Source organism: Triticum urartu, chromosome 4 (assembly GCF_003073215.2).
Source record: "Triticum urartu cultivar G1812 chromosome 4, Tu2.1, whole genome shotgun sequence".
Taxonomy (NCBI): domain Eukaryota; kingdom Viridiplantae; phylum Streptophyta; class Magnoliopsida; order Poales; family Poaceae; genus Triticum; species Triticum urartu.
Window position 1 is genome coordinate 521,749,230 of NC_053025.1, and position 71,117 is coordinate 521,820,346.

The 71,117-nt window shown below is 45.8% G+C and overlaps 5 protein-coding genes across 6 annotated transcripts; 4 read left to right on the forward strand and 1 right to left on the reverse strand.

Moving 5' to 3' along the window:
* Positions 1-6,640: 6,640 nt before the first annotated feature.
* Positions 6,641-8,753, reverse strand: LOC125554047 (serine/threonine receptor-like kinase NFP). Its single transcript, XM_048717671.1, has one exon. The coding sequence runs from the start codon at positions 8,706-8,708 to the stop codon at positions 6,837-6,839; it is 1,872 nt and encodes a 623-aa protein (XP_048573628.1). The 5' UTR covers positions 8,709-8,753; the 3' UTR covers positions 6,641-6,836.
* A 4,922-nt stretch (positions 8,754-13,675) lies between these two features.
* On the forward strand, positions 13,676-18,904 carry LOC125552410 (probable E3 ubiquitin-protein ligase ARI2). The gene is made up of 7 exons (XM_048715956.1): positions 13,676-14,154; positions 14,343-14,375; positions 14,484-14,760; positions 15,284-15,764; positions 17,351-17,899; positions 17,991-18,181; positions 18,450-18,904. The coding sequence occupies exons 1-7, from the start codon at positions 13,981-13,983 to the stop codon at positions 18,605-18,607; spliced, it is 1,863 nt and encodes a 620-aa protein (XP_048571913.1). The 5' UTR covers positions 13,676-13,980; the 3' UTR covers positions 18,608-18,904.
* A 4,277-nt stretch (positions 18,905-23,181) lies between these two features.
* LOC125552411 lies at positions 23,182-27,849 on the forward strand. Of its 2 annotated transcripts, none has more exons than XM_048715958.1 (12): positions 23,182-23,600; positions 23,696-23,828; positions 23,926-24,047; positions 24,365-24,448; positions 24,912-25,028; positions 25,160-25,603; positions 25,697-26,094; positions 26,202-26,301; positions 26,379-26,435; positions 26,531-26,617; positions 26,728-26,856; positions 26,940-27,849. In XM_048715958.1, the coding sequence occupies exons 3-12, from the start codon at positions 23,988-23,990 to the stop codon at positions 27,321-27,323; spliced, it is 1,860 nt and encodes a 619-aa protein (XP_048571915.1). In that variant the 5' UTR covers positions 23,182-23,600; positions 23,696-23,828; positions 23,926-23,987; the 3' UTR covers positions 27,324-27,849. The 2 variants fall into 2 exon arrangements, with proteins under 2 accessions (XP_048571915.1, XP_048571914.1); XM_048715957.1 differs by having other exon boundaries at positions 23,707-23,828.
* Positions 27,850-34,863: 7,014 nt separating this feature from the next.
* On the forward strand, positions 34,864-35,899 carry LOC125554048 (non-symbiotic hemoglobin). The gene is made up of 4 exons (XM_048717673.1): positions 34,864-35,113; positions 35,208-35,322; positions 35,433-35,549; positions 35,661-35,899. The coding sequence occupies exons 1-4, from the start codon at positions 34,998-35,000 to the stop codon at positions 35,799-35,801; spliced, it is 489 nt and encodes a 162-aa protein (XP_048573630.1). The 5' UTR covers positions 34,864-34,997; the 3' UTR covers positions 35,802-35,899.
* Positions 35,900-47,407: 11,508 nt separating this feature from the next.
* Positions 47,408-49,163, forward strand: LOC125552412 (allene oxide synthase 2-like). Its single transcript, XM_048715959.1, has one exon. The coding sequence runs from the start codon at positions 47,513-47,515 to the stop codon at positions 48,953-48,955; it is 1,443 nt and encodes a 480-aa protein (XP_048571916.1). The 5' UTR covers positions 47,408-47,512; the 3' UTR covers positions 48,956-49,163.
* The last annotated feature ends 21,954 nt before the right edge of the window (positions 49,164-71,117 follow it).

Here is a 71,117-nt window from a genome sequence, read left to right on the forward strand (position 1 = left end):
CGGGAATGGTTCCAAGGTCGATGTGATCGCCGTCGGCACGCTACCTCTACATTTACCTACGGGATTAGTTTTGAACCTCAATAATTGTTATTTAGTGCCAAGTTTGAGCATGAACATTGTATCAGGATCTCGTTTAATTCAAGATGGCTACTCATTTAAATCCGAGAATAATGGTTGTTCTATTTATATGAGAGATATGTTTTATGGTCATGCTCCGATGGTGAATGGTTTATTCTTAATGAATCTCGAGCGTAATGCTACACATATTCATAGTGTGAATACCAAAAGATGTAAGATTGATAATGATAGTCCCACATACTTGTGGCACTGCCGCCTTGGTCACATAGGTGTCAAACGCATGAAGAAGCTCCATACTGATGGACTTTTAGAGTCTCTTGATTACGAATCATTTGACACGTGCGAACCATGCCTCATGGGTAAAATGACCAAGACTCCGTTCTCAGGAACAATGGAGCGAGCAACCAACTTATTGGAAATCATACATACTGATGTGTGCGGTCCAATGAGTGTTGAGGCTCGCGGTGGCTATTGTTATGTTCTCACCCTCACTGATGACTTGAGTAGATATGGGTATGTCTACTTAATGAAACACAAGTCTGAGACCTTTGAAAAGTTCAAGGAATTTCAGAGTGAGGTTGAGAATCAACGTGACAGGAAAATCAAGTTCCTACGATCAGATCGTGGAGGAGAATACTTGAGTCATGAGTTTGGCACACACTTAAGAAAATGTGGAATAGTTTCACAGCTCACGCCGCCTGGAACACCTCAGCGTAATGGTGTGTCCGAACGTCATAATCGCACTCTATTAGATATGGTGCGACCTATGATGTCTCTTGTATATTTACCGCTATCTTTTTGGGGCTATGCTTTAGAGACTGCCGCATTCACTTTAAATAGGGCTCCGTCGAAATCCGTTGAGACGACACCGTTTGAACTATGGTTTGGGAAGAAACCTAAGCTGTCGTTTCTAAAAGTTTGGGGATGCGATGCTTATGTCAAGAAACTTCAACCTGAAAAGCTCGAACCCAAATCGAAAAAATGCGTCTTCATAGGATACCCTAAAGAAACTATTGGGTATACCTTCTACCTCAGATCCGAAGGCAAGATCTTTGTTGCCAAGAATGGGTCCTTTCTAGAGAAAGAGTTTCTCTCGAAAGAAGTAAGTGGGAGGAAAGTAGAGCTTGATGAAGTATTACCTCTTGAACCGGAAAATGGCGCAACTCAAGAAAATGTTCCTGAGGTTCCTGCACCGACTAGAGAGGAAGTTAATGATAATGATCAAGATACTTCTGATCAAGCTCCTACTGAAATTCGTAGGTCCACAAGGACACGTTCCGCACCAGAGTGGTACGGCAACCCTGTCTTGGAAATCATGTTGTTGGACAACGGTGAACCTTCGAACTATGAAGAAGCGATGGCGGGTCCGGATTCCGACAAATGGCTAGAAGCCATGAAATCCGAGATAGGATCCATGTATGAAAAGGAACTATGGACTTTGACTGACTTGCCCGTTGAGCGGCGAGCCATAGAAAATAAATGGATCTTTAATAAGAAGACAGACGCGGATGGTAATGTGACCATCTATAAAGCTCGGCTTGTCGCTAAGGGTTATCGACAAGTTCAAGGGGTTGACTACGATGAGACTTTCTCACCGGTAGCGAAGCTGAAGTCCGTCCGAATCATGTTAGCTATTGCCGCATTCTATGATTATGAAATATGGCAAATGGACGTCAAAACGGCATTCCTTAATGGTTTCCTTAAGGAAGAATTGTATATGATGCAGCCGGAAGGTTTTGTTGATCCTAAGAATGCTGACAAAGTGTGCAAGCTCCAACGCTCGATTTATGGGCTGGTGCAAGCATCTCGGAGTTGGAACATTCGCTTTGATGATATGATCAAAGCGTTTGGGTTTACGCAGACTTATGGAGAAGCATGCGTTTACAAGAAAGTGAGTGGGAGCTCTGTAGCATTTCTCATATTATATGTAGATGACATACTTTTGATGGGAAATGATATAGAACTCTTGGACAGCATTAAGGCCTACTTGAATAAGAGTTTTTCAATGAAGGACCTTGGAGAAGCTGCTTATATATTAGGCATCAAGATCTACAAAGATAGATCAAGACGCCTCATAGGTCTTTCACAAAGCACATACCTTGATAAGATATTGAAGAAGTTCAATATGGATCAGTCTAAGAAGGGGTTCTTGCCTGTGTTGCAAGGTGTGAAATTGAGCTCAGCTCAATGTCCGACCACGGCAGAAGATATAGAAGAGATGAGTGTCATCCCCTATGCCTCAGCCATAGGTTCTATTATGTATGCCATGCTGTGTACCAGACCTGATGTAAACCTAGCCGTGAGTTTGGTAGGAAGGTACCAAAGTAATCCCGGCAAGGAACACTGGACAGCGGTCAAAAATATCCTAAAGTACCTGAAAAGGACTAAGGAAATGTTTCTCGTTTATGGAGGTGACGAAGAGCTCGTCGTAAAGGGTTACGTCGACGCTAGCTTCGACACAGATCTGGATGACTCTAAGTCACAAACCGGATACGTGTATATTTTGAATGGTGGGGCAGTAAGCTGGTGCAGTTGCAAGCAGAGCATCGTGGCGGGATCTACATGTGAAGCGGAGTACATGGCAGCCTCGGAGGCAGCGCATGAAGCAATTTGGGTGAAGGAGTTCATCACCGACCTAGGAGTCATGCCCAATGCGTCGGGGCCGATCAAGCTCTTCTGTGCAACACTAGAGCTATTGCTCTTGCCAAGGAGCCCAGGTTTCACAAGAAGACAAGGCACATCAAGCGTCGCTTCAACTCCATTCGTGAAAATGTTCAAAATGGAGACATAGATATTTGTAAAGTACACACGGACCTGAATGTAGCAGATCCGTTGACTAAACCTCTCCCTAGAGCAAAACATGATCAACACCAGAATTCCATGGGTGTTCGATTCATCACAATGTAACTAGATTATTGACTCTAGTGCAAGTGGGAGACTGTTGGAAATATGCCCTAGAGGCAATAATAAAAGCATTATTATTATATTTCCTTGTTCATGATAATTGTCTTTATTCATGCTATAATTGTGTTATCCGGAAATCATAATACATGTGTGAATAATAGACACCAACATGTCCCTAGTAAGCCTCTAGTTGACTAGCTCGTTGATCAATAGATAGTCATGGTTTCCTGACTATGGAGATTGGATGTCATTGATAACGAGATCACATCGTTAGGAGAATGATGTGATGGAAAAGACCCAATCCTAAACATAGCACAAGATCGTATAGTTCGTTTGCTAGAGTTTTCCAATGTCAAGTATCTTTTCCTTAGACCATGAGATCGTGTAACTCCCGGATACCGTAGGAGTGCTTTGGGTGTACCAAACGTCACAACGTAACTGGGTGACTATAAAGGTATACTACAGGTATCTCCGAAAGTGTCTGTTGGGTTGACACGGATCAAGACTGGGATTTGTCACTCCGTATGACGGAGAGGTATCACTGGGCCCACTCGGTAATGCATCATCATAATGAGCTCAAAGTGACCAAGTGTCTGGTCACGGGATCATGCATTACGGTACGAGTAAAGTGACTTCCCGGTAACAAGATTGAACGAGGTATTGGGATACTGACGATCGGATCTCGGGCAAGTAACATACCGATTGACGAAGGGAATTGTATACGGGGTTGCTTGAATCCTCGACATCGCGGTTCATCCGATGAGATCATCGAGGAGTATGTGGGAGCCAACATGGGTATCCAGATCCCGCTGTTGGTTATTGGCCGGAGAGTCATCTCGGTCATGTCTACATGTCTCCCGAACCCGTAGGGTCTACACACTTAAGGTTCGGTGACGCTAGGGTTGTCGGGATATGTATATGCAGTAACCCGAATGTTGTCTGGAGTCCCGAATGAGATCCCGGACGTCACGAGGAGTTCCGGAATGGTCCGGAGGTAAAGAATTATATATAGGAAGTGCTATTTCGGGCATCGGGACAAGTTTCGGGGTCACCGGTATTGTACCGGGACCACCGGAAGGGTCCCGGGGGTCCACCGGGTGGGGCCACCTGCCCTGGGGGGCCACATGGGCTGTAGGGGGTGCGCCTTGGCCTATATGGGCCAAGGGCACCAGCCCCAAGAGGCCCATGCGCCTAGGGTTCAAGGAAGGGAAGAGTCCCAAAGGGGGAAGGCACCTCCTAGGTGCCTTGGGGAGGAGGGATTCCTCCCTTGGCCGCACCCCCCCTAGGAGATTGGATCTCCTAGGGCCGGCGCCCCCCCCCCCTGGACTCCCTAGATATAGTGGGGAAAGGAGGGCCTCTCAGAACACGCCTTTGGTGCCTCCCTCTCCCTCTCCAACACATCATCCTCCTCCATAGTGCTTAGCGAAGCCCTGCCGGAGTACTGCAGCTCCATCACCACCACGCCATCGTGCTGCTACTGGAGCCATCTCCCTCAACCTCTCCTTTCCCCTTGCTAGATCAAGAAGGAGGAGACGTTACGCTGACCGTACGTGTGTTGAACGCGGAGGTGCCGTCCGTTCGGCGCTAGGATCTCCGGTGATTTGGATCACGTCGAGTACGCCTTCCTCGTCCCCGTTCTTTGAACGCTTCCGCGCGTGATCTACAAAGGTATGTAGATGCAATTCAATCACTCGTTGCTAGATGAACTCCTAGATGGATCTTGGTGAAACCGTAGGAAATTTTTTGTTTTTTGCAACGTTCCCCAACACAAACATCATCGGAGACACCTGTAGAGCATCTTTATAGTCACCCAGTTACGTTGTGACGTTTGATAGCACACTAAGTGTTCCTCCGGTATTCGGGAGTTGCATAATCTCATAGTCATAGGAACATGTATAAGTTATGGAGAAAGCAATAGCAGTAAACTAAACGATCATCGTGCTAAGCTAACGGATGGGTCAAGTCAATCACATCATTCTCTAATGATGTGATCCGGTTTATCAAATGACAACTCTTTGTCCATGGCTAGAAAATTAACCATCTTTGATCAACGAGCTAGTCAGGTAGAGGCATACTAGTGACACTCTGTTTGTCTATGTATTCACACATGTACTAAGTTTCCGGTTAATACAATTCTAGCATGAATAATAAACATTTATCATGATATAAGGAAATATAAATAACAACTTTATTATTGCCTCTAGGGCATATTTCCTTCACATTGATGGAACCATCGAGCGTTTCGACGACGGCACAATGGAACTCTCAATGAAGGCACCAATGCCGATGTCAAAACCGGCAGATCTCGGTTAGGGGGTCCCGAACTGTGCGTCTAAGGATCGAAGGTAACAGGAGGCAGGGGACACAGTGTTTATCCAGGTTCGGGCCCTCTTTATGGAGGTAATACCCTACTTCCCGCTTGATTGACTTTGATGGGTATAGGGGTTACAAGAGTTGATCTACCACGAGATCGTAATGGCTAAACCCTAATTGTCTAGCATGTATGATTATGATTGCCTCTACGGACTAAACCCTCCGGTTTATATAGACATCGGAGGGGGCTAGGGCTTGTACAGAGTCGGTTTACAGAGAAAGGAATCTTCATACGCACGCTAAGCTTGCCTTCCACGCCAAGGAGAGTCCCACCCGGACACGGGAAAAGTCTTCCGTCTTGTATTTCCATGGCCCATTAGTCCGGCCCATATCACATAGCCCGGGCGCCCGAGGACCCCATAATCCTGGACTCCCTCAACGGGAGTAGCAGGTTGCCCTTTGAATGGCTACAAAGATGCAAATATGTGAAACGAGTTGTCTAGTGAATTGCAAGACGGTGCAAAAGATGTAATACGGGATCTTGCGATGAAGAACAACAAACTTGAGAGGAGAATCAACGAAACCAAGGTTGAAAATCAAAGTGAGCAACAAGATAGGAGAATGAGGGCAAACACAAAGATCATCTGATCAATTCGATGGATTTTATTATTATATTTTTACTTGTTTAATATAATTAGTAAACAATCATAGTTAACTTATGAGGCCCAATTATAGATGCCCTTTGAACCAATCTAGCCTCTTTTTTGTTGAAAAAATAACAAGAAAGCTCAGAAGCCAATGGCTAGGAGTAGAAAATAAAAAGAACAAAAGACCCTACAAACAACAGCTTGTACAAACAAGCAGTGCTAGACAAGTGGTGCAATCCTTTGGAATTCACCTAGGCATACTATAAGCAATATAGGCTGCTAATATATCAAGAGTGACAACGGCGTAGTTGTTTTGCTACAAGCGGCACGGCTAGATGGTGCAATCGGTGACGAAAAGTGTTGCGATAGTTTTCCAGTCAATGACAAGTGACACTGCAATCTATGTGACTAAATGATACAACCGTCAATGAGGGATGTTGCGACCGGTGAGACGACATGCCACGAACGGCGAGGACTGATGATACAACCCTCGTTGGCTTTTATTTATAGGAGAAACTCCGCGTGCACCTTGTGTTAGAGCCAAGGCTCGAACCCAGGTGGGCTTGGCAGCTACCCCAGCTGCCCAGCCAACGAGTCAACGCTTCATGCTCACTTGATTAAATCTCAGTCTACTGAATTCTAGGCTTTTAGCAAGCCCGGTATATAGAAGTAGAGCGAAAAGATAACACAAAGGACTGTAGCGTCTCATGCTAGTATTATCCATCGCAGCTGGAAACTGCAACAAAACGTCATCTTTGGTCTACATAGTAATGCAAAGCATTGCAGTAAATTACAGTGACACACATTCACAAAACGAACCAAATAAATCACTGCACGCAATACCCAAACTAAGAACTTCCTAGATCAGTCTCTAAATTCTGTTCTGTTTCCATATCATCTGGCTGCCACTTCATTGACAATCCTAATGTTCTCCTCCGAGCTGGGCTGCCATAGCTTCTCGAACGCGTCGCCCACCGGTGACGGCTGCACCAGCATTGAAAGGCTGAACACGACGTCGGCCATCTTCGGCCGCCGCGCCGCGTCCTCCTCCGTGCAGGCCCTCGCCATGCCGGCCAGGCTGAGTGCCGCATCCAAGTAGTACTCGTCCCCAAGGGCGGGGTCCATCCACTTCCTCAGCTTGGCGTCCCTCTTGTCCCCGGCCTCCAGCACCGCCCGGATGTCCCTCCACAGCATGCCGATCTCCGCGCCGACGCGCGCCTCCATGGCCGTCCTGCCGGAGAGAAGCTCGAGGACCAGCAGGCCGAAGGCGAACACGTCGCTGCTCGTCGCCGCGGCGTCGGCCACGGAGAAGTTAGATATCCTGGCCCTGAAGTCCGCGGTGAGGAGGATGTTCCGTGCGCGGACGTCGCCGTGCACCATGCTCGGCTGAGTGTGCTCGTGCATGTAGAGCAGGCCGTTGGCGACGTCGAACGCGATGCCCAGCCTCTGGTTCCACGAGAGCGTGTCCGCCGATGAGCTCGACGACGGCAGCGAGGACGGAGGCTTCTGGTACAGCCACTTGTCGAGCGAGCCCTTCTCGGCGAACTCGTACACGAGGAAGGTGTAGTCCCCGTCTGCGCCGATGGATATGCCGGCCAGCCTGATGAGGTTGGCGTGGTTGACCATCTGCATCATCCTCAGCTCCGCCGACACGTCGCCTTTCGCCGGCTTCACCGCGAACACCTCGCCTTCCAGCTTGGCCCGGTAGTAGGAGCTGCCGATCCTGCACCGTTCGTCCAAGTTCATCGTCGCCTCCATGATCTCCTCTGTACCGAAGATGATAGGCTTGTTGATGAACTGCGACACGCTGGTGAGCAGCTTGTCCCCTCCGTTGATCATGCGAGCGATGGAACTGCTGTTCTGAATCCCGTAAGCGTTCTGGTTGAAGCAAAACCTCGGGCTCGCGAACCTGGACGCCGAGTGCACCGTGGCCTTCTTCTCGCGGTACCTCCGGTACGCGAAGATCGCCGTGCACAGGGCAGCGACGGCGACGAGAGACCCCGCGATGCTCGCCGCGACGGTGGCGCCCGAGAAGCCCTTGCTGGCTCCGGGATCGCCGGTGCTCGGGCTCGCGCCATATTGCAGCGGAGGAAGCACCGGCGGCCGCGCCACCGGGACCAGCATCGGCAGCATCGTCGTGGAGGTGAAGTCGGCGCTGACGTTGTTCACCGCAGCGATGGCGCCGACGTCGGAGCCCATCAGGTTGCTCACCTCGGGCATGGTGTCGACAGGGCGCCACATGTAGGTGACGAGCAGCTGCGCCCCGGCGGCCCGCTCGGCCGGCGTGGGGCAGCGGCAGAAGAGCGGCACGGTGACGAGCTGCGAGACATTGAGCTTGTTGAAGACCGCCTGCGGGTTGAGCTCCTGGATGACGTCGGGGGTGGTGAGGTTCTCGAAGCCGGTGAGCGCGAGCGCGTAGAAGGTGTCGCCGGAGCGGATGGGGTAGGTGACGTTGACGAAGGAGCGGCCGCCGGTGCAGCCGCAGCGGACGGGCACGAGCAGCGGCTGGTCGGGCAGCAGCGCCGCGCCCTCGGCGTCGAGGCCGAAGCCGTTGGCGCTGGCGATGATGGCCCGGCTCACGCCGAAGAGGTCCGAGACGGCGCCGAGGTCGAGGGACCCCGGGGCCTGCGTGCGGTACAGGACGAACGTGTCGCACGGGGCCGGCACGAGGCACGCGAAGCGCCCGGCGCCGCCCTGCGCGGCGCAGCGGCGGGAGGCGAGGGCGAGGGCGAGCAGGAGGCAGCAGAGGAAGCGGCGGGGGTCCATTTGGCGCGCTCCGTGTCGCGGCCAGGGTTGGTTCGTGTCGTGAGCCGCGCGGAGTGGGAATGCGGTGGTGGAAGTGGCCAAGGGGGTGTGGGCTCGGTTTTAGTATGCGTAGCTAGCGGCGTGCAGGGCGGCGGCTGGCTCGGGTTGTTCGGGTCAAAAAACCGCGGTGGGCTTTTGTCGCGGCTCTGGGGTTTTTGATTCGGCTCGCCAATTCCCGCTGAGCGACTCAGATGCCGTCCCCTCTCCTGTGTCCATTAGACCCGATTAGTTTTGCAGGCAGGGATGGTTTGATCCTGCGTATTAAAACACCGGCCTGTTTGATTTACGATGGCGAACGATGACGACTGATGAGGCAGCTATAGACTGCAGGTAGCGTCTTCAGGTAATGTATGTGGCGGGCTGCTATATTCTGCAGGCAGCCATGTTTGATTATTTTGTTAACTGGAGGCGGTAGCTTTCGTGTGTGATTGATTGCATTTGCAGTGGGAGCGGCGGAACGGGTCCGCCGTCTCCTTGATTGGAGAAAGTGTATGCCAGATGATAATGCCCACGGTATCGTTTTCAGAGGAAAAAACCAGGATTATACAATAAGCTACTTCCTCTGTCTCATAATATAAGATCGTTTTTGACATTAGAAGGAGTATACACGTTATTCATACGCCTTGTGCCATCTTTTAGCAGCAAACTGTAATACCCACTAATCATATACAGTACAGATATAGCGTGTAGGGTGCCTGCCGAGTTGATCAACTTGTCCGGCACCACTGCAGCTGCGCTGATAAATTAGTCCTGGTATCGCCGCCGGAAGACCGTATGATCCCATGGGCTCTGTCCAAAGCGCCGCAAGTGATTCAGGTTACCCTTGTTTTCACTGGAGTCTACAAACGTCTATTAAACGGGAAAGAAACCAGCCCTTTCACAAAGAGAAGAAATAGCTCTATCTTCTTTATCTATTCCCCAGCTAGACGATACGGCGTACATTGCTGCGGAAATTTGTAGAAATATACTTTGATTGTATTTGGTTGTATGGACTAGGAATTTTAAACTCATAATATGAAACTAGAATTTGAGGTACATATATTATTTACTGCATTTAATTATTGAGTTGTACCTTTTCCGGTGCGTATTTGTATGTTGAAGTAGACATTTTCGATGCTTATTTGCGTGCTGAGGTGGCATATGTGCACGTTGAGAGAAATAAGAATTATCGAGTTGAGTTTTTTCATTCATATTTGCATGTTGAGATGGACCTTAGCCTTTCATGTTTGTATCATGAGATGATATGTGTGTATGTTGAGAAAAATACATAAGTGGAGATTGGCAATTTAGATATGCAAGATTTGCAAGTTGAGGTGGGCGTTACCCATCATGTTTTTTTAAGAGAAAGATATCATGGCTAGCTTTATTGGATCTTAAATCAGAATTACATCGTCCAAAAGATTGGGGATTACATAAGCCGGATGCTCATTAACCCAACTACTATTAATGTTATTACAGAAACTATAACTAGTTAGCACATGCGCCGCTTGATTCGAAGAACAAACACAATGTTTAAAGACAACCTTCCCAATAAGTGATGACACATAAACACACTCCACTAATATGGTTGCATCAACATCCCACCATCTGTTTTGACCTGAACAATATTTAATCACTGTTGCCGAATCTGATTCTGCCTGCACTCTAGGGAAACCAAGATAATTTGCAAAAGAGAGGCCATCTCTCATTGGCACAACTTCAGAAGTAACCACATCTGCAGCATGTGCTAAGTGTTTGCATTGGGCCGCCAAAAGATTATCTTTCTCATCTCTAATGACTACCGCCGTCGCTCCGGTCCCTTCATCTACATGGAAAAGGCATCAACATTTAGCGTCATGAATTTAGGGTTGGGCTTTAACCATCTTTGCTCTTGGGCATCATGATTCATCAGATTTGCTCGGTGGAAGTTGTTTGCAATAGCCAACACCGACATGGGCCATCTCGAGGGCCGTGTTGGCGATCCATTGTGTGTGATCCCTTTTCGGATCCACCAGAGGTACTAGCCTCCAACAACAAGAATTTTTTTTAACATCTAGAGGTGACATGTGTCGGCACATGTTGAGAGAAATACATTAGTGGGGACTAGCAATTTAGATATAGAAGATTATAAATCTTACTCACTTAGGATCTGTAAGAAAAGTACCACAAAACAACACATTCCGATTTTGTGGGCATATTCATAAATAAAAAATCGTCCTCCATCTCCTTAACTAGGCTTGGCATGGTTCAAGCACCTCAAAACATTGCTTAAGTATTTGTAAATGTAATTTAATCACTGCCATAAAAAATTAATTATTGCAACTAATTATAAAAAACATTATCCATGCATTTTTTTGGCTTTTCGAACGGGCATTTGGCAAAATACTAGACCTCGAACTAGCCAAACATCAGGTTTTCAAGTGTGGGCTGCTCAAAGGCTAGGTTTGTCATCTTTGAGCCCCCCCTCCTCCTCGCTGAGGGACCTCCTCTTTGCCCTGGATGAAGAAGGTCGCGAAAGTAACCATATTTTTTGCACACAAGAATTTGGGTTTGTTGCATGTCAATCTTTGAGGTGTTGCATCTTTGACTTGAGTGATAACTTTAGAGCATTCCCTTTTCGCAATTTTTTGTTGTTGTGTGTATGCTACATTGTTGCGAACATTTCCTCCCCGGTCCAACAAAACACGTGCAAAAATGTACAATGCATAGAGGCGACAGATCCCAGCCACGCGGCGACCCAACCGATGTATAGTGTCGTAGATAAAAATCCAATATGGGATCCGGGTTTAAATCTCAGATTTTGAAGCCACAATGTTCACCTTTTTGCAAAAAAACTCTTTCGGTTGTAAGTGGCATGCTGGTCCACAACGAGCAACAGTGAAATGTACAATGTTCAGGCTCAATGGGTCCAATAGTTTCGTGAGTATTTCCGTTCATGCGTGCGGTGATGTGTGTATGTTTGCACCTTCCCTGATGCTCCTAAATGAAACAATAACCTAAGGAAAGTAAGAATGAGTTTGACACCACACCAACAGGTCACATGCAAGATTTTGTTCAAATCGAACACAACAATGTTTGGGAAAAATAAACATAGGTATGTCACTCATGACAACAAGAACGAAACAAAATGTCCATGGAATTGACATATGGTTGGCCAAATGAGTATGCCTCATGATCGGACAAAAAATGGCAACAAAAATATATGCATGCCAGAGGATCATGAGCTAATTGGCCGCCTCTTTTTTGTCTTGCTCGTTTCGGCTTGAGCAGAAAGCTCACTCTGTTGTTAAAAATTATCGTGTGGCACTTTGCGAATGATTTGTTTTGTCTCTTTGGTGGATATGATTGATCTCAATCATTTTAATACTCACCTTTGGCTCACCTTTTTTGTATGGTCTTGCTAATCCTAAGTCATCTGAGATTTCTTATCTTTAAGTCGGTTCGTCTAAGAATCAACTTAGATATATAGAAAAATCTCAGTCAAGAACATTCTAGGCTTATACTTCGCCATTATTTATTTTCGTGAAAAGCTTACCCTTCATATTGTCACAGTCAACATAAGAACACTTGACTGTCCCAAAAAAATAAATAATATTTGAGTTCTTTGTTTTTTTAACATCAGTACAGACACAAGCGCTCATATATACGCGCCCTTATGAGCGCCGAAAGACTGAGCCGGCATCTCGTCGTCGACAGAACGTCTGCTCCCACTGAATATGCATCGCTGGAAATCCTAAAATAAATCCACGAATAAATGCGAGCATCAAGATTTGAACCCTGGTGGACTAGGAATACCACAGTCTCTCTAACCATCCAACCACATGCCCTCTAATATTTAAGTTCTTTGTTAGACCTATAGACAACACACGGGCTAGCAAAGTTCTACTGGGCCTAGGAAATTCACAAGAAGATTGACAAAGCGGGCATAATGGGCCGCATGCCCACACCAGTTTGCTACAAAAGACAAATGTCCACCCCTCCACAGATACAAAAATTAAGAGGGTGCTTGGATCAAGGGATTTATTTTAGTTTTACTAAAAATAGTCTTTTTAAGAGGTTAAAGTTCCAAGCACTCCTGACTAAAGAGGGGCTAAAACTAGTCTTGAGACTAAATTTTTTTAGTCAGCGGTATCCCTACTAAAATGTGGATTAGTCCTCTCTCTCCTCATTTAACTCCTCTTCTTTAACACATGCGAGTTCTAGATTAAAGGGTTTGGAGGATAATAAATGCTTATTAACTTGATTTTAGTCTCTTTAGTATTTGGATCCAAGCATGAATGAGGCTAGCAAGTTTTAGTCCCATTACTTTTAGTTATGAGACTAAAACGTATCCAAGCACCCTCTAAGAACAAAGTGAACTCCATGAATTTTAAGCATGCACGATGGATTGATTGGACGATAATATTTCTGAGTCTACAACGAGCACAATGTGGATCAACATCGATGCAGATGGTGCTTTATCTCAGATGTTGAGAAATGCGATCAGAGCCATCGCCATCACAAATGAAACACGCATGTAGAAGCGTAACCACCGGTATGGATGGGATCTCAAACTTGCAGCGAAATGGGTCCGGCAACCAACAATCTTAGGATCAGACCCGAGCATCGGTTGTTCACCAATTGGCTAATGCATGCCCAATAACGTTAGAGTTTTTTTATACAAACCATTGCGTGTGGTGTCTTAAGTGAAGATTGCACGGCACAATCAGCACACTAAGCAGTGTAAACTAAGAATGGAGTTCAATGGAGACATTCGCCCATGTGCGTAAACTCTCGCTGTCCTTGAGGGGTCTCTTACCTTGCCTTCCAAGCCCAGCCTGTTACACAGGCCCAAAGTCACAGCTGGGCCGAAGCAGGATGGCTACGGTGTGGTACCGCAGCCAGAGTAGGTGTCTGCCAACTGCCAGCTTTCCCCATTAAAAAAATCAAAACGGTGCCTGGCATTTTTTCACTTACCCCCTTCACCCTTGCCAGCAGCAGCCGAAAGGCGCAGCCCTTCCCCAATTCCGGCCACGCCCCAGCGCCTCCGCCTTCCCCCCTTCACTCCCCTCCCAGCTGCTCCGCCGCCGCCGTCCCCGTCTCCTCCGCCGCTCCCCGCCGGCCCAATATCCAGCCGCGCGCTTCCTCCCTAGCCCCCTTCCCCAGCGCCGCCGCCTCTTCCACCAACTCCATCCGCCAATCTAGAAAGAAACCCCTATTTGTTGCGCCACCGCCGCCCGCTTTGATTCGGCCGATCTGATCGGTCGCTGAGCCGATGGGCCGCGACGCCGAGGAAGCGTCCCAGCCGGCGTCGTCGCCGGAGTACGAGCAGGACGACGACGAGGAGGACTGCTACCTGAGCGATCAGGAGGACGATGCCCTAGAGGAGTCCGTCCTCCAGGTCCTCGAGGACGGCAACCTCGAGGACTGCCATTGGTCCTCCTCCTCCGTACGCGCCTCGCTTGCCCGTGTTCCTCCGGGCCCTCTCCGCCCATTGGCGCCCCCGATTGCTTCCCTTACTGACGGATTTCCCCCCCCCCCCCCCCACCCCCCTCCCCCCCCCCCCCCCCCCCCCCCCCCCCCCCCCCCCCCCCCCCCCCCCCCCCCCCCCCCCCCCTTGTTTGTGCTTGCTTGCAGGTGATCACCAAGGAATACCTCTTGGCGGCGCAGGTGACTATGTGGCCCGAGGGCTCCTCCCATTCTGTTTCCAGGCTGTAAGTGATTTCCGGATGCTGACGTTTGTTTTGTAAATTTATTCTGGCTGATTGGGGTCTGTAGAGGGAGGATCTGAGGAAGGTGATGGAGCTGCTAGGGTTAAAGGAGCACCACGCAAGGACGCTTCTGATCCACTACCGCTGGGATGTGGAGAGGATATTCGAGCTGCTCGATCAGAAGGGGAGGGATAAGCTCTTCTCCGAGGCTGGTATTCCTCTCGGAACCGCCAATAATGCTGGCTCGCCCTCTGCGACGGAGGTCACCTGCAATGTTTGCTACGATGATGTGCCCCTCTCGGCCGCTTCCCATATGGACTGCGGCCACAACTACTGCAATGAATGTGAGTACTGGTCGTTGAGAACACAGAAGTGCTTATTATGTATATGAAGCTTTGCATATGTATGTATTAGCTATAGCTTTTATATGCCGGTAGAACGATCGTATGATGGCATTTTCGGATGAATACTTTGCTTTTTGACCACCGTGCTGATCAGCAGTGTGATATTCATGTATTAGGAATGACAAATCAACAAACATCTTATTATCCTACTTACGAAGAAAATGGAGCAACTTATCATCTTCATTTATCTCTGTATCATTGTAGACCATCTGTACTTGTACTTCATGCACAAAATTAACCTAGGGAAGCAGGGGATATCACTTCCTAGTCGCAAGAATAATCATTATGTTACTTCATCTAATCTACTAGTCTATTATTACGAATTTTGGCTCTAAGTACCAGCGAAGAATATATCAACTACGCAAGTTTTTTATACTCTCTACCTCCATGCCAACCGCACCCTTGAATTAGCATTGCTATATCATTTATTCCTGAATAGCCACTAATATGTGCGTTTCATCAGGTTGGACAGAATATTTCATTGTGAAAATAAATGAGGGGCAGAGTCGGCGTGTCAAGTGCATGGCTCCAAAGTGCAATGCCATCTGTGATGAAGCGTTAGTCCGGAAGTTAGTAAGTGCAAAGCGCCCAGATATTGCTGAGCGCTTTGAAAGGTTTTTACTGGAATCTTATATCGAGGACAATGATACAGTCAAGTGGTGCCCCAGCACACCACATTGTGGAAATGCTATACGTGTCAAAGGTGATATTCATTGCGAAGTGGAATGTACATGTGGACGCCAGTTTTGTTTTAATTGCTCCTCAGAAGCACATTCCCCTTGTTCCTGCGTGATGTGGGAGCTCTGGATCAAGAAATGTCGTGATGAATCAGAGACTGTGAATTGGATAACAGTAAATACTAAGCCCTGTCCCAAGTGTCACAAACCCGTTGAGAAGAATGGTGGCTGCAACCTGGTTGCATGTATATGTGGACAAGCATTCTGGTGAGATTTCGTATTCCTCTTGAACATTTATGTTTTATTGCATACCATTCCATTTGTTGGCAGCTAATGATGCACTGTTGTTATATTGATGCCTTCTTTTATTTGTTATATTGGTACCTTCTTTTATCTTACTTGATACTTGTCCATACAAACTGAAAGCACCACATGTCTTGTCTTCTTCTCACTTTCCTGTTTTATGTAAGCGTGAGCATACCTTCCAATGAGTAATGATGTTCAAATGAATCGTAGAACAGAATGTGGTACGATGAGATAGAATGCAGCAGGGAAACAAAAATAGGGAGCAGATTACCTACCCCTAAGGGTCAAAGCAAGCCTTCAGTTCAGCTTGTTATTCTTACATTAAAGAATTAATCATATCTCCCCAAGTAGTATTGGAACGTACGACCAGTCAGTTAACAGTTGACTACTCTACCACTGAGCTACTGAGGAACAAGGGGGGTTCGAACTCCAGAGTTGAACTCCCGCTCTCAACCCTTGAACAAACTTGCTGGAATGATTGCCCTGGTCCTTGATCTTCGGGATGCAGAATAGGGGATCGCTTGGCACATGTTAGTTAGGACTCAGAACCAGTGAAACCCACCTTGGGTAAGGCGAAGTTCAGTTTGGAGATCTAATGATTCCTTATATCGTGTATCCTTGATTGATGCGGCCTCAAATGCTTCAATTGTATTTGTAGAGTATTCAGATATACCGAGTTACCAATTCAGCTCGGTCAGTACTATACTACTACTAGGATACTATTGTGATATAATTGTATGGTGGGCAGATAGTACTTTGATGCTGGTGAAGTACATACTGTTCTCTCTTTGATACCGATTGCTCTTTTGTAAGGACAGGTTTTATGACATATTTATAGCCCCATAATTTTTCTATAAAGATACAACCGCCTAGATTGTTAATGAAAATTGTTGGTAGTTGGAAATAATAGTTTGGTATCATGCTTTTACCAGTAATTCTTCTTTCTATAAAGATACAACCACCTAGATTGTTAATAAAAATTTGTTGGTAGTTGGAAATAATAGTTTGGTATCATGCTTTTACCAGTAATTCATAGCATATGGAGGAAAGTCTTGTAATGGTATAGGCGTATAGCTTATCTAACCTTAGTGTGGAAGTATTCTATCCATCATCCATAGCTCCTGCCCTGATCACGTATGCTACATACAGACTTATGGTGTGTGGATATAATAGCAAAAGCTGTACTCTGCCAATTGTGTAAGGACTAAGGAGACAGAGTATTATTGTTTCCTATTCAAGAATGCTCACTGCTAGAGGTAATGCTGGCAGTCTGGCACGTATCTGATCGGAAATCTAGATATCGCAGTAGGGTAATACAAGAGTCAATTGTACTGTCAAGGATCATTACAGGCCTTTATTAGCATGTGCCTGACAGGATATAAAAATATTTTAAGTTTGGTGTGTCATTCACGCTGCACCACCACTTACATGCTACGCTGACTAAGATGTTCTCCTCTCTTGTTTTTCTTTCTCGGTTTTTTCCTCTTCACTCCACTTGTTCTTAAGTTTGAGTTTTATTTTGCTGATTTTATGTATTTCGGATGCAGTTGGTTATGTGGTGGTGCTACTGGTAGAGATCACACATGGTCAAGCATTAGCGGCCACAGTTGTGGCCGATTCACAGAAGATCAGTCAACGAGAACTGAACAAGCAAGGCGAGACCTCTATCGATATATGCACTACCACAACAGATACAAGGCACATACTGATTCTCTTAAGCAGGAAGCAAAGCTTAAGCGTGACATCCAGTGGAAGATATCCATTTCTGAAAATAAGGAATCCAAGATAAAAGATTACTCTTGGGTGATAAATGGACTGAACAGGCTTTTCAGATCAAGGCGTGTTCTTTCATATTCTTATCCTTTTGCATTCTACATGTTTGGTGATGAGATCTTCAAGGATGAGATGACTCCTGAGGAAAGAGAACTCAAGCAGAATCTGTTTGAGGATCAGCAACAGCAATTAGAGTTCAATGTTGAAAGGTTATCTGGTTTCCTTGAGAAGGATTTTCAAAATTTTAGTGATGAGGAGGTTATGGATACAATGAAGCATGTTATCAATCTTTCCAATGTGGTAGATAGGCTCTGCAAGCAAATGTAAGAACTCTGCTCAACAAAGTCCCTGTCAGTTACCTTGAAACAAAAAAGTTTGGCCAGTGTTTTGTACTAACTGTGTATTGCTTTGCAGGTATCAGTGCATCGAGAATGATTTGTTATACCCTCTCCGCACGCCTCATAATATTGCCCCATACAAATCCAAGGGTCTTGATAGAGCCTCAGAGCTCCATATTTGTTTGGACTCTGCTGAACAAAGTTCGCCATCTACGAAGTGTAGTCAGGATGAACACAAGAGTCAACCTGGTTTATGTAGCGAACCAGGTATTTAACTTGCAATATTTCCTTCATACCAAGGCTTAAATTCATATGATAAGCATCACCATGTCCATACTACTCCCCCCGTTCGGAATTACTTGTCGCAGAAATGAATGTATCTAGATGTGTTTTAGTTCTAGATACATCCATTTCCGAGACAAGTAATTCCGAACGGAGGCAGTAGAAGTTAGGTATTGGCTGTTTCTGATTGCTTATATTTTAATTGAGATTAGCTGTTTCTGGTTGCTGATGCATATTTTACCATCCGCCCTAGGCTCATCTCTTACGGGAAAGCGACCTATTCTTCAGATGCACGGGTCAAGTTCCGACAACAGTGGACGCCCGTCTCACAAGAGAGAGAGAAGAGACGCTCATGGCGGCGGTGCTCTTTTCGATCTCAACGTGCCAGCCGAAGTGGCGGACAAGATCTGAAGCTCCAGTATCGGACAGAACATTCCGCTGCAACTGTACAGCTGACCTGTGTTTCTTCAGCTACATAAAGGAATTTGTGTTCTCTTTTGTTGCCCTGGGGCGCTTGCATGCGCCGCAACCTCACCCACCCTGGGGCTGTGATCCCGACCCGACCAATAGAGCAAGCAAACTTTCAACTTATCCTCTTGTATATCATGACATGACATGATCCCGTTGTGCATAGCTCCTATAATGCTAAATCTACCTGTTGAGCAAGAAGATAACTTTTTTTGGGAGAGAACTCTAGACATGTTTTACTATGTTTGTGCTGCAAATTGCAATTTATTGTAGAAGTAACTGCTTCAAGCTCTTTGGGACGCTGACTTTCTAAAATTGGAAACTGAATACTACCAGCTGGTTTAAAGTTGGGACTCCGTCTTGTGGTGGTAGTCAACCAGATGAGGTTCTTTAGGTCAGCTGATTGATTCCCATCCAGGCTCGCAAAAGTTTGAATCCTGGGAATGCGTTCCCGCTGAGGAATGCAAGATGCTGCCTGTGGAGGATTGCGGTGCGAGATGCACATCAGCATGTCTGTCGTTGAGGCATGTTTTACCCCGAGATTTTGTCAGCTCTGCTAGCTTCGAACATGCTGCCTTGGAAGTCAAGCTTTGGATTACGTGTTGAAACGTAGCCCCTTGGCTGCTCATGCAAAGGGACAGGCTGCATATGGGGTAAAATTTCGTGTTTTGACCCTTTTCTAATCTCTATTCGAGATCTGATCCTAGTTTGAAATTTTTTGAGATCTGGCCCTTTTGTTATCGTAAGGGTCCATAGCCTACCGCCAGGGACCTTGGTGATAGAAAACACCCGTACCGCCAAACAGAATGACGGTAGCATGTACAACCCTATCGTTAAGGTGTTCGGCGATGGGCACGAACACACACTGTGTTCAATACTTAACAAATTTTTGCGGTAGAGCATGCAACCCTACCGCCATGGACCCTGGCGGTAGCAAAAGGATCAGATTTCGAAAAAAATCAAACTAAGATCAGATTTCGAATAGGTATCGAAAGAGGGTCAAAACACGAAATTTTGCCACATATGGCGACCCGATGGTACCGAGGATGCGCTTGTACCACGCGCATCACCTGAGAATCTACCGGCGCGTGAAAGAACACTCCATGTTGTCCTCTCCCGTGCTTTCCTTTGGATTTGTGTCGTCCGTCCTCTCTATTCGCTAGGTAAGCTATCTAATGGAAAATGCTCGAGCTCTGCACGCCCATTGACTTCCAGATAGGACACCGTTGCCACGGTCGTAGCAGTTGGTAAGCTCTAGGCGTTTAGCGCGCTCTCTGACAGCTTGGAAGACCGATGAGAAGAATCTTTCCCGGATCTCGAACTGAGGAGGCTTCAGTAATCAAATGCCGCCGGAGCTGGTTTCCTATGCGCGCTTGCACATCACGCTGCATCGGTGTGGTTCCTTTCCTTGCTTCACCTGCTCTTTCCAGCGGCTATTCTACCACTCGGCACCGGTCCAAGAGCACATGAGACCCCCGGCATGTCTGTCGCCGGGACGGTTCTTTAATCACTCCACTGAGATTCGAATAGCTTCTCTTAATCGAGGCCGCTTTGTCGTTATTACGTACGGGCGCAGCTCCCCTAGGTTGTCATTGACAGCATCATTGGGGATAGACGGGGAGTGTATCTTATCTTACTGCTCATGCTAATGATCATTGTGAACCAAGTGGGACAAGGAACGTCTCCTTTCTTCTTACTCTTCGCCAGTTCCGACAATACATCCATTTATGCGACAAGTAATTTTAGACGGAGGGAGTAACAGATATCCAAAAGCCCTTCATTTGCCAACACATAGCAAAAAACCAGAGAGTGCAAAACTTACTACCAGCAGGAGCATATATACCGAACGTACCTTTTCCGTTAGCCATCAAGTCTCTGTTGTGCGATGCGATAAATACTGCCAGTGCAGAAGCAAGTACCGTCTCTTATCATACACATATATAGCACGATGCACAAAAGATTGGTCCAGCAGAACGAATAGTCGTGCAAGGAAAAAAATGCCCTGGGCTAATAATGCTCTCTAGGTACGTACTACGTGCACCGTGGTGGAGGGCGCGTGCGATTGCGACGTGGGGGCGCCGGGCCGGATCATGCTTGAGGAACAGTTGAGTGAGGGGCGCGACCAAACCCACAGCTAAAACTGCAGTGGGATTCCGTGACAAGCAGCTACATGACATTTGGGGCCCGGACGCCCGGTTAGGGTACATGAGGGATGGGGCTGGGCAAGGCATCCACCGAATCCAGCCAGTGCACGCCTCCTATCCCATCCCATCCCATCCCATGTAGCGTTTGGCGTGTATGCTGCTTGCCCCAAGGCTCAACCAGCTCTGGGACAATTGACACGATCCAACCAAGTGTATGCATCCATGTAACGTAAGCGCTCACATATGGAGTTAGACCATCAATGTACGTGCAGCAATATATATTTCCTTCGTGTTCACGTTCTAACCTTTTCTTTTCTAAATCGGAAGTGTAATATAAGAGCGTTTTTTTACACTAGTGACATGAGACGGAGGGAGTACTATATAAGCGCGTTTTAGTGTTGATTCATTCATTTCAGTCCGTGTGTAATGGGATCGGACGATGATGACGACGTGCGTCGCACCTCTTTAAGAGAAACAACAACACTATTGACTGCATAACAAAACTACACTTGTCATCATCGTCCGGAGCCGCCACCCGGAGCCACATGTTGTATGATGCGATTGCTTTATAATATAAAACAGGGAAACCTCTTATCGTCAGAACGACATGGGGAGGATCCGAAGATGAAAGAAAAAAAGAGAAACAACAACATCATTGACTGCATAACAAAACTACACTTGTCATCATCGTCCGGAGCCGCCACCCGGAGCCACATGTTGTATGATGCGATTGCTTTGTAATATAAAACAGGGAAACCTCTTATCGTCAGAACGACATGGGGAGGATCCGAGATGAAAGAAAAAAGAGAAACAACAACACCATTAACTGCATAACAAAACTACACTTGTCATCATCGTCCGGAGCCGCCACCTGGAGCCACTGACGCACCACCTCCACCTCCAGGGAGCTGAGCCGCCGTGCAAAGACCAGCAACCCGCCCCAACCCATATAGGGCCCAAAGGGGCCTAGATATGGGCCGAGCGGGCGCCGCTGAACCCGCACCACCATGCCGCCCCACGACCAACAATCGCGCCACCGCACCGAGGGCACCCGAGGCTCGCGGGATCCTCGCCGCGAGCCGCACTGCTGCCATCAGGAGACCACTCGCCCCCTTCCACGCGATCAGGTAAGACCGGTCCGCCACCAGCAGCACCGCGCGGGCAAGGCCTGACGGTCCACTCCGACGATGGTGGCAGGGGAGACGGACTTGAGGAGAGGGGAGGGGTTCGCCCGTCGCCCAGGGGTGGCGAGCGAGCGAACCGGGGGAGGGGGAAGATGTTGTTCTTCCGCTGCTTTCTGTTAAATTTAATTGAAGCCAACAATTTGCTGGATGTAAAAAAAACATCTTATATTTGTGAACAGAGAGTGGTAAAAACTACATTGGAGTTGAACCAACTATTTTTGCGTGTGCACGTAGGATAGGTCTAGCGGGACACGGTCCCGGTCGCTGTGGATATCTTGTGAGCCTGACCGCGGGGTACTACTGGTGTCAGCGAGTAGTAAGATACAGTAGCACATGTGGTGAGCGTGTCACATGACCTGCCAAAGTTGTTTCTCACGGAGGTCAAGCCGCAGCAGCGGAGGCAGCGCATGAGGGCAAAGGAGCGCCTGTTTCGAGGTGAAAAGAGGACAGATTCACCGCAGTCAACAGTGGACGTGTGCCTGTGCCTGCCCCTTTCCTTGGCCGCTTTCTCCGGGGTTTTGGACTCCCTCCCTCTCTGCGATCTCCACCGTCCACGCCCCCTGCTCGCTCGTGTCCGGTGCGTAGACACACAGGACGACTTCCATCAATTGCCTCGGCAGCGAGCAGCGTAGCGTAGCAGAGTCTTCACATTCACAGGCAGGTCAAAGAACGGAGCCATGCATGTTACTGTGCCTGCCTGCATGCTGACTTGCAGCGCTGTTTTTTTACCTCCCCTGCCATATCAGCTCATCATTACCACCCTTCAGGCAAAACCTGCATAATGCGTACGAAAATGCAACCGTATCCTCCTTTTCACCGAGAGCAAAACTCCTTTGAGTTACTATTAGATAACCCAAGCTAGGTGGCACATGATTAAGGTGGACGATGCTTCGGTGCCTTAAGGCACTTATCTTTGTGTCTATGACATATGGGTCCAACAAATGGTTGGTCCACATGTCAATAACCCAAAGACAGGTGACTTTAAGGCATCGAAGGTGCGTCCGATTAAGGTGGTAGGAAGGATTCAGTTAACCCATGAGCATTTGATCTGAACACCTGACGTAACAAGAGAGTAAAAAGGCGAGCAGCCTTGCACCGCACGGAGCAACATAGCATGTGGGGATAAATAAAGAAGAAAAGAGTTTCCAGATCTGGATAGAAGAGAGTCGCCCGCCGGGAGCCCTCACCTCGCCTCACCTCTAGTCCAGTCCAGTAATAATAACAATAAAAACTTTGCATAGAAAAGGAGCGAGGTTGGTAAGTTTTTGGCCAGGCATAAACATACGTCGCCACCATAAACAAAGCATCGGAACAGCCGGACAGAGCAGAGGACCGATCGTCGATCGGAATAGGCGTACGATTCCCATAGGCAGCAGTACCCTCTCCCTCCGGTAGCACTTGCCCTCACCGCACCTCCCTCAAGTTCATCCGTCGCCCTCACGCTCCACGCACGCACGCGGCCACCGAGAGAAGCAGAAGCAGCTCCGGGACAAGGGAAGGGGGACATTCACAAGGCAGCCCGGCCCGGTGGTTCCGTCGGTTAGGTGATCAGCTCCTCGGCAACAACTCCGAGAAACCCCGCCTCCTTGTGGACGATTTTTGCGTCAGGTGAGATTCCTCTTCCTCTCCATTATAGGAGAGCGTCCCTCATTACCCCCCTCTCTTTCCTGTGGGTTTCTGGCCTGTGTGTGATGTGGCTGCAGATTTCTTTCAGGTTTTAGCTTGGCTGGGTTCGCCTGCGAGATCAGGCCGGAGGAGAGGAGCCGTTCTTGAGCTCGGCTGCGCCGGCCTGCTGCAGTGGAGTGGCTCAGCAATGAGTCGCAGCTGCTCCAAGAGGTTCGCACCATGTGGCATTATGCGTCTGAAACATGCTTGCGGTTTCTTTACAGCACCCTGTGTTGGATTCTGGATGATATGATTCTGCATTTCTTAGGTAGAAGAAGCACCCGTTGCCGAACTCGCATCAGCGCTGGTTTTGTTCTAGGAGAATTAATAATGCTCAGAATGGAGAGCGTGGATTCGCCCTCTCCGAGGTGCTATGCTCAGCATCAACAGGTATCCAGAGATGAAATGCGCCCTTAATTCTTGCGCCATTGTTTTTCCTCTTATTAATGTGCATACGCAGAGTCAGTTTCCCTGTCAAATTGTGGCAGCAGCTAATCCTGGGATATTTTTCTCTATCTATCATTTTTCCTTCCTGTACAATTTCTCCATCTCTGAGCCACTTTGTTCTGTCAAGGATCAGGACCGTCTTGGTACTGTATTTGCTAGATACCTTGAGCTCGGGGTACATGTGTTTTTTACTGCAAATATCTCATACTTCTCCCTGCCTCACCATTTTCTGTGTGTTTTTTTCTTTCCTTTTTTGCAAGAATGATGGGGAACCGAAGGACCATAAGAGCACCAGTAAAAGGCAGTCACACAGCACTGAGATTCCATGCTCTTTGGTACAAGAGGTAAATGATTGAAATCAACAAAAATCCCATTTTGGCTCACTACTACTGCATTCCATGGCATATGGCCCATGCCGGACCTCTCTTATTAATTGCTTTCGACTTGCTTGATTGTTTCTTAGTTGCTCGTGATTCTGACTTGTCCCTCTTCTCTTAAATGCCATATCCATGGGCTAATTTGGCCAATTATACGAATTTCTGTAGGAAAATGTCAATTATACAAATTTTGAGATTCAGTTCTTGTTCATCACTTGTGTCCATACTTGGTAGACAATATTACATGAAAAAAATTACTCAGTTGCGGCGAGTAAAAAATGAATTCCAAATTTGAGAAATTTAAGGTGCACACAAGCTCGTTATCCCAGTACAGTATAGCACCAGAGAATCAGTTGGACTGTATGTTTGTTGACATATATGGTTGTACTTCAATTCGGTTCAGAAACTCATGATGATGCTACTCCTGCAGGTCCAGCACCTTGAGAAGCGACTAAATGATCAATTTGCCATGCGGCGCGCTCTAGAGAAAGCATTAGGTCACAAGCCCTGTGCTATCAATTTATCGAGAGACTGCTACATTCCAAAGGTATTTTTTTTCCTGATATAGTGATGCCGGAAGAATCAGAAAGTTCAGAGTTAATGTTGTATGCACCTCTTTTTGGAGGGCAGTATGTTTGAATTCTTGATTCGAAAAAACTATCTTTCATGTCATGCCAGCCAGCCGAGAAGCTCATAAAGGAGATTGCGGTACTGGAGCTAGAAGTCATATGCTTGGAGCAGCATCTCCTGACGCTCTACCGGCAGGCCTTTGACCAACAATTGTGCAGCACGGTTTCTGCTTGTGACATGGAGAGAAGAAACAGGCAATCGACAAGGTCGTTTTCCGGCACACTCTCTGAAACTTCGGCGCACGATTTCTCAACCCCAAAGAAGCAACAGTTGGTGCAGTCCAGCCGCATGGTTCAGGCACGCAGGTCGACAACGGCAGCGCTTAATACTGAACCCGGCATTTCACGGCACAATGACAGCAAGACCATTATCGGGCGCAGCCATTCCTCGCTCCTGCCGCGTTCCATCTGCTCGGCTAGAGTATCTCCTTCAGCGAACAATCTCGCTAGAGCTCTTAAACCATGTCATACCTCGCCTCTAACGTTCGTTGAGGTACATAACAATGCCTGAAAACTCTCGTCATGTGTAACCAGCTTATATGATCTTGTAGCAATGTTGATACTAAACATCGCTTTTATGATGCAGGAGGGCAAGTGCATGGATACCAGTGTTGTGAGCTTAGCAGATATCCTGGGTACCAGGATTGCAGATCATGTCCCTCAAACACCTAACAAGATATCCGAGGACATGATCAAATGCATTGCTGGCATATACATCAGGCTCAGAGATGTTAGCGCCGTGCAACGCTCCTTCTTCCCCTCACCATGCTCGTCCTTTTCATCGGCGAGTGGGATCTCTTCCAAATTTACTGGGGATATATGGAGCCCCAGATGCAGGAAAGAGAGCTTCATCGAGGCATGGCAGGACAGCTCATTCAGTTCAGGTGATTTGGGCCAGCAATGTGATTCTGTGATTGAGGTGTCTGCTCTCTGCAAGGGGGCCCAGAGGTCTGCCGATGTGAAAGACATGTTGTGTAAATACAAGTGAGTATTTTTTTTCATGCCATATCGATGTGTTTCAGTCCATATATTGAGCAAATTATCCATACATCTGTTTGTATTTGACTGACTGTTGTGTTGTCACTCTGCAGATCACTTGTTCAGCTGCTAGAAACGGTTGATCTCGGTGGAATGAAGAATGAAGAAAAGCTCGCTTTCTGGATCAATGTGCACAATGCCATGATGATGCATGTAATGCAACTATAGTTCCTTAGCCTGTACTCATATATCTGACCATATTCTTAGTCCTAACATGGTTATTTTTTCAGGCTCATGTTGAATACGGGATCCCGCAGAGCAACAGCAAGAGAATGCTGCTTACCAAGGTCATACCCACATCTAACAGGAACCTCCTTAGATATAACAGCACCTGCTCATGCCATCTCAAAATTTTAACCTGGCAAACATTTTTGCACCACAGGTATCCTACATCATCAATGGCCAGAGGGTGAACGCAGAGTTGATCGAGTACCAGATCTTGTGCTGCCGAGTACACTCTTCCGGACAGGTCCAGAATTCTACCTCCTCTTCTCAATTCCCAAACTCCATTTTCTTTTGCTAGTTGGCATTGCAAATAATGGTTCTGATTAGCTCTGCTTCCCTTTTGAAATTCTGCAGTGGTTCAGGCTGCTCCTGTACCCGAGATGGAAGCCCAGGGACAAGGACGAGCTGCAGGGGTTCGCCGTCGACCGGCCGGAGCCTCTGGTGCACTTCGCGCTGTCCTCCGGGAGCCACTCGGATCCAGTGGTACGTACGTGCGCGCATGATTTCTTGTCTGCAACAGCGCATGGAGCTGACGGATCGCGTCGTCTCGTGTTGATCGTGGTCAGGTGCGGCTGTACAGCCCGAAGCGGGTGTTCCAGCAGCTGGAGGCGGCCAAGGAGGAGTTCATCCGGGGCAACGTGGGCGTGCGCGGGTCGGGGCGCGGCAGGAGCAGGGTGGTCCTGCCCAAGGTGCTCGAGTCGTACGCTCGGGACGCCGGGCTGGCCGCGCAGGAGCTGCTGCGCGTGGTGGAGCCGTGCCTCCCGGAGGGCCTCCGGGCGGCGGTGCGGCAGCAGGGGAGGCCGCGCGGCGGCGGCGGCGGCGGCGTGGAGTGGAGGCCCCACAACATGGCCTTCAGGTACGCGCTGGCGCGGGAGCTGGTGGCGGTCGGGTCCCCGGCCGGCGTGCCGCAGGCGGTGACGCCTTTGGTTGCACGATCCCATGAGCCATGATGATGATGGTGGTACGGCGTGGTGCTTGGCTGCTTGCTCCGTGCAAGAGTCCAAGAGATGCACCGGGAGGGAGATTCAGATCTGCAGTCATCTTCTGGGCGTGATCCTGTTGGATGTACAGGGAGAATGGTTGGATACGGGGCATACGGCCAAGGCGCGAGGACTGCATGCGTGCGTGTCGACGCGTATGTCTGTTGCGATGTCATTCGTCGACACGCGCTCGCGCTAGCACGGCAATTTACAACATGCTCGGTCGTGTACATGGAGAAAACTCGATTTCCAGCAGGGGGAGCCTCTCTGCATGACTCCTCCCTCAACTTTTGTGCGCTGCACCCCTCCTAACGCCAGCTCCGACACACGATACGTTCGTTTTGTCTAGATTTCATCTGTTCAGATGGCAATGAGGTCGTGTCCGTCTGAATTTATGGATGCGCCGGGCATTGCGCCCAATGCGCGGCCGCGTCTGGTCCGTGTGCATGTAAATCTGAAAACAATAAAAGATGTAGCTAAATGACAGCTGTCATAGTTCACACCAGCGGCAACGGCTCACACCAGTTCATGCCGGCCGGCAACAAAGGCAGCGGCCTGCAAAATAATCATCTTTCATTTTCACGCCGGCAACAAAGCCAGCGCGCGGCACACTATCCAGCCTTCAAAATGGAAATGGTTTTTGACACCGGCAACAAGATCAGGGGTACACGAGCCAGCTTTCAAAATGAACCAAGTTTTTGGCGCCGACAACAAAGCCAGCAGCCGGCACACCAGTCAGCTTTCAAAATGAACAAGTTTTTGGCGCCGGCAACAAAGCCAGTAGCCGACACACCAGCCAGCCTTCAAAATGAACGACCATAGTCCACGGTCGAGTTCTCGCCTAGTTCAGGCCGTCACGGACAAACATCTCCTTCTGTCGGTTCGTGAACCAAGCCTTCCTCTTCTACGACAGGTTGTTCTGGTCGACGCTCATGATCGCGAGTGTCACCTCTTTCAGTATTTTAGTGTAAATTAGATAATTGCCCGTTGTGACGGGTAGGAATATTCTAATATGTTAGTCTGTGATTTATTTGCCCATATTAATATGATTATGTAAATATATGTTTATCGAATCCTGCTCGTGATTAACACTTATTAGCTTACTAAATACACTATAATTTTATTTGGTAGTTTTGTTTTAAGGAAAATCGATGAAACGACCCAGATATATGAGGAAAAAAAATCAAAATAGAGAGAGGGCCGAAAGTTCCTAAGGTTGGGCGAAGGACGAGGTGGACCATATACCTTACATTCCTTTGGGATAGAAGAAAAGAGTAGAAACACCGGGCTTTTAAATTTGTGAAACACCGATGAAATTAAAATCACGTGAAAATACATTAGGCTTTTCAGATGAAAACACGTCAGTGCTCAATTAGATTTAATAATATATCACACGTAAAATATATGCACCGATTTTGATATTCTTTTTTTCATGTCAATAGATGCAGATACTCACATACACGTACGCGCACTCACCTCTATGAACACACACCATATCCCTATATGCACCTTTGAAAGATTGAACCGGCCACGTCGACAAAGGACAAAGGACGGGGGGGGGGGGGGGGGGGGGGGGGGGGGGGGGGGGGGGGGGGGGGGGGGGGGGCATTTGCCCCCGCCCCAATCTTGCTCTTCTCACTTAGGGCCTGTTTGGTTTCAAATAAGTCACCAACTTATAAGTCGAAAAGTGAAAAAATGATTTATTTTGCCAAACAGACTCATCTTATAAGTCACCCCCAACTTATAAGTCATAAGTTGCTTCATCCCAACTTAAAACTTATAAGGCCCTCCACTATGTAGGCCAAAAGAGGTGCCAAATTCAGATTTCATGCATTTGGCATCGATGCCCTCCGTTGCCAACTCGGTGTCCCAAAAAAATTTCAGGGCATCGGAGCAAGCACTTGCTCCGACGCCAAATTCATTCACGCGATAAAAAATGGGCATGCGTACGAGAGGAAGACGCTGGTAGTTGGTTGATTGACTTGTTTTCCTTTGTTTATAGTACATGTGGGTCAGTCTGCAGACAGTGCCAAACTATCCCACGCTGTGAGAGCGGTGCCAAAAGTTTTTCACTTGGCATCGATGCCTGCGTGGCATACTGTTCAGAAGTATGGGATCCGGCACATAGTGGAAGGCCTAAGTCACCCCCTTTTTCGTGGGTCCCACCACTTTTACATAAAAAATTTCAGGGCATCGGAGCAAGCACTTGCTCCGACGCCAAATTCATTCACGCGATAAAAAATGGGCATGCGTACGAGAGGAAGACGCTGGTAGTTGGTTGATTGACTTGTTTTCCTTTGTTTATAGTACATGTGGGTCAGTCTGCAGACAGTGCCAAACTATCCCACGCTGTGAGAGCGGTGCCAAAAGTTTTTCACTTGGCATCGATGCCTGCGTGGCATACTGTTCAGAAGTATGGGATCCGGCACATAGTGGAAGGCGTAAGTCACCCCCTTTTTCGTGGGTCCCACCACTTTTACATAAAAAACAAGATTGAAAGGTGTGGTCAGGTGACTTATAAGTCAGATGACAACCAAACAGGCATGACTGTCATTGGTTTTAAGTCACCTAACTTATAAGTCAAATGATTTATTGGAACCAAACGGGATGGAAACTCGAACCTGCGACCTACAGATTCAAAGCGCATGCTCCCAGCCACTCCACCTGACTAGCATTCCTTCTACTAGCAAACAAACGCGCACTTATAATAACTTAGTACAACCGTACAACCAGAATTACACACTGTAGTGAACATCTTAAAAGAAATTGTAGATTTTTTCTGAAAGTGTATATTTTGAAAAAGTGCGACCATTTTTTTCATTTCTAAACATACTTTGTACACAGGAACATATTCTGTACAAAAAAGTGTATATTTTTTGTACACAATGTTCTGAATCTTGAAGACAAATTTGAAGCACAAACATTTTTTGAATCTTCAGAACAAATTTAGAAATGGAGAACAAATTTGGAAGCGCGAACAATTTTTAAAGCACGAACATTTTTTGAATCTTGAGAAAATTTTGAAAACTCCCGAACAAATTTGGAAGCGCGAACAATTTTTTAAAGCACAAACTTTTTTTAAACTCGAGATTTTTTTTGAAATAGAGAACAATTTTGAAAAATCCCGAACAAATTTGGAAGCATGATTTTTTTTTGGAAAATGTGAACAAAATTGGAAGTCTGAACAATTTTTTAAAGCACGAACATTTTTTGAATCTTGAAAACATATTTTGAAACGGAGAGAAATATTTAAAAATCCCGAACAAATTTGGAAGCGCGAACATTTTTTGAATATGTGAACAAAAAATTGAAATTCAGTACATTTTCTGAATTTTAGAAGTTTTGTACTTTTTTGTGTAACGAGAACAAATTTTGAATTTTGAGAACATTTTTTCAAAAACTGAACATTTTTTGGGAACACGAACAAAATTTAAATTTTTGATTTTTTAAAGGAAGAGAAGAAAAGGAAAGGAAATAAAAAAGAAATTCATAAACATTTTGTAAAACAAAGAACATATTCTGAAAAAAAAGTAAACTTGAAAAAGAAAGTGAAACAAGAAACAAAAAACGAAAAAATGAAAAAGAAACAGAAACGAAAAAAAGAGAAATAAAAAAACAATAGAAAGCCGAAAAAGAACCAGATAAAAACGATACAGGAAAAAAACCCGGTTCAGGGAACCTTCTGGAAGGTTCCCAAAACTGGTTGGGACGCATTATGTGTGGGCCGGCCCATTTCTGTCGCTAGCTGCGCTGCCCCTGTGCGATCGCTCAACAGTTTGCCGCAGCGAGCGGCGAATAGGATTTTCCCTCCAGGTGTCCCTTCGATAACTCGCCGGTCTATCTATGTGGGCCTTGGTCCATACGGAGTAGAGAAGGGAAAACACACAAAAGGGAAACTGGAAAAAGAGAGAAAAAATATAAATAATTGGCAATAATAGTAAAATATTATCATTTTTTGCGGAAATGAAAAATGTTTGTGAGTTCTAAAAAATGTCCCATAATTAAAAACAATGTTCCAGAATTTAAAAATGTCTCTAAATTTCAAAAAATATATTCAATAATATCAAATGGTTTGTGAATTAAAAAAATCATTGAATTAAAAAATGTTCATGCATTTAAAAAGTTTGAAAAATTAAAAAGATGTTAACAAATTTTGGAAAGTGTTTATGAATGTTAATATTTGGAAATTCTGAAAATATAGAATACGTTAGAAAATGATATTATTTTTAAAAATTTCTGTGAATTTAATGATTGTTCTAAAATTTAAAAATATCTGAAGTTTAAAAATTGTTTCGAAATTTTTAAAATATTTCTAATATTCAATTATTTAAAAGCAAATAAAAATAAAAATGCGAAAATAAGAAAACAAAAGAAGACTAGTAGAAAAACAAACAAACTGGAACGTTGCAAAACAGGTTTGGGAATCCTTGGGATTATATGACATAATATTGAGGGCTCTTAACACTGACCGTTCGGGTTCAGTGGTGATGGAGGAACTTCTCAGGTACCCAGTGAAGAAATCACCTGTTCTCGGTCAGTTGGGGCTGCAGGAAACGATTGCGGTGGCAGCCTGGTATATTTGGTGGGAGCGTCGTGAGCAAGTTAAAGGAGAAAGAATTAAACCCGCACCAAGTACAGCTTTTGCCATTCAGGCCATCTCTGTGAATCATGCTAACCGAACGCCCAAACAGACTACTACTGAATATTGGCAGAGACCAACACCAGGTACATATAAACTTAACATAGATGCGTCTTTTTTCGAGGATGGCAGTGGTGCGGCAGCGGCGATTCTGCGTAATTCCAGGGAAGAAGCTATGGCTGGGATTTCAGAACTGATCGACAACACAATTAGTCTGCAAGCGGCCGAAGCAATTGCACTAAGGAGTGGATTAAAACTGATAGACAGACTGGGCTGCCGTATTGTACAGATAGAGTCTGATTGTCTTGAGTTAGTGCAAGCATGCAATAGAGATTCGGAAATCTGGAGCCCTCACTCGGCGATACTAGCTGATTGCTTTCTTTTAGCGCATAACATTTCGGGGATCAACTTCGAACACTGCCAAGAGAAGCCAATGGAGTAGCCCATTTTCTTGCTAGAAGATGCTATGATTCTAAAATTTGTGAGGACTGGGTAGATGTAACGCCTGCTTTTCTTTTACCTCTTGTACTTCATGATGTTACTTTACCCCAAATTGAATAAAATGCCATGAGGCGTTCCCATAAAAAAAAAAACTGGAACGTTGCGGGGGACAATATTATTTGGTGCTTATTGGTACATAGTGTACACTGCTCCAGTTGTCATATTAAGTTGCCCGGCCCATACTGTTCCTTTCAACCAATTTTGCGAAGCTTATAGAAATTTTCGGCCTTATTTATTTATTGGGAAATACTTACCATCAACCAGTGGATAACTGGGCCGCGTCCGTCACCTTCCCTGTGTGACACGTGTCCCGTATACCATCGTTCAATAAATTTGCTTTTGCAACAGGAGCTATGCTTCCGAAACATATGCAGTGTTGCAATACTCTATGACGGGTCTACGTTTTACAACAAAACCTTTCTTGCGAATTTTTTCCGCAACAAGAACTCAGTTGCAAAACTTTTTTACAACAAAACCTCAGTTGCAAAAAAGTACAAGAAAATTGATGTTGCAAAAAAATCCGCAACATGACCTGTGTTGCAGAAATAAGTCCGCAACAAGACATGCGTTGCAAAAATAATTCCGCAACTTGACCCGTGTTGCAGAAATAATTCCACAACAAGACCTGTGTTGTAGAATGATGGCACGTTCGGCTGTATGACGCGGTAAATCCGACGGCTCGCGACCCAGCTGATCTTTAGCACGCCCCTTATTTATTTACTTAGGCTTGTCCTTTTTTATTTTATTTATTTTACTTAACTATTTATTATTTTTAAAATAAATTTATTAACATTTCTAGTTTATTATCAATTGATGAACATTTTTTTATCAATTCGGGAACATTTTTCATATTTGAGAACATTTGTTTAAATCAATGAACATTTTTAAAATTATGATTTTTTTAAATTCGTGAACAATGTTTAAACAAACGAATATTTTTAAATTTCCGAGTATTTGTTCAAAATTTTAACAATTTTCCAATTAACAACATTTTTTTTAAATTTCCTGAACATTTTCGAAAATCAGCCTACATTTCTTGGGTATAGGAGTTTTCTTTTGGAGGGGAAAAGAACTTTCATTAATTAACCTGAATCAGAGTGATCGTAGCTATACCGCTGTTTTAATACAAGCATGGCCAATTCTACGACTGGTTAGTAGACGTTTGCATGATCATGACTGCGACCTCCAAAGTTTCTGTCTCGAGGAGCAGTCAATGGCGGGGGGGGGGGGGGGGGGGGGGGGGGGGGGAGGGGTTGTCAGGGGCCCCGGCCCCGGCCAACATTAAGATTTTCCCACTACATCAGTGATTACTTGATCGTGCAGCCGAATCACGGTGCGATGACGGATCCAAATTGGTGCAGCGGGTGTCTGGGCGGCGGGGCTAGGTGGCTGGATAGTGGCGGGGTTAGGGGTGGACAGACGAACGGCGGCGGAAGATTTTCCGGATGAAATCACCGACGATAGTAGGCGAGTAGAGGAGCAGGCGTGGCGCGGGAAGTTTCACGAAGCAATTGGGGTTGCGCGCGTTTTGCTTGAGTGGCCCAAGTGATGCACTTGATGTCTTATTACATCATGAGAAAATTCCGAGTAAAATTTGCACCCACGCCATTTGTGGGAGCATCGTTTTTATGTCTCGGTGATGTTAATAAAATCAGTGGTATTCCTAACCCACCAGGGTTCAAATCCTGGTACTCGCATTATTCCTGGATTTATTTTACGATTTCCGGCGATGCGCTTTCAGTGGGAGGAGACGTTCCCATCGACGACGAGGCGCCTACGATGACTTCGTAAATCTCAAGATGATATGCCGGCTCAGTCTCTCGAAGGTGCTCATAGGGGTAGAGTGTGCGTGTGTGCGTTCATAGGGATGAGTGTATGCGCGTGTTTATGAGCGTTTGTGTCTGTACTGATGCTAAAAAAAATCAGTTATTTTTTTTACATCTACATCATCCACGCCGGGAAAAGGATTGCGGACACAAACGGCGATGACTGTTTTTTGTTTGCCTCTTGGCGTCCAAGAAAGAAACGAGCTTCGCTTGGTTTGACTTTGATTTTTAAACCCGGCTGCTGTTTTGCGCGCGCCGAGCCGCCCACGTTATTGACCCGCTTGAGACCTCCGAGCTAAGACGTCGTCGCGCAGTGCGCACGAAACCAGCCGCTTCCCTTTTGTTGCCGCCGCACATAGTTTTCGCCTTGAATTCAACCCAACCATCCGCCACCTCCATGCCTGTTCAGTGCTCCGTATGTATATATTAGATCATCGATGAGCTAAGCGGACCAACACAACATGGCCACGCCGTCCGTTTCTGGCTCGTCAGGAGCTCCAAAGGTCGCGCAAGCCGACCTATATAAGCGCCTCCGCTCCAGCTTGGCATCAAATCACGACCAACACGCACCGGATCTTGAGTTCTTGACCGACCAAACCATTCAGTGCTCGCGCTCACTCACGCATCATAGCCAAATTAAGCGGGAAGGAAGGAAGGAAGGAAGGAAGGGAGGAAGCCATGTCCGCCGCGGAGGGAGCCGTCGTCTTCAGCGAGGAGAAGGAGGCGCTGGTGCTCAAGTCATGGGCCATCATGAAGAAGGATTCCGCCAACCTCGGGCTCCGCTTCTTCCTCAAGTACGTACCCTGCCATTTCTTACATTACATGTAGAGGCACAATGAAGCCCCGATGCATCTCCTTGACATGCATGCTGCGTGCCGGTGCCTCCAGGATCTTTGAGATCGCGCCGTCGGCGAGGCAGATGTTCCCGTTCCTGCGCGACTCCGACGTGCCGCTGGAGACCAACCCCAAGCTCAAGACCCACGCCGTGTCCGTCTTCGTCATGGTAATACACCATGGATCTCCCAACGATCTACTCCTACTTACTATATTTACATATGCTTCCATGGCTGACCAATGTGTATGTGCATCCATGTGTTGCGATGAATCGCGCAGACGTGCGAGGCGGCTGCGCAGCTGCGGAAAGCCGGGAAGATCACGGTGAGGGAGACCACCCTGAAGAGGCTGGGCGGCACGCACTTGAAATACGGCGTGGCAGATGGCCACTTTGAGGTATGTTCACTTGCACCGTCAGCCTCGTGACTTGTTATAGCATGGGGTTCGTGTTTGATTTTGCATTGCATTTCAACTTGTCCGCTCACACGCTTCTTCTTCTGGTCACAGGTGACGCGGTTCGCTCTGCTCGAGACGATCAAGGAGGCGCTTCCGGCGGACATGTGGGGGCCGGAGATGAGGAACGCGTGGGGCGAGGCCTACGACCAACTGGTCGCGGCCATCAAACAAGAGATGAAGCCCTCCGAGTAGCTCATCCACTGTGTTGTGTTTGTATTGTGTGTTTATGTGTACTGACGCCTATTGTAAAATGAGCATTCAATAAAGGAACAAATTGTGCATGAGGTTTACCCCGTTCTTCAGAGTTTTTTTTTGTAGAAATAGTACTTCAGAGTTTTTTGTTTGTTTGAGGAACTCTACTTTTTTTTTGAGAAATCTTGAGGAACTCTACTTTAAAGGTTATTAGTTAGGGCCTGTTCGGCAACTGCCCAACTCCCAGCTTCTTTGAATCCGCGAGCGGATCTGTCCCGAACGACCTGGCTCCAGGAGGCTAGCTCCTGGATCTGAGACGGGTCGTAGTACAAAAACTGGGAGCTGGTAGTTCATGGATCCCAAAATTCATAAAACTTGGAGTTTGACTTATTTAAGACGAGCTGCCACCGCGAAGTGAAAGAAAACGTTTCGTCCAGCGAATAAAAAACATGAGCGACTCCCTTCCCTCCCTACCAGGCCAGAAACAAGCTTAATGGGCCGGCCAGCTACAAGCCCAGCACCAGCGAATCCGCGTTTTTCGTTGGGAAGCTGGAAGTAAGATCCTGTAGCCGGATTTGAGGATTTCTAGGCGCTGGAGAGTCGCCGAACATGCTCTTAGTCTATAAAGGGAACTCTACTTTAGAGGGGACCTCCTATATGCCGCTCGTTGCGAGTGATCGAACACGGCACCTCGCATCAGTCAACACAAGTACCTAGCCAGTATAGTTTCTAAGATTTCATGTCATAAAAGGTAGCCTGGCATATATGAACTATAAGCCGCAACAAAGACCGTATTTTAAAAAAATCAAACGTGACTTCCTTTTTGGAAAAAGTAAATATTTTTTGAAACGCAACCATTTTATAATTTTTGATTTTTTTTTAAAAAACTAGAACATTGTATGAAAACGCAAAAAAAAGGAATAAAAAGGAAAAAAATTAAAATTGCGAACAATTTGTTTTTAAATGCGAACACTTCCAAATTGGTTATTTTTTTTTTAAAAAATAGATTTAGTAATTTCAAACATTTTAAGAAAATGAATACCAGAAAAAAACGGATTTTTGAACGCTTTTTGCAAAAACAGAACAGAATTGAAAACCCGAACATTTTTCAAAAATTACGTACTTTTTAAAAGCAAACACTTTCTGTAAATACGATCATTTTTTGCAATTGCGAACATTTCAAAAAAACAGGAACACTTTTTAGCACACGAACATTTTTTAAAAAGTTGTGAAAATTTTAAACAAAAGCATTCACAACATTTTCTGAAAAACAAGAACTTTGTTGAAAATCACGTACATTTTTTGAATTGACAAACATTTTTTTAAAAAGAGCCATTTTTTGGAATGTCGAACATTTTTAAAAGCTATAACATTTTTTAAAATTTTGGAATAATTTTCGAATATGAACTTAGTTTGAAAAAGATAAAATAACCTTGAAAAGTAGAAAATAAAAAAGAAACATAAAATGAAAAAAAGAAAAGAAATAAGAAAAAGAAACAGAAATAAAAAAACGAAAAAAAACAGAAAACCCGGTTCAAAGAACCTTCTAGGAGGTTCCCAAAACCGGCTGGCCAGTGCACTGTCTACGCAAAAGCTGGGCCTGCCCACTGCTCTGTCTCCCTGTGCGAAGCGTCCACAGTTTGATGCAAAGCGCGTCCACTTTAGAGGTTAGTCTAGACTACCAGATCAAAACTCCAGAATGCAGCTCCTTTCACGGCCCGCTGACTAGAAATTTCCAGTGGCAGAGGTGGGCTGTTTATCCGATTGCCCCCATGGTCAGCTGGACCCATATCTGGGCTCGACGTGAGCGGGCCGTGAAAGGAGCTGATTTGGGGACTTAAAACATTGAACCACGCAGACCCATAGGGACGTTTTTTATATGGACTTAATGTATGCATGTGTTATTTTTATTGGTTAAAACTAACTTCTCCTAAAAATTGCCCCATAATTTATGATAATGTTATAGAATAGACATCCCGTGATGCGTCAGATTCCACACTCAAATATTAAAATAGTGACGTGGGGCAATACCCGTGGGGCATATTGTTCGCTCCCATGCACCCTCATAAAGAACGGGGCAATCACTCGCAGCTATATACCCTTCCGGGGAACGTTTCCCGTGTGTAAGAGCATCTCTAGCAGATTTTTTAAAAATTGACCCTTAAAAACGCGTATAAGGTGCATTATAAACCATTTTTAGGTGTGACATTGCCCCAGGCAAAGCAGGCCCCGTAAATAAAATTGTATCCCACTATATTCTTCTTTTCCTACCGTCCCGACAAAGCCCGCCTCCGGCCACGGCGTGCCTCACCCCGCGTGCTACCTGGCTCGCCTGCCCGTCCCCACTGAGTCCGGCACCGCCCGCCGCCACGCAAGCTCCCCTGCGCCCCCTCCCCCCCTCCCCCCCGCCCTTCTCCAGCGCCGGCCCGCCCCGATTCAGGCCGTCGGTGGCTTGCTCCACTCCGTGGACGGCCTCGCCTCGGCAGTGGATGTCGAGCCGGCCGCAATCCGGACCGGCAGCAACAAATTCCGTCGTGCGGCGGCTTCTTCCGACGTGCTGCGACATATTCCGGCGAGTTCCGACGACGTTTCTGCTCCGACGAGGTTTGACCGGTTTACAGATTGAAATGTATACTGCCTTCGAAACTATACATATGATGTTCTCGCGGATGGATTTTCAATGCCCTTTAAAAAGTTTAAGGGCCGAACGAATTTCACGGGATCTGCTAGGTGTCATTTTTTCGTTCGAAACTACACATACCTCTTTTTTACGGGTTTGATCACTTTAAGGGATATGCTAGAGATGCTCTAGCACGACAACCCCTAGATCTAGCTTGGTAATTACTGGAAGCATATATAACAACTAATTTGGGTAGCATGGAAATTCAACCTGATGTAGCATGATAAATCTTCAACATGTGGGCTACTTCCCCCCTTTTTTTTAATTTTTTATTTCGGCAATTCTCGCTGTTGCAGCATAGCAAATCCGTGAAACGCATGTCAATTATCTTTGTTATAGCATGACAAAACTCCTGAAATGCATCGCAATTTTCGCTGAGCAGGCGATCTGAAGGCCCTCCATTCCCTATCCAACGGTTCAGATTAGTCCGATTGAACTGGAAAAAAAAATCATATCATATAACTCACGCATGGGTGCTCCCACAAAACTGATGGTCCCAAGAAGATTGCACACATCCATTATTGTACTAGCCAATTGTGGACAGATCATGATCATCCCGCCAAAAACAGCTGTAATTGGCCCTGCATGCGACGCCGCGGCCCTGGCCATGCTTCATGTGTCGTATTCCGTCGTGTGCCACGACGGCGCGCGCTGTATCGATATGGCTAAAAAGGTTGGTCTCAGTCCTGGTGTCGTGGTTCGGCCACGAAAGCGTTGCACCCTTGTCAAGATTGAGGACTCGGCCAGATTCACGAGTTCGTGCACGTTTTTTGCACGTTTTTGTTAACACGTCGAAAGCAAAAGATCAAAGCAAACGTGTATAGCACCTGTAGTTGCCACTCGTACCTAGGATCTGATCCTGGGTACCCATAGGAACGAGATATACGTGGGTCGGGGTGAACTGGACGTGCCTTGGCGTGTCCGCCCCAGACAGGGCTGGTTATCAGGTGTGCCAGACAATCTCAATGTTTAAGCTGTTTTTTTAATAATGGTGAATTTTCATTAACTTAAAATGAAGCATCCCTAAAAAGGCTTAAAATGAAGCATCACAAACATATAATAAATACACACCCTGCATTTGCATAATTAGGATGCACACAACTAATATCATCACACGCATAAATGAACATACTCACAAAGCAAAATCATACACGACCAAAGCTATGTGTAGGCGAGGAAATAAAAACCCTAGATCAATCAGATCCGTGATTGGCAAACTACACGGTGACCATATCAACACCAATCATCTTATGAAACCACAAAGACGATGAGTTTTTTGAGTGACAATGCTTTTAGAAACGGAGCGAGACCTTCAAGCGCCGCCAGTCACCGCATCCAACCACCAAAGGCCGGAATCAAAATTTTCACCCTCAATAACCAGTCCGAGCATGTCCAAGCTATTCCTACAACAAGGTACGACATAAAAGCATCATCATTGTCAGGTATAACCACCTCGGGTTAGACCTAGGCTTTCACCCCGAAACTCGAGACCGGGTGCTTGAGTAGCACCACCATTGAAGTCACTCACGTGTTGTCACCACCACTTTTCCGTGACATAGTAGCTCATGTGATGTGATTGCCGTTGTTGCACAACCATCCCTCTGCGTCAAGTCGTCGTCAACATTTTGCATTTCACTGCATTAACGATTCTCGAGGGGGGGGGGGACACTCATGAAGAACTTTCGGTGGCCACCGCAACCTAGCGAGGCCGCCAATTGTCCGACCTGGATCAGCACAAGGTGAGCGATAGGAGATGGCTTGTAGCCTTAGGTGGGATGGTTGGAACTCATTTTCCACGCAACTGTCGTACGTCGGCGTCCAACAAGAGACACGATGAACATCATGCCTTTGATTCCTGGAGATACGACATGAGGGGGAACTGAAGCATGGGTTCATTTGCTATGTGCCGTCAGGCAGTAGCAGACGTTGTATGACATTGCTCAGTCAGCAGGGACGCGCGCCGCAGCAACCCGTCACTAGGCTTCGGGTCTGGGAGTTACATGAGGAGGGAAGGAGGGAGGCCAGGGGAGGAGTGGGGCACAACCTAGAGATCCCATCGCCTCCAGCCAGCCAACAAGAGGCTACCGCAAGGCAATTTCGAGGACAGAAGTGGCCAAAGGATGTTGTTTGGGTTGGCTTTGAGGGTTCGGTTGGATGCCGTTTTTTATCCAGTCGTATGGGAAGGATTTGAGGGGTGTCCATCTTAACGTTTGAGAAGGATTTATGAGATCCGGATGTATTTCGAAAGGCGCAACAAATGCTGGTGATGCTATCAGTGATAAGAGCATCTCCAGGGTAGACCCTCAAATCGCCCGCAAACGTCCGGACCGAGCTGTCCGACCACCACAAGCCATCCAATATTGTCCCGCATTTGTTCGCGGACCAGACTGGGTGTCCATTTTCCTGCAAACCGGAAGCAAACCAGGGGACTTTACGGGAGGCTGGACACCCGCTACGAAGGACCCTGAGACCCCTGGGCTACCCAAAAGCAAGGTGGAGCCCGCGCAATTGGAGTGTTCCACACTGTTTTCACGGCAAAATCCCCTTTCTCCACCCTCTCTGATACAATCATGCCGCTCTCGACCCCGATTCCCGCCTTTTTCGTCGCCACCGTTAATGCATGGACCCGTACGAAAAGCTACCGGAGACGACATAGGTGGAGGATCCTAAGAAGGTGGCCGCCCTAAACATCAACTAGGCAACACGACAAACCTGCCACCTCAAAGCGAAGGTAAATAACGTGGCGGCATGCAAAAAAGAAGGGTGGCGGGTGAGGCGAGCGTGGCCTCGGAAGCGGGACAACACCGCCATCGTCGTACACGCACATGCCGTCCTAGCCTGAGCAATATCAACCTCGCTACTTCTTTGCCGCCAAGTAGCTCGGGCGACGGTCCTGGTCTCTGCCTCCGGGCATGTGTCGTGTTACGTCGATGCCAATGCGATGACGTCCCATTTCACCGAGTCGGCATCGCGACAACTTTTCTGCTAGTGGACGTTGGACGTGGATCAGCATGGTGCCCGCTCTCTTTTCGCCGCTATGTCTCAATTGGGAGAGCCGACGTACGAGGACGCAGACATGCAGATGTTTGAGCTGATCCACGACGGACATGGAGGCTGCTTCGAGGACGGGCAAGTGGATGACTCGAAGCCGGAGGTGCACGCCTAGAAGTCAGGAACCTACACCCAGCTAGACCCGTACACCCAGCAACTCTATTCGTACATGACGAGTCAAAACTATGTGATGTTGTCACTACTAGGAAAAAGCCTAGTAGTAGCGCGGGTTAAAAGCTAGTAGTAGTGCGGGTGCCTGCGCTACTACTACGGTGCTACAGCTAACTAGTAGTAGTAGCGTGGTGCATCCCGCGCTACTAGTACATGTGTTAGTAGTAGCGCGAGTTCGACACGCGCTACTACTAACTATCTATAGCACGTGTCTGTGACCCACACTACTACTATTAATTTGAAAACCCCAAAAAAAAATCTCGACCCCATGACGCGCGCACGTTGGCCGGGAGCAGGGAGATCTCAGCCATGACGCGTGCCTCGTGGAATCCGTCGAGGGCGGCCGCGGAGGCCAGCCCGGCGTGGGCTGGGAGCTGGAGGACCTGCATGTTGGCATCATGCGTGGGGAGCAACACCTTGCGGCGACCGTCGCCGTTGAGGTCGGCGACGAGCGGCGGCGGGAGGCGGTCCACGTCGTGCTTGATCGGGAACCCGTCATCCGACAGCTGGTACCACGCTTCCCGGAACGAGAAGTCGCCCTCGTGCTGCCGGAGGAGGAGGGGGATGGCTCAGCTAGCGTTCCGGATCGAATCGGAGAGGGGGGAGGAGGAGGGCTGACCTGGAGCAAGAAGAAGACAGTGAAGGCGGCGAGGAGGAGGATGCTGAGGTCGCGCTTCCGCATCTTGGCGGCGGCGAGGAGCTCCGGCGACCGCCCATCGGAGGGATCTCGGAGAAGGGAAGGGGGAAGAAAGCAGAGTGTACCAGCGGCGGCCACCGCTGAAGTATGAGGGAGAGACGAGGAAAGTGAGAGAGGGGGAAAGTGAGGGAGAGAGGAGGGATTCGGCTGAGGATACGGGGATTTCACCTACCTCGTACTTAGTAGTAGCGAGGGGTATAAAACCGCGCTACTACTATCAAGTTAGTAGTAGCGCGGGTTTGTACCCCTCAGTACTACTATGGCATGTTCTGGGAGGGCACGGTAGAGACCGCTTAGTAGTAGCGAGGGTTAAAAACCCGCGCTACTAGTATCAACTTAGTAGTAGCGAGGGGTAAAAACCTGCGCTACTAGTAAGTAGCAGTAGCGAGGGTTATAAACCCTCGGTACTAGTAAGCGTCTGCCTATAAGCTTTCCCCTAGTAGTGTGTTGCCCTTTATTTTGTGTCTACACGGTAGGCTTTGTTGGTTTTTATCGCGTCTGCGCACTTCTTTTTGTTTGTTTTCCCCAGGATGTAGGTTTTGGGCGCTTTTGGAATTATGAAAAAAATGTCAAGAAAGGGTGATGAAATCACGTCAATCAACATGATAAATGATTACCATAAAAGAAAAAGTGTTTGGGAGAAGTTGGGGGCTGTGCAGGGCAATGGAGCGCTCGACGACCTTTGGTGCGAGCGCAAGTACTCATACCACTGGTTGAAGCACCTGCCACCAATGCCTCGTAGTCGACTACTCCTTCATGCAATTGGATCTGAGATCATACACACACTGACTCTAAAACCTAATCCAGAACACAGAACCCTAGCCTCTTGAAGGCATCAGGAGAGGGAATTAGCAGGGAGGAGATTGTCATCTCCCCACCTCGTGCAAGGGGACGTTGGCATCAATCATCTTCACCATCATCTATCTCCATCTTGTTGTAATACTGAACCACTCATGGATCATTACATGTATTACTCGTTTGTTCTGTTGATGTTTACCACAACTATTCATATGGTGGTTATTGTCTCCATGTGCGAGTATACCCCCTAGTCCTCGGGGACATGAATGAACCTTGGTATGTATTGGAGCTGAAACGTTAATAAGGATATGAAATTCTCTATTGAATATTTGGTTTAATAGCCTTTGTGAATGTTGTGAAGGGGCTCCACACAACATTTTTGCCACAAGGCCACGAAGCATGTTACCGTCGTTGTAAAGGTTAAGATATCGAGGTAATTTGAGGTGGCAGTAAAATCCTCAATTTCACGCCCTTACAATTGATAGGGGAATAACAAAGAACTCTTGGAGAGGCCGCGTCCACGGAGAAACCCTTAATTATCGCATTGAGAACCGGGGCGGGGAACCTATGGTAGTGGAGTGTGTGGTATGAAATCTACCCCAAGTAGAACGTATTCTGCACCCGGATCTACCAAATCACAGACATCAAGAGTGGCTCAAGTATACAACTTAGAACTATGCTATGACATATATATCACACTCAATCTAATTTACATTATAACTTATCGCCTTCATTTTGCTCCGTCCCTACAACTAACTTGCATATAGTATATCGTAAGCCTCTATAAGAGACAAAGTCCAATTCTCGTGATCCCCGTGGAATTGATACTCTTACTTCGAAAAGGCTACAACTAAATCATATGCACTCACAGGCCATTAGTGCATCAGCTAGCCAAAGCAGGACGACGACGACCTTGGTCTGGAGGAATGGCCGGTCGATCCAAAGAAGAAGGGTAGAGAAAAAAGTTTCAACATGATGGATAATGAATTGTTTTGCGATGTGTGGTAGGCCACTAGCATTGTTATGATCCATGGCATGGAGAAAAAGGGCGCAACATTTTGGGCCAAGATTCATACTTGGTTACATGAGCACAAGAATTTTCATGCCCTACCGCAACAAACTCGTCTGCAATCGTGGGACAAAGGCACTCCACCATTGATGGTACACCACCCAAGATGTCATGAGAAAGTATTACGGCCATTTGAAACAACTAATCGGCCGGTGGCCAAGTGGTGCGCTAAGCACCGAGCAAGTAAATTGTTATATGTGTTTGATCATTTTGCTACATATGCAACTTGTTGGCCGGATATACTCTATGGGTTGGTCATTTGGCCGGATATGCAACTTGTTGACAATGTTTTTTCTTTCTAGCCTCCTGTGCATGCAACTTGTTCTTGAAGATGGAGAAGAGGGGATTTGCTCTCATGCATTATTTGTTGAAATTGAATGGGCAACCAAGTGGCAATTGTCCATTACCAACTCCATGAAGATCGCCAACAACGGCACCGATGAAGAAGCAGGTGATCCAACCGACCCAACAAAAAAGGCGTCCAAAAGGTTAGAAGAGAGTTCCGAGAAAAGAAGTGGCATGAGAAGAACGAGAAGCGAGAAGGGACGACAACCAAGATGACAGAGAGTTCGAGGACATCTTGACAAAGAAGGAGGAGGCATGCGTGAAATGCTCCGACGTGAATGAGGAAAAGAAGGCCAAGAGGCTAACATCTTGATAGCCGCAACTAGGAAGAAGCTGAAACTCAAAAAGAGGAGGGTTTCTCTCAGCCACTTTGGATGATACGAGGAATGTTGACCATGAAGATGGACGAATTGGATAACGTTGATGCGATGATCATGCACACCATCCATGTCAAGGTGTCGAAGTGCTTGGTGGCCGAGTTGGAGCCGGATGGTGAGGAGGAGGCAGTAGCAGAGTGATCGTGGAGGCTTGGATAGCCGGTCTAGTAGGGCAAAAATCCTTTTCTACACGGACTGATACTTTTAGGGCGTGACTAGGTCTCAATCGACTGAGACTTAATCAAGTCTAAGTCAAGTGATATAGTATGTAAGAAAAAAACTGAAAAGAATTTTTTGCAAGAATCTTCATGCAAAATCGAAGTAAGATACTATCGATTGAGACATAACGAAGTCTAAGTCGACTAAGACTTAAGCAAAACTGATACTTTTATGATCATGCGCATTGTAATAACTATAGACATCCGCCTCTTTTTGCTTGTGATGGGCGCTATAAAAACCGTGCCTTAATTTGCATTTGAAATAGAATTGGACGGACCAGAGCGGACGTCTAAATGTGATGCGGTCGAATGATCGGCTTCTGCATTCGTGTCTATGGACTAGTCTTTTTTTTTGAAAGATCCAACATTGCTGGCTTCATTGATTTAGCAGGAAGGTGAGTACAAAAGGTTGATCGGAGCGATCAAGAAGAGAAAATAAGAAGAGACGGTCAAGCGACCGTCATCTTATGCAGAAAACACTGAAATCAATCTTCTCCCAACATTTCCCCGAACGGGGCCTCTAGTTTCTTTGCTCCTGCCAATCTCCATTGCTCTAAGTTACTACTGATCTTTGCACATATCCGCTGATGACTTGGAGTCGCCCCCCTGAAGGTGCATTCATTCCTCTCGTTCCAGATCTCCCACAGAACCATAATGATCATTGATCTGATTGCTCTTCTGTTTTGTGGTAAAGTCTGGTCGATGGCCTGCTGGCATACCTGAGCTGATGAGGTGAGGCCCCTGGTCGATGATGATAGGGAGGAGCATCCAGAACGCCTTGCCGTGTGCAGCCAAATTTTCCGCGCAAAACTGCAATCCCAAAACAAATGTGTGGACGTTTTCAGATTGCGAAGGCACAGTTGGCAGAAGTAATTGTTCGGCCAACCCCTCCTCTGAAGTCGATCGTTGCACCAAAGCCTGTCCTGAAGAAATAGCCACATGAACATCTTGTGCTTATTTGGAGCCCAGACCTTCCAGATTAGGTTGTTGAACATGGGCTGATCCAGGGCCTGAGTTGTATGCTGAATTTGCAGAGTAGCAACCATTGTTGGTGTGCCTCCATCGTATGCGGTCGTCTTCTTGTGGGCACAGCACTGTGTTTGCGGCCTGTAACATACGCCACATGGACAGAAAATCAGGTGCAATGGCCATGGTGTCAGCATGTTGCAAATCTTTGATCCACTGATCATTCCGGAGGGATGCTTCAACGCTTCTACTTTTTCTACGGGCGTGATTGTAGACTGTTGGGTATGAGATTGCCAGTGGGGAGTCGCCTAACCAATTTTCTTTCCAGAAGTCTGCTTTGCGGCCGTTCCCAATCTGAACTTTTGTTGCCAAACTGAAAATCTCTCGGTCCTTCTCTGACACCGGGGGCTTTAGCTGCACCCACGGCCTTGCTGGTTGATCCCATGTTAGCCACTGCCATCTAAGGCGAAGGGCAATGATAAACTTGTTTAGATCCAGGATGCCCAACCCTCCTTTTCGCACCGGGGAGCAAACTTTCGACCAGGCCACCTTGCACTTACCCCCGACGAGCCGGTCATCTTGGCACCATAGGAATCGCCTTCGGGCCTTGTCTATCTTTCGAATGATTTTCTTTGGCACTTTTAGGACAGTCATGGCGAAAGTTGGCAAGGCGGAGAGGACACTACGTACCAGAACCCTCCTACCTGCCAAGTTGAGCAGTTTTTTTTTCCAACCCGCCAGACGCGCTTTAATTCTGTCTATCAAGAACTGGAAGTGGCTCAGCCTCAGCCTGGTCGACGAGATCGGCAAGCCGAGGTAAGTCAGGGGGAAACCAGTGAGAGTGCCACCGAAACCCTGTAGCACTTCCGACAAATCGATGTCTTCGCACCTAATGGCTGCCACTGAAGATTTACTTTGGTTGAGCTGCAGCCCTGTTGCTTCTCCGAATTTTGTCAGCAGATCAAGAAGCATGTCAACCTCCGCCTTGGATGGGTGACTAGTCAACAGACAAATAACGTGTCCGTTTTAAGGGTCTGCTTTCGAATGCCCTAAACGATGCGAGCAGCTATTGACCCCGTCGCTCCGTCCAAATACTTTCGCCGTCCAAAAATACTTGTCGGTTGGCCCACCCTACACGATAGCGCGCGTATGCGGTCCTGCTTTCGTTGCCACTGCCAGCCATGCATGGATTCTGCATGGCTGCATGGTCTCCAGGGGCTATTTGTACGCCCAGCAGCGAGTAGATGGAGCTGCATTCGCAACACACAGCGAGAGTGTAAGCAGATCCACAGCAACGTTAGCTGCTCGTGATCGATCGATCTGAAGCAACAAGTGTAAGATGAACCAGAGCGCCGTGGGCTCCCTGGTGCCGCGGCAGGCGCCGGGCAGCTACGGCCTGCCGTTCGTCTCGGCCATCCGCGACCGCCTCGACTTCTACTACTTCCAGGGAGAGGCCAAGTACTTCGAGTCCCGCGTCGAGAAGCACGGCTCCACCGTCCTCCGCATCAACGTCCCGCCGGGCCCCTTCATGGCGCGCGACCCCCGCGTGGTCGCCGTGCTCGACGCCAAGAGCTTCCCCGTGCTCTTCGACGTCGACAAGGTCGAGAAGAAGAACCTCTTCACCGGCACCTACATGCCCTCCACCTCCCTCACCGGCGGCTTCCGCGTCTGCTCCTACCTCGACCCCTCCGAGCCCACCCACGCCAAGGTCAAGCAGCTGCTCTTCTCCCTCCTCGCCTCGCGCAAGGACGCCGTCATCCCGGCCTTCCGCTCCCACTTCTCCTCGCTCCTCGCCACCGTCGAGTCGCAGCTCGTTCTCGCCGGCAAGTCCAACTTCAACACGCTCAACGACTTCACCTCCTTCGAGTTCATCGCCGACGCCTACTTCGGCGTGCTCCCCTCCGCCTCTGACCTCGGCACCACCGGCCCCACCAAGGCCGCCAAGTGGCTCATATTCCAGCTCCACCCGCTCGTCACGTTCGGCCTCCCTTTGATCCTCGAGGAGCCGCTCCTCCACACCGTGCTTCTCCCGCCCATCTTCGTCAGCGGTGACTACAAGGCGCTCTACAAGTACTTCTACGCCGCCGCGACCAAGGCGCTCGACATGGCCGAGAGCCTCGGGCTGAACCGGGACGAGGCATGCCACAACCTGCTGTTCGCCACCGTGTTCAACAGCTACGGCGGCCTCAAGGTGATGCTCCCGGGGATCCTCGGGCGCATCGCTGAGGCCGGAGAGAAGTTCCACCAGAGGCTGGCCGCGGAGGTACGCACCGCCGTTGCGGAAGCCGGCGGCAAGGTGACGATAGAGGCGCTGGAGAAGATGGAGCTGACCAAGTCGGCGGTGTGGGAGGCGCTGCGTCTGGAGCCGCCCGTCAAGTTCCAGTACGGCCGCGCCAAGGCCGACATGAACATCGAGAGCCACGACGCGGTGTTCGCCGTGAAGAAGGGAGAGATGCTGTTCGGGTACCAGCCATGCGCCACCAAGGACCCCCGGGTGTTCGGCTCCACGGCGAGGGAGTTCGTCGGCGACCGGTTTGTCGGGGAGGGAAGCAAGCTGCTGCAGTACGTGTACTGGTCCAACGGGAGGGAGACCGAGAGCCCCAGCGTGGACAACAAGCAGTGCCCCGGCAAGAACCTGGTCGTGCTCGTTGGCAGGCTCCTGGTCGCCGAGATGTTCCTCCGGTACGACACCTTTACCGCCGACGTCGGCGTCGACCTGCTCGGCCCCAAGGTTGAATTCACCGGTGTCACCAAGGTCACGTCCGGTCCTGGGGCTGTTTAGAACCTGCACCGGCCATCTGTGAGACAGTGACAAACGGATCAACTCGTACGAACGCCAGTCATAGCATGCATGACAAACGGAGTATGAAGTATGTCAGTCATGCATGTATCTTGTTCGGTAGCTTCGCGTGCATGTTTTCCTTTTCGCACTCTTGCCCAGCGTAATAAAATGGACCCCTGTCATAAGATTGGGAGCACCTATTTATCAACGGAACAGTCTTGCCAAATCTTAGTCAATTAATGGTTAAGTCTCGATTGATGTCATATTCATAAGATTTTACATTGAGATTCACACAATTTAGAAAGCGCAGATCCATATTTCGTGGCTGCTTGCTACATGTTTTCCTCTTCCCTTTGTCCCTCCTTCAAGAAAAGGTGGCTAGGGTTTCTGTCTCCGTCGGCGGCGCCGCTGATCTCCCATGTCTCCTGTGGCCTTAGAGCCATGGGTGCGCGGTGGATCCCGGCCATTGTCGGCGGGAGGCATCTGTTTTCAGGTGCTTCTTCAAGTTTTGTTAGGGGTTGTGTCCTGCTCAAAAAGATGAGACGGCGGCGGCTTCTTGAAGATGGAATAAGGTTCTACCCGCCTAACCTCCGTCCCAATGGTGTGTCTAGCATCGTCGGAGGGCGTGTGGAGGTGTGTCTCCGGCGGATCTCGCGAGATTTGGTCGGTGGTTGTCTTTGGTGGAAACGTTCGGATCCGGTCTTTGTTCGTCTTTGTTCATGTGTCTTCAGGTTGGATCCTTTCGATCTAAAATTCTCTTCATCGGTAGTGGTTGCCGTTCTAGGATATTGGTCCTATGGGACCTTAGCACGACGACTTCTCAATTGTCTACTACAACAAGTTGTGCCCGGCTCCGGCGAGGGAGGGGCGATGACGGCGGCGCGCCTTCGAATCGTTTTAGTGCTTGTAGTCGTCGCTAGGTGGTCTATGAATCTAGATGTAATCTTTATTATTTCTGGTATTCATTGTACTGCCATGATTGAAGATGAATAGATCGACGGTTTCCCGAAAAAAAAGATTCACACAATTTTTTTGAAATTTCCTTTTTTGACATGATATGTCACTTGACTGAGACTTGATTAAATCTCAGTCGACTGAGACCTAACCACACCCGTAATAGAAACACTAAAAAAATCTGACGTCGGATATTTAGGCATGGCAAACCTAACTTTTTCAAGGCAATTTATATTACCATGATGATGTCAAATTTAGTTTGTAAGCACAATAATTTTCTGACAGAAAAATGAATTGAGACGGATTTGCCTTACTCGCCAACTAAAGTTGTCATCTTCGAAGAACACAATTTACCATGAAAAACATTTGACTTGTCATGGTAAAAAATCTGACGTCAGATTTGTAGTAGAGTCCTTTATTAGTTACCTATATTCTTGGACAAATCGGTCGATCTTTTGAGCCATCCGACTGAATTCTAATCGCTGAAACAAACCCCGGTGTAGCTCCCAAGGCGGCTACGGCGGAAACCTACCCGTCTCCACCGCTCCACTCTTCCCTAGCGCCGGCCTACAATGGTGCCCTGGGGCAAGACAACAATGGGCCCGTATTTACTGAAAGGCTCAAACAATTTTCTATTCCAAAAGGAAAGTAAATATCTAGCACATAGCATAATTGATGGTCTTTGGACTTCAAAAGTGACAGTACATCTTATTTACCAATCAAATGAACTAAACCATAATGAAACAATGTAGTTCAGCAAAAGCTCACTTTCCTAAATTTTAATAATGGAGACTTCATTTTGTCCAGCAAAACAAATAACCTCGCGAGAACTTGTTGCTACTTAAAACTTTTGTGTTACCATCACATAAAAAGTTAGCACATGTACGTACATTTGTTTCTAGACCCCTTTTGGGATTCTACCGGTTCACTTTTTTCGAGAGGGGTTCCCCCGCCACATTTTATTAAACAAGGCAAGAAAAACACAGGATGTTGTTCACATCGCTCAGGCTGAACCAAACTAGCTAAGCCAGAAGGTTTTTAAAATTTCAACACGGTGAGCAAAGTAAAACAACCAACATAACTAACCATTACATATCATCAGCTTTTTCAGTTGGAATGTGCCCTCAAGAAAAAGCTTTGCCTGTCGATTCCATTGCACACCCCACCCTTTACTTCTAGGTGATCCTTAGAAGCGTTCCTCCTCGACGATCTTGAAGCAGCAGGACTGACTAAGCATCCGGGCATAGGATCTTCCGTTGGTGAAGCATTGCGCTTACTTTTCCCAGAAGAACTTGAGTATCTTTCCACACTGCACCCTGGAAACAAACATCATTTCACAATGTCCATAAGCTTCAAAAGTGGAAGCAATTCAAGACATACCAACCACATATTTTTTTCAGGACCATGCACCACCTGACAGACAAATCAGACATGTTGTGGGGGGAATTAAACTGAAAAACTTACGCACCAGCTCTCCAAACCTCTTGCGCAACAAGGCAATCAAAAAACAAGTGTTGAACAGATTCAACTTCGCCACAGAAAAGGCAGGTCAATCATCTAGATGTTGCCTTTTAACCAAATTGTCTCTTGTTGGAATCTTATTATGGAAAGCGCAAAACTTTTCCCAAACAGGAGCAAAAAAACCTCCCCAATTAATTATGTTGTAAAAAGAGCGTACCGAATAGACACCAGACTATTCAAGGGTCCAAGTAGGTTTATCAGCAGTTTTAATAGGAATTTTTTTGTAAGACAACCAAAAGATCATGCCATTTATCCAGGTAATCAGCATCCACACATCTCCCAAACACTACAGGAATCAGCTACTTTGCCGTCTGCCATGGCAGATGACAAAGGATAGGTTCACGGATGCAAATATCTTTGTCATCAGCTGGCAAACGGCCCCACTTCCAGCACAGAAAACAACGGTAAAGGGCTACTTTGTCGTCTGCATAAATAAAGGGGACGACAAAAATCTTTGCCGTCAGCCATACAATGAAAACAGACGGCAAAGCCAGTGGATGCATAGCACTTAGGTTAGCCCCGTTAGGTGGCTAACGGCAGACTTTGCCGTCTGCCTGCTGACGGCAAAGAGACAAGCTCCTTTGCCGTCTGCCAGGCGACGTCAGCTGACCTCAGGTGGGGGCTAGCAGACTTTGTTGTCCGCAACTGATGGCAAAGTTACACCAGCCTTTGCTGCCAGGTAAAGTAACAAAATGGCTCACACCTAGTGCTCCCAGGCTACACAGGTTGCTGCCACGTGTCACCTTTGCTGTCGGTGGCAGACGGCAAAGTGCCTATATTGCCACTTTTTTTCTTCCGTTTTTTGTTATATCCAAGCATTTTCATAGCAAAGTGCCTATATAGGACAACACTATTCTGATCCCAGGATTAGAATAACTATTTGGATCACAACAGCCCTATATCGGGTCCGACGGGGATGTTCCCGAACTCCAGAACCGAGCGGTGACAGTGATGACCCACAAGTATAGGGGATCTATCGTAGTCCTTCCGATAAGTAAGAGTGTCGAACCCAACGAGGAGCAGAAGGAAATGATAAGCGATTTTCAGCAAGGTATTCTCTACAAGTACTGAAATAAGTGGTAACAGATAGTTTTGTGATAAGATAAATTGTAACGAGCAACAAGTAACAAAAGTAAATAAAGTGCAGCAAGGTGGCCCAATCCTTTTTGTAGCAAAGGACAATCCTGGACAAACTCTTATATAAGGAAAAGCGCTCCCGAGGACACATGGGAATATCGTCAAGCTAGTTTTCATCACGTTCATATGATTCACGTTCGGTACTTTGATAATTTGATATGTGGGTGGACCGATGCTTGGGTGCTGCTCTTACTTGAACAAGCATCCCACTTATGATTAACCTCTATTGCAAGCATCCACAACTACAACAAAAGTATTAAGGTAAACCTAACCATAGCATGAAACATGTGGATCCAAATCAGCCACTTATGAAGTAACGCATAAACTTGGGTTTAAGCTTCTGTCACTCTAGCAACCCATCATCTACTTATTACTTCCCAATGCCTTCCTCTAGGCCCAAATAATGGTGAAGTGTTATGTAGTCGATGTTCACATAACACCACTAGAGGCTAGACAACATACATCTCATCAAAATATCGAACAAATAACAAATTCACATGACAACTAATAGCAAGACTTCTCCCGTGTCCTCAGGAACAAACGTAACTACTCACAAAGCATATTCATGTTCATAATCAGAGGGGTAATAATATGCATAAAGGATCTGAACATATGATCTTCCACCAAATAAACCAACTAGCATCAACTACATGGAGTAATCAACACTACTAGCAACCTACTAGTACCAATCCCGGACTTGGAGGCAAGAATTGGATACAAGAGATGAACTAGGGTTTTGAGATGAGATGGTGCTGGTGAAGATGTTGATGGAGATTGGCCTCTCCCGATGAGAGGAGCGTTGGTGATGACGATGGCGATGATTTCCCCCTCCCGGAGGGAAGTATCCCCGGCAGAACAGCTCTGCCGGAGCCCTAGATTGGTTCCGCCAAGGTTCCGCCTCGTGGCGGCGGAGTCTCATCCCGAAAGGTTGCTTATTATTTTTTCCTCGACGAAAGACCTCATATAGCAGAAGATGGGCATCGGAGAGCCAACAGGGGGCCCACGAGGTAGGGGGGCGCGCCCTAGGGGGGGCGCCCCCACCCTCGTGGACAGGGTGTGGGCCCCCTGGTCTTCATCTTTGGCAGGGATTTTTCATTATTTTTAACTAGATGTTCTGTGGAGTTTCAGGACTTTTGGAGTTGTGCAGAATAGGTCTCTAATATTTGCTCCTTTTCCAGCGCAGAATTCCAGCTGCCGGCATTCTCCCTCCTTATGTAAACCTTGTAAAATAAGAGAGAATAGCTATAAGTAATGTGACATAATGTGTAATAACAGCCCATAACGCAATAAATATCGATATAAAAGCATGATGCAAAATGGACGTATCAACTCCCCCAAGCTTAGACCTCATTTGTCCTCAAACGAAAGCCGATAACGATAAATATGTCCTCATGTTTAGAGGTAGAGGTGTCGATAAAAATAAAATACGGACATGAAGGCATCATGATTATTCTTATAACAGCAACATATATGAATATTGTCATATGATTTCTTATGCTCAAGTAATAATCCATTCACAAAGCAGAGTACGAATCATAAACTTTATTGAGAACCAACAAACTATAATCTCAGTCATTGAAGCAATTGCAATTTATCATAACATCAGAAAGATTCTATGTCAGAGCTTAAAAGCAAGTCCACATACTCAACTATCATTTAGTCCTTCATAATTGCTAACACTCACGCAATACTTGTGGTTATAAAGTTTTAATCGGACACAGAGAAAGATAGGGGCTTATAGTTTGCCCCACAACCTTTTACCTCAAGGGTAATGTCAACAGTAATAACTCATGCTCCCCTACATCCAATTAGATATGTATATCAGATTCTTTCCAACATGCTGGGCTTGCCAAAGGATAAAATGAAAAAGGAAAGGTGAAGATCACCATGACTCTTTCATAAGGTAGAAGATAATAATAAAAGATACGCCCTTCATAGAGGGAAGCAGAGGTTGCCATGCGCTTTTATGGTTGGATGCACAAAACCTTAATGCGAAAGAACGTCACTTTATATTGCCACTTGTGATATGAACCTTTATTATGCAGTCCGTCGCTTTTATTACTTCCACATCACAAGATCGTATAAAGCTTATTTCTCCCACACCAATCAATCATACATATTTAGAGCAATTTTTATTGCTTTGCACCGATGACAACTTACTTGAAGGATCTTACTCAATCCATAGGTAGATATGGTGGACTCTCATGACAAAACTGGTTTAAGGGTTTTGGAAGCACAAGTAGTATCTCTACTTGGTGCTGAGAATTTGGCTAGCATGAGGGGGAAAGGCAAGCTCAGCATGTTGGAGGATCCATGACAACATACTTTATCTCAGATATAAGAAAACATAATTCATTACGTTGTCTTCCTTGTCCAACATCAACTCTTTAGCATGTCATATTTTAATGAGTGCTCCCAATCATAAAAGATGTCAATAATCTCTCCCTAATAATAAAGCACGAATTGAGTCTCCGGGTTCACCGTCACGGTGTTTTTGCGAAAAAGTCCTCATGTTTATGAAATCAAACCCGCAGTCCACAAATAACGTTTGCTCGCCATTGCGCAAAAAAAAACGTTTGCCCATCGACAAATAAAAACGAGGCCCAGGGGATTGTCACGTCTTGTCCCTGCCTCGGGTTCGTGGTGGAGGCAGATCACATCTTCCTTCACGGCGGCGGCGGCGGAGAGCCATCCTTCGATGCACTAGGCAGACTCACGACCCTCCGTGTGCTTGCGATGACGATATGCCCCACCAGCCCTAGCGTTCGATACGCCCAAGAGCCGCGACCGCTCCTCACCTGATGCCCCTCGCGATCTAGATTTGGAGAAGGGGTCGCTGTTGGGGAACGTAGCAATAATTCAAAATTTTCTACGTATCACCAAGATCAATCTATGGAGTCATCTAGCAACGAGGAAGGAGTGGATCTACATACCCTTGTAGATCGCGCGCGGAAGCGTTCAAGAGAACGGGGTTGATGGAGTCGTACTCGTCGTGATCCAAATCACCGATAATCCTAGCGCCGAACGGACGGCACCTCCGCGTTCAACACACGTACGGAGCAGCGACGTCTCCTCCTTCTTGATCCAGTAAGGGGGGAGGAGAGGTTGATGGAGATCCAGCAGCACGACGGCGTGGTGGTGGAAGTAGAGGGATTCCAACAGGGCTTCGCCAAGCGCTGCGGGAGGAGGGAGATGTGTCACGGGAGGGAGAGGGAGGCGCCAGGGCTTAGGTGTGGCTGCCCTCCCTTCCCCCACTATATATAGGGCCAAGGGAGAGGGGGGGGGCGCAGCCTTGGCCCTTCCTCCAAGGAAGGGTGCGGCCAGGGAGGAGTCCATCCTCCCCAAGAGACCTAGGAGGTGCCTTCCCCTTTTAGGACTCTTCCTTTCCCTTATCTCTTGGCGCATGGGCCTCTTGGGGCTGGTGCCCTTGGCCCATATAGGCCAAGGCGCACACCCCTACAGCCCATGTGGCCCCGGGGCAGGTGGACCCCCTTGGTGGACCCCCGGACCCCTTTCGGCACTCCCGATACAATACCGATAATGCGCGAAACTTTTCCGGCGACCAAAACAAGACTTACCATATATAAATCTTTACCTCCGGACCATTCCGAAACTCCTCGTGACGTCCGGGATCTCATCCGGGACTCCGAACAACTTTCGGGTTACCGCATACTAATATCTCTATAACCCTAGCGTAACCGAACCTTAAGTGTGTAGACCCTACGGGTTCGGGAGACATGCAGACATGACCGAGATGACTCTCCGGTCAATAACCATCAGCGGGATCTGGATACCCATGTTGGCTCCCACATGTTCCACGATGATCTCATCGGATGAACCATGATGTCAAGGACTTAATCAATCCCGTATACAATTCCCTTTGTCTAGCGGTACGATACTTGCCCGAGATTCGATCGTCGGTATCCCGATACCTTGTTCAATCTCGTTACCGGCAAGTCTCTTTACTCGTTTTGTAACACATCATCTCGTGATCAACTCCTTGATCACATTGTGCACATTATGATGATGTCCTACCGAGTGGGCCCAGAGATACCTCTCCGTTTACACGGAGTGACAAATCCCAGTCTCGATTCATGCCAACCCAACAGACACTTTCGGAGATACCTGTAGTGTACCTTTATAGCCACCCAGTTACGTTGTGACGTTTGGCACACCCAAAGCACTCCTACGGTATCCGGGAGTTGCACAATCTCATGGTCTAAGGAAATGATACTTGACATTAGAAAAGCTTTAGCATACGAACTACATGATCTTGTGCTAGGCTTAGGATTGGGTCTTTGTCCATCACATCATTCTCCTAATGATGTGATCCCGTTATCAATGACATCCAATGTCCATGGTCAGGAAACCGTAACCATCTATTGATCAACGAGCTAGTCAACTAGAGGCTTACTAGGGACATGGTGTTGTCTATGTATCCACACATGTATTTGAGTTTCCTACCAATACAATTCTAGCATGGATAATAAACGATTATCATGAACAAGGAAATATAATAACTACTAATTTATTATTGCCTCTAGGGCATATTTCCAACAGTCTGCCACTTGCACTAGAGTCAATAATCCAGTTCACATCGATATGTGATTAACACTCAAGGTCACATCCCCATGTGACTAACACCCAAAGAGTTTACTAGAGTCAATAATCTAGTTCACATTACCATGTGATTAACACTCGATGAGTTCTCGGTTTGATCATGTTATGCTTGTGAGAGATGTTATAGTCACCGGGTCTGAATCTGTCAGATCCATATGTACTTCGCAAATCTCTATGTCATCTTGTAGATGCAGCTACTACGCTATATTTGGAGCCATTTCAAATAACTGTTCTACTTGGAGCTATTCTAAATTGTTGGTCCATTATACGTATCCGGTATCTCTACTCAGAGCTGTCCGGATAGGTGTTAAGCTTGCATCAACGTAACTCTTTACGTCGAACTCTTTATCACCTCCATAACCGAGAAACATATCCTTATTCTTCTAAGGATAAGTTAGACCGCTATCTGGTGATCTACTCCTAGATTACCTTTGTACCCTCTTGCCAGATATGTGGTAAGGCACACATCAGGTGCGGTACTCAGCATGGCATACCGTATAGAGCCTATGACAAAAGCATAGGGGACGACATTCGTCCTTTCTCTTTCTTCTGCCATGGTCGAGCTTTAAGTCTTAACTTCATACCTTACAACTCAGGCAAGTACTCCTTCTTTGACTGATCCATCTTGAACCCCTTCAAGATCATGTCAAGGTATGTGCTCATTTGAAAGTACCATTAAGCGTTTTGATCTATCCTTATAGATCTTGATGCTCAATGTTCAAGTAGCTTAATCCAGGCTTTCCATTGAAAAACACTTTCCAAATAACCCTATATGCTTTCCAGAAATTCTACATCATTTCTGATCCATAATATGTCAACAACATATACTCATCAGAAATTCTATAGTGCTCCCACTCACTTCTTTGGAAATACAAGTTTCTCATAAACTTTGTATAAACCCAAAATCTTTGATCATCTCATCAAAGCGTACATTCCAACTCCGAGATGCTTACTCCAGTCCTTAGAAGGATTGCTGGAGCTTTGCATACTTATTAGCATCTTTCAGGATTGACAAAACCTTCCGGTTGTATCACATACAACCTTTCCTCAAGAAAATCGTCGAGGAAACAATGTTTTGACACCCTATCTGCAAGATTTCATAAATAATGCAGTAATCGCTAATATAATTCCAACAGACTCTTAGCATCGCTACGAGTGAGAAAGTCTCATCGTAGTCAACTCCTTGAACTTGTCGGAAAACATCTTAACGACAAGTCGAGCTTTCTTAATGGTGATACTTACCATCATTGTCCGTCTTCCTTTTAAAATCCATATGTACCTAACAGCCTTACGACCATCAAGTAGTTCTTCCATTTGTTTTCATACATGGATCCTATCTCGGATTTTATGGCCTCGAGCCATTTATCGGAATCCGGGCCCACCATCGCTTCTCCATGGCTCGTAGGTTCATTGTTGTCTAGCAACATGACTTCCAAGACAGGATCACGTACCACTCTGAAGTAGTACACACCCTTGTCATCCCACGAGGTCTGGTAGTGACTTGATCTGAAGTTTCATGATCACTATCATAAGCTTCCACTTCAATTATTGTAGGTGCCACAGGAACAACTTCCTATGCCCTGCCACACACTAGTTGAAGAGACGGTTCAATAACCTCATCAAGTCTCCACCATCCTCCCACTCAATTCTTTCGAGAGAAACTTTTCCTCGAGAAAGGACCCGATTCTAGAAACAATCCCTTATTGCTTTCGGTTCTGAGACAGGAGGTATACCCAACTGTTTTGGGTGTCCTATGAAGATGCATTTATCCGCTTTGGGTTCGAGCTTATCAGCCTGAAACTTTTTCGCATAAGCGTCGCAGCCCCAAACTTTTAAGAAATGACAGCTTAGGTTTCTCTAAACCATAGTTCATACGGTGTCATCTCATCGGAATTACGTGGTGCCCTATTTAAAGTGAATGTGGTTGTCTCTAATGCCTAACCCATAAACTATCGTGGTAATTCGATAAGAGACATCATGGTATGCATCATATCCAATAGGGTGCAGTTATGATGTTCGGACACACCATCACACTATGGTGTTCCAGGCTGTATTAGTTGTGAAACAATTTCCACAATATCTTAATTCTATGCCAAACTCGTAATTCAGATATTCATCTCTATGATCATATCATAGATATTTTATCCTCTTGTCACGACGATCTTTCAACTTCACCCTGAAATTACTTGAACCTTTCAATAATTCATACTCGTGATTCATCAAGTAAATATACTCAACATCTACTCAAATCATCTGTGAAGTAAGAACATAACGATATCCACTACATGCCTCAGCACTCATTGGACTGCACACATCAAAATGTATTACTTCCAACAAGTTGCTTTCTAGTTCCATTTTACTGAAAACGAGGCTTTCAGTCATCTTGCCCATGTGGTATGATTTGCATGTCTCAAGTGATTCAAAATCAAGTGAGTCCAAACGGTCCATTTGCATGGAGTTTCTTCATGCATATACACCAATAGACATGGTCCGCATGCCTCAAACTTTTCAAAAACGAGTGAGCCCAAAGATCCATCAACATGGAGCTTCTTCATGCGTTTTATACCGATATGACTTACGTGGCAGTGCCACAAGTAGGTGGTACTATCATTACTATCTTTTGGCATGAACATGTGTATCACTACGATCAAGATTCAATAAACCATTCATTTTAGGTGTAAGACCATTGAAGGTATTATTCAAATAAACAGAGTAACCATTACTCTCTCCTTAAATGAATAACCATATTGCGATAGACATAATCCAATCATGTCTATGCTCAACGCAAACACCAATCTTGATGGTAGAGGGAGCGTACGATATTTGATCAACCATGGAAATACTTCCAACACATATCGTCATCTCACCTTTTGGCTAGTCTCCTTTATTTCGTAGCTTTTATTTCGAGTTACTAACACTTAGCAACCAAACCGGTATCTAATACCCTGGTGCTACTAGGAGTACTAGTAAAGTACACATTAACATAATGTATATCCAATATACTTCTATCGACAGCCTTCTCATCTACCAAGTATCTAGGGTAATTCTGCTCCAGTGGCTGTTCCCCTTATTACAAAAGCACTTAGTCTCGGGTTTGGGTTCAACCTTGGGTTTCTTCACTAGAGCAGCAGCTGATTTGCCGTTTCATGAAGCATCCCTTTTTGCCCTTGCCCTCCTTGAAACTAGTGGTTTCACAAACCATCAACAATTGATGCTCCTTCTTGATTTCTACTTTTGTGGTGTCAAACATCGCGAATATCTCAAGGATCATCATATATGTCCCCGATACATTATAGTTCATCACGAAGCTCTAGCAGCTTGGTGGTAATGACTTTGGAGAAACATCACTATCTCATTTGGAAGATCAACTCCCACTTGATTCAAATGATTGTTGTACTCAGACAATCTGAGCACAAGCTCAACAATTGAGCTTTTTTCCCTTAGTTTGCAGGCTAAGAAAAATCGTCGGAGGTCTTATACCTCTTGACGTGGGCACGAGCCTGAAATCCCAATTTCAGCCCTCGAAACATCTCATATGTTTCGCGACGTTTTAAAACGTCTTTGGTGCCTCAGCTCTAAACCGTTTAACTGAACTATCACGTAGTTATCAAAATGTGTATGTCAGATGTTCGCAACATCCACAGACGACGTTTGAGGTTCAGCACACTGAGCGGTGCATTAAGGACATAAGCCTTCTATGAAGCAATGAGTACAATCCTCAGTCTACGGACCTAGTCCGCATAATTGCTACTATCAACTTTCAACTAAAATTTCTCTAGGAACATATCTAAACAGTAGAACTGAAGCGCGAGCTACGACATAATTTGCGAAGACCTTTTGACTATGTTTAGGATAATTAAGTTCATCTTATGAACTCCCACTCAGATAGACATCCCTCTAGTCATCTAAGTGATTACATGATCCGAGTCAACTAGGCCGTGTCCGATCATCACGTGAGACGGACTAGTCATCATCGGTGAACATCTTCATGTTGATCGCATCTACCATACGATTCATGCTCGACCTTTCGGTCTCTTGTGTTCCGAGGCCATGTCTGTACATGCTAGGCTCGTCAAGTCAACCTAAGTGTTTTGCGTGTGTAAATCTGGCTTACACCCGTTGTATGTGAACGTAAGAATCTATCACACCCGATCATCACGTGGTGCTTCGAAACGACGAACTTTCGCAATGGTGCACAGTTAGGGGAAACACTTTCTTGAAATTTTAATGAGGGATCATCTTATTTACTACCGTCGTTCTAAGCAAATAAGATGTATAAACCTGATAAACATCATATGCAATCAAATAGTGACATGATATGGCCAATATCATATTGCTCCTTTTGATCTCCATCTTCGGGGCTCCATGATCATCATCGTCACCGGCATGACACCATGATCTCCATCATCATGATCTCCATCATCGTGTCTTCATGAAGTTGTCTCGCCAACTATTACTTCTACTTCTATGGCTACCGGTTAGCAATAAAGTAAAGTAATTACATGACGTTTATGTTGACACGCAGGTCATAAATAAATAAAGACAACTCCTATGGCTCCTGCCGGTTGTCATACTCATCGACATGCAAGTCGTGATTCCTATTACAAGAACATGATCAATCTCATACATCACATATCATTCATCACATTCTTCTTGGCCATATCACATCACATAGCATACCCTGCAAAAACAAGTTAGACGTCCTCTAATTGTTGTTTGCATGTTTTACGTGGCTGCTATGGGTTTCTAGCAAGAACGTTTCTTACCTACGCAAAAACCACAACGTGATATGCCAATTGCTATTTACCCTTCATAAGGACCCTTTTCATCGAATCCGATCCGACTAAAGTGGGAGAGACAGACACCCGCTAGCCACCTTATGCAACTAGTGCATGTCAGTCGGTGGAACCAGTCTCACGTAAGAGTACGTGTAAGGTCGGTCCGGGCCGCTTCATCCCACAATGCCGCCGAATCAAGATTGGACTAGTAACGGTAAGCATATTGAACAAAATCAACGCCCACAACTACTTTGTGTTCTACTCGTGCATAGAAACTACGCATAGACCTAGCTCATGATGCCACTGTTGGGGAACGTAGCAATAATTCAAAATTTTCTACGTATCACCAAGATCAATCTATGGAGTAATCTAGCAACGAGGGAGGAGTGGATCTACATACCCTTGTAGATCGCGCGCGGAAGCGTTCAAGAGAACGGGGTTGATGGAGTCGTACTCGTCGTGATCCAAATCACCGATGATCCTAGCGCCGAACGGACGGCACCTCCGCGTTCAACACACGTACGGAGCAGCGACGTCTCCTCCTTCTTGATCCAGCAAGGGGGGAGGAGAGGTTGATGGAGATCCAGCAGCACGACGGCGTGGTGGTGGAAGTAGCGGGATTCCAACAGGGCTTCGCCAAGCGCTGCGGGAGGAGGGAGATGTGTCACGGGAGGGAGAGGGAGGCGCCAGGGCTTAGGTGTGGCTGCCCTCCCTTCCCCCACTATATATAGGGCCAAGGGAGAGGGGGGGGGGCGCAGCCTTGGCCCTTCCTCCAAGGAAGGGTGCGGCCAGGGAGGAGTCCATCCTCCCCAAGGCACCTAGGAGGTGCCTTCCCCTTTTAGGACTCTTCCTTTCCCTTATCTCTTGGCGCATGGGCCTCTTGGGGCTGGTGCCCTTGGCCCATATAGGCCAAGGCGCACACCCCTACAGCCCATGTGGCCCCGGGGCAGGTGGACCCCCTTGGTGGACCCCCGGACCCCTTTCGGCACTCCCGGTACAATACCGATAATGCGCGAAACTTTTCCGGCGACCAAAACAAGACTTACCATATATAAATATTTACCTTCGGACCATTCCGAAACTCCTCGTGACGTCCGGGATCTCATCCGGGACTCCGAACAACTTTCGGGTTACCGCATACTAATATCTCTATAACCCTAGCGTAACCGAACCTTAAGTGTGTAGACCCTACGGGTTCGGGAGACATGCAGACATGACCGAGATGACTCTCCGGTCAATAACCATCAGCGGGATCTGGATACCCATGTTGGCTCCCACATGTTCCACGATGATCTCATCGAATGAACCATGATGTCAAGGACTTAATCAATCCCGTATACAATTCCCTTTGTCTAGCGGTACGATACTTGCCCGAGATTCGATCGTCGGTATCCCGATACCTTGTTCAATCTCGTTACCGGCAAGTCTCTTTACTCGTTTTGTAACACATCATCTCGTGATCAACTCCTTGATCACATTGTGCACATTATGATGATGTCCTACTGAGTGGGCCCAGAGATACCTCTCCGTTTACACGGAGTGACAAATCCCAGTCTCGATTCATGCCAACCCAACAGACACTTTCGGAGATACCTGTAGTGTACCTTTATAGCCACCCAGTTACGTTGTGACGTTTGGCACACCCAAAGCACTCCTACGGTATCCGGGAGTTGCACAATCTCATGGTCTAAGGAAATGATACTTGACATTAGAAAAGCTTTAGCATACGAACTACATGATCTTGTGCTAGGCTTAGGATTGGGTCTTTGTCCATCACATCATTCTCCTAATGATGTGATCCCGTTATCAATGACATCCAATGTCCATGGTCAGGAAACCGTAACCATCTATTGATCAACGAGCTAGTCAACTAGAGGCTTACTAGGGACATGGTGTTGTCTATGTATCCACACATGTATCTGAGTTTCCTATCAATACAATTCTAGCATGGATAATAAACGATTATCATGAACAAGGAAATATAATAATAACTAATTTATTATTGCCTCTAGGGCATATTTCCAACAGTCGCCTCCTGTTTCGTCCCATGCACCAGATGTGGAAGACGGATAGAGGAGCGAGGGAGGGGGCAAGCATAGAGGATTCTGACGGTGGTGCTGCTCAGAACGGTGACAAAGGAGGAGGCTACTTTGGTTCTGACCTGCAGCTGCCGGTGTGGCAGGAGATGGGGTTGGCTGCTAAAGCGGTGAAACAGGGATTGTTGAAGGTACGTGTGATATAGAAGTTCGGGTAATCAGTCGTCAGTCAAAAAGATGCTAACATGTGAATTTTGTAGGAGCAATTAGGTCACGTGGATGGCTTCACCCAGTATCCATGGTATTTGCGGGGAACATGGCAGTCCCAAATTTACTCCAGTGACCCTGTTCGGCCAACTAGGATGAATTTCAAGCTATCTGCATCCTCATCCTCATTCAGATATTTCTAGCGGAGCACAAGTGTCTCATGTCATCCTCAACTAACATGTACTATATGTTATATTCTGATATATCTATGCATAAGCCTGTATGGGTGAGGAGCTGCGCCTTTCTAAATTTACATGGCCGAAGTTCTGTAGGTGTATGGGATTTCTCCAGAACCAACAGCGTGGATGTTCAGGTATGGATTTCTTCAGGACCATCCAGATTCAGGCAAATATGTATGCATGCAGAGAACCATCATATTCAGGTGTGTGTGTCTATTCTTCAGGCGAGACAGCCACTATGAGAACATGATTCATATGCTTCAGTTCCATCCACGCTCAAGCCAATATGCAACTTGGTGGTGGAGGACGACGCGAGTCGACGAGATGCACAATTCCTATGCTTCAGGTGAGACAACCACGATGGGAACACGACTCATATTCTAAAGTTCTCTATTTCGACTGAGCTATGATTAGAGATGTCAGTTATATACAGAAAAACTTGAGTGGATGTGCGTTTGGGGATTATACAATTTAAAGGCAACTTTATTTTTTGCTTTTAGCGTATGGACCTGCAGGTTCTATCTAATAGTAGTAGCTTATTGACTTCTGAAAGCAATATAAGCCCAATAGTCTTTGCAAAAAAAAAACCACTGACTACTGGTTTTATAGCCAGTTAGACCGTATCATCACACTTATTTTTTTCTCTTATTGGTTGAACTCCAATTATTCTATAATTGCTACATTAACAAACTGTTCTTCACATTTGGTTGTGATTTGGTTTCAGAAGTTCATTTTTACATTAATTTTGTCTCAATGTTATGGTAGACATTTGTATTCGTTATTGTTATTTTTTATTTCCTTCCTTACTAGCTTACTACTGTACCGCCCATGATTTTCTTCATGCATGCATCAACATTATCTTGATTCCCTGTAGGAGCTTATTGAAATGCTTCTAATACACGATATTCACTCGCAAGTTGCATGATAGAATGCCCATATCATCTATTTAGCAACGGGATGTGGGTAATTCATGTCATCTTTAATATTGTTGTTACTTCAATATTAGTATGAAAAATGGTTATGCAATCCAATTCTCTTTCCAGGATCCAATAGCCCAATTCAAGCATTTTTTATTTTTTATAGATGCACTACCAATTCTATTCTGTCTAAAATTCTTCAGTTTACAATTTTTGTCGGTGATTGTTGCTTGCAAGCAATTTCTGAAAACCTGAAATTATCGAACATGCAGGTGTTAGTTCTGTTTGTTGTTCAAATTGTTCAAATAAGAAAATTGGGACATGTACTCTTAGTTTTTTTGAGATTGCAATTAAGGCATACACCCACCACACGCACATGAGGCACCACAAGCCACCGCCTTAAGAAATGTATTGAACAATGAAGACCTGGGATAAATTTGCCTCTTGAAATTATCTGATCTTAGACAATATCCATGTATTTTTTCAGATAAACCATGTAACATAGATGGTACTTTTTATCCTAGCATGTTGAATTTTAAAAATTATCCTACTGGAATGGTTCAATGACAGTTGAGTTCATCGCATTGGGACTCACCATGTGTCTGGGTGTTGTGATTAGGTGACGACCTCCCACGAAAAAAGTGAGATTAGCTGAGGCGACAAGGGTGAGGTGTCACGTTGAAATAGAGAACATGGCAGAAAGGGAGAACTTAGCCATGCTTATATGGTTACACCTGCTTAAAGTTTTTTTTCTCCCGTTGCATCGCACGGGCCTTTTTGCTAGTAGTATATCTATATGTGGAACCTCTCTTTCCTTATTACTTCCTATTAATTGCAACAATGACCAAAGCTAGGTCTGCCAACTCCCAACAACTTTTAACCATCATACTCTTTCTATGTGAAGTCATTACTCTCAACAAGATCAATATGAACTCTTTGTTTTTTTATTCCTTTTCTTTTATTCACTCAAGATCATGGCAAAATAATCAAGCCCTTGACTCAACACTAATCTTTATTATGTATAGCTCTCGAACTCGATTACATAGAGAGATCATAAAGCAAAACTCAAAACTAGATCATGCCATAAACTTTATTCTACTAGATCAAGATACTACTAATAGGATCGAACTAAGAAAAACGGTAAAGATAGGAGTGTGATGGTGATACGATACCGGGGCACCTCCCCCAAGCTTGAGTATTCTATAGTCTCACCTAAATAGCTTGGCGTAATCATGGTCATAGCTGTTTCCTGTGTGAAATTGTTATCCGCTCACAATTCCACACAACATACGAGCCGGAAGCATAAAGTGTAAAGCCTGGGGTGCCTAATGAGCTTGAGGACGGCATTTTGATTCCTCAGATCATCAATCTCCCACTCCAGGGTTAATATCTTTTTGCATAGGTCCTGCTTATGTTCCTACAAGAGACGAAGAGGGATAAACTCGAACTTGGGTTTGTTTACCCTATCAGGGGGACTTGACTTTTTGAATTCCACGTGCATGTCCCCAGGTTGAGGTAATGGGGCTTCATCTTCATCTGAGCTCGTCTCCTCCTTCCCCTTGGGTTCATAGTCCTCTTCTTCCTCCGTGGTCCAACCATCGTGTTCCACATCTCCATAGACCTTGGGATTTGCTAAGTAATCATCCACATAGCTTTCTCCTTCCAAATCCTGGGACGACATGTTGATCTAATCTGTAGTGGGACAACTCAAAACAAGAACAGAGGATATTTGCGTGATACATGAGTCAAAACATTCGGGAGAATATATAATGAATTTTTACCGACCAAAATACGTATCGTGCAAGAAAACGGAGTCCGGGAGAGACACGAGGGCTCCACGAGGGTGCCTTCGAAGTTGTTGATTTTTATGGCACCGGAACGATAGACCTCCTTGATAACGTAGGGGCCTTCCCATTTAGAGAGAAGTTTTCCTGCAAAAAATCTTAAACGAGAGTTGTATAGCAATACATAATCACCTACGTTAAACTCACGCTTTTGTATCCTTTTATCATGCCATCTTTTTAACTTTTTCTTTAAACAACTTGGCATTTTCATAAGCTTGGGTTCTCCATTCATCAAGTGAGCTAATATCAAATAACCTCTTCTCACCGGCAAGTTTGAAATCATAATTGAGCTCTTTAATAGCCCAATATGCCTTATGTTCTAGTTGGAGAGGTAAGTGACATGCTTTTCCATAAACCATTTTATACGGAGACATACCCATAGGATTCTTATATGCAGTTCTATAGGCCCATAATGCATCATCAAGTTTCTTGGACCAATTCTTTCTAGACCTATTAACCGTCTTTTGCAAAATTAATTTGAGTTCTCTATTACTCAATTCTACTTGACCACTAGACCGTGGGTGATAAGGAGATGCAATTCTATGATTAACATCATATTTAGCAAGCATTTTACGGAAAGCACCATGAATAAAATGTGAACCACCATCAGTCATTAAATATCTAGGGACTCCAAACCTCAGGAAAATAACTTCCTTAAGCATTTTAATAGAAGTGTTATGATCAGCACTACTAGTTGGAATAGCTTCTACCCACTTAGTAACGTAATCAACAGCAACTAGAATATGTGTATATCCATTAGAGGCAGGAAAAGGTCCCATATAATCAAAGCCCCAAACATCAAATGGTTCAATAACAAGGGAATAATTCATAGGCATTTCTTGACGTCTACTAATATTACCAATTCTTTGGCATTCATCACAAGACAATACAAACTTACGGGCATCCTTGAAGAGAGTAGGCCAATAAAAACCAGATTGCAATACCTTATGTGCAGTTCTGTCTCCAGCATGGTGTCCTCCATAAGCTTCGGAGTGACACTTGCGTAGGATCTGTTCCTGTTCATGCTCAGGTACACAACGTCTAATAACACCATCTACTCCTTCTTTATAAAGATGTGGGTCATCCCAAAAGTAATGTCTCAAATCATAGAAAACCTTTTTCTTTTGCTGGTATGTGAAACTAGGTGGTATAAATTTAGCAACAATATAATTAGCATAATCAGCATACCATGGAGTACTACGAGAAGTATTTATGACATTTAGTTGCTCATCAGGAAAGCTATCATCAATAGGTAGTGGGTCATCAAGAACATTTTCTAACCTAGACAAGTTATCTGCAACGGGGTTCTCAGCTCCCTTTCTATCAACAATATGCAAATCAAATTCTTATAACAAGAGAACCCATCTAATAAGACTTGGTTTAGCATCTTTCTTTTCCATAAGATATTTAATAGCAGCATGATTAGTGTGAATAGTTACTTTAGAATCAACAATATAAGGTCTGAACTTATCACAAGCAAATACAACTGCTAATAATTCTTTTTCAGTAGTAGCATAATTTCTTTGAGCATTGTCTAAAGTTTTACTAGCATAATGGATAACATTTAATTTCTTATCGACTCTTTGCCCTAGAACAGCACCTACAGCATAATCACTAGCATCACACATAATTTCAAAGGGTAAATTCCAATCAGGTGGCTGAACAACAGGTGCAGAGATCAATGCTTTCTTAAGTATTTCAAATGCTTCTACACAATCATCATCAAAGACAAATGGTATATCTTTTTGTAATAAATTAGTCAGGGGCCGAGAAATTTTTGAGAAGTCCTTAATGAACCTTCTATAAAATCCGGCGTGACCAAGGAAACTTCTTATACCTTTGATGTCCTTGGGACATGGCATTTTTTCAATAGCATCAACCTTGGCTTTATCAACTTCAATACCTCTTTCATAAACTTTATGCCCCAAGACAATACCTTCATTAACCATAAAGTGGAACTTTTCCCAGTTCAAGACAAGATTAGTTTCTTCACATCTCTGCAAAACTCGATCAAGATTGCTTAAGCAATCATCAAAAGAAGATCCATAGACGGAAAAGTCGTCCATGAAAACCTCACAAATCTTTTCACAAAAGTCAGAGAATATAGCCATCATGCATCTTTGAAAGGTAGCAGGTGCATTACATAAACTAAAAGGTATACGTCTATAAGCAAAAGTACCAAAAGGGCATGTAAAAGTAGTCTTTGATTGATCTTTAGCCGACACGGGTATTTGAGAGAAACCGGAATAACCATCTAGAAAGCAGTAGTGTGTATGTTTGCATAATCTTTCTAGCATTTGATCAATAAAAGGTAAGGGGTAATGATCTTTCTTAGTAGCCTTATTTAATTTGCGGAAATCAATTACCATCCTATAGCCTGTAATAATTCTTTGTGGAATCAATTCATCTTTATCATTAGGAACAACAGTAATACCTCCCTTCTTAGGGACACAATGGACATGACTTACCCACTAACTATCAGCAACGGGATAAATTATACCTGCCTCCAGAAGCTTTAGTATTTCTTTTCTTACCACTTCTTTCATTTTAGGATTCAGACGTCGTTGAGGATCACAAACTGGTTTGGCATCTGCTTCCAAATTTATTTTATGTTGACATAGAGTGGGACTGATGCCCTTAAGATCATCAAGAGTATATCCAATAGCAGCACGGTGCTTTTTCAGAGTTTTCAATAATCTTTCTTCTTCATGCTCTGAAAGGTTAGCACTAATAATAACATGATATATCTTCTTTTCATCAAGATACACATATTTAAGATTATCAGGCAACGGTTTAAGATCAAACACGGGATCACCCTTGGGTGGAGGAGGATCCCCTAGGATTTCAACAGGCAAATTGTGTTTCAGAATAGGTTCCTGTTTAAAGAATACTTCATCTATTTCTCTTCTTTCATTCATAAACATATCATTTTCATGGTCTAGTAAATAGTGTTCTAAAGGATCACTAGGAGGTACGGCAATAGAAGCAAGACCAATAATTTCATCCTTACTAGATAATTCTTCTTCACAATGTTGTTTACTAAATTTAGAGAAATTAAACTCATGAACCATATCATCCAAGCCAATAGTAACAACATTCTTTTTGCAGTCTATCTTAGCATTAACAGTGTTCAAGAAGGGTCTACCAAATATAATGGGACAAAAGTTATCTTGTGGGGAACTGAGAACAAGAAAATCAGCAGGATATTTAATTTTCCCACACAAGACTTCAACATCTCTAACAATTCCCATTGCTGATATAGTATCTCTATTGGCAAGTTTAATTGTGACATCAATATCTTCTAACTCAGCAGGTGCAATTTCATGCTTAATTTCTTTATACAAGTCATAAGGTATAACACTAGAACTAGCACCCATATCACATAAGCCATGATAACAATGATCTCCTATTTTAACAGAAATAACATGCACGCCTACCACAGGTCTATGTGTATCTTTAGCACAAGGTTTAGCAATTCTAGCAGTCTCACCGCAGAACTGAATGACATGCCCATCAATATTATCAGACAAGAGATCTTTAACAATAGCAATATTAGCTTCTACTTTAACTTGCTTAGGAGGTGTATAAGTTCTAATATTGCTTTTACGAACCACATTTGAAGCTTTAGCATGATCCTTTATTCTAACAGGGAAAGGTGGTTTCTCAACATAAGAAGTAGGAACAATAGGATCATTATAAGTGACAGTCTTTTCTTCAACTTTAATAGGTGCTGCTACTTTTACTTCTATGGGAGGATGATATTTAAACCACTTCTCCTTGGGGAGGTTAACATAAGTAGCAAAAGATTCGCAGAAAGAAGCTACTATCTCAGAGTCAAGTCCATATTTAGTGCTAAACTTACGGAAAATATTGCTATCCATAAAAGATTAAACACAATCAAACTTAGGT

Excerpts from the sequence above, each read along its gene's own strand:
- LOC125554047 (XM_048717671.1), bottom strand. The coding sequence starts at position 8,708 with ATGGACCCCCGCCGCTTCCTCTGCTGCCTCCTGCTCGCCCTCGCCCTC.
- LOC125552410 (XM_048715956.1), top strand. The coding sequence starts at position 13,981 with ATGGGCCGCGACGCCGAGGAAGCGTCCCAGCCGGCGTCGTCGCCGGAG. Across the intron at positions 14,376-14,483 it reads AATACCTCTTGGCGGCGCAG|AGGGAGGATCTGAGGAAGGT; the intron begins GTGACTATGTGG and ends TGGGGTCTGTAG. Across the intron at positions 14,761-15,283 it reads CCACAACTACTGCAATGAAT|GTTGGACAGAATATTTCATT; the intron begins GTGAGTACTGGT and ends GCGTTTCATCAG.
- LOC125552411 (XM_048715958.1), top strand. The coding sequence starts at position 23,988 with ATGCTCAGAATGGAGAGCGTGGATTCGCCCTCTCCGAGGTGCTATGCT. Across the intron at positions 26,436-26,530 it reads AGAGAATGCTGCTTACCAAG|GTATCCTACATCATCAATGG; the intron begins GTCATACCCACA and ends TTTGCACCACAG. Across the intron at positions 26,857-26,939 it reads GGAGCCACTCGGATCCAGTG|GTGCGGCTGTACAGCCCGAA; the intron begins GTACGTACGTGC and ends GATCGTGGTCAG.
- LOC125554048 (XM_048717673.1), top strand. The coding sequence starts at position 34,998 with ATGTCCGCCGCGGAGGGAGCCGTCGTCTTCAGCGAGGAGAAGGAGGCG. Across the intron at positions 35,114-35,207 it reads GGGCTCCGCTTCTTCCTCAA|GATCTTTGAGATCGCGCCGT; the intron begins GTACGTACCCTG and ends CGGTGCCTCCAG. Across the intron at positions 35,323-35,432 it reads CCGTGTCCGTCTTCGTCATG|ACGTGCGAGGCGGCTGCGCA; the intron begins GTAATACACCAT and ends TGAATCGCGCAG.
- LOC125552412 (XM_048715959.1), top strand. The coding sequence starts at position 47,513 with ATGAACCAGAGCGCCGTGGGCTCCCTGGTGCCGCGGCAGGCGCCGGGC.